The following is a 72,089-nucleotide window of genomic DNA, read 5'->3' as shown; positions in this document are numbered from 1 at the left end:
TAAGGCGCCTTAGATGTCTAACTCTCAACATATAAGAGGAACAAATCCCATCTTGACTACATAAGCCTCTTGTGTAGTTCATACCATACCTGAAATGGCTTTTATAACTGTCCGGTTAAGGACCGGTGTTTGACAATATCTATGCACGATACTCCTTTCACTTATGTCCCATTATGTATCTCAAGTGTTAAGGATACAAAGATAGTACCTTTTAATCTTGTATCATTCATGATAATGATCCATGAGATGATTTTGATGCAATTCAGTTCAATACCAGTTTTTTGACAAGTACCTATGAAACTTGGTTACAACCCATTGCCTACCTTCATTTGGTGAAAGTCAACCAATCTAATTCATATTAGTCTTACTTTATAATTGCTCCCATAATTATAACAGACTATGAACTCTTTACAATAATAAGATTATTCATGGATTAAACGAGTTAATATAGAACACAACAACACTACTACAAAACACCCTTCTGTGAAATGCAATGTGTATCGTAAAACGCTCAGACAACACGCAAATGCGTGTCAAGGAACGCCCTGTCATAACGAAAGACGACATTCTATTTTGCGTTGTTTATTTACGACACACATTTACGACGCGCAGTTATGACAAACATTTATGACGCTCACTTGTGACACGCAATGTGTATCAAGGAGGGCCATGTCATAAGTGAAGACAACACGCATTTGTGTGTCGTAACCTCACGATGCGTGTTTAGGGCACACATTGCGTATCATCAAATCCCCTGTCATAAATGAAGATGACACATATTTGCGTGTCATAAACTTCAACAACCATTTACGATATGCATTTACGACGCGTCTTTACAATACTCATTTATGCATAATACAAAATATAGAAACAAATTTATACCAAAACAATAAATTTCATCCAATAACATCATGTCAAAAAATTATAATACATTGGTATTAAGGGAATCTGATTGTATATTGTTATTATTAGGTTTTCCCTAACTATATAACCTAATACTACATTGCTATTAAGGGACACCTTGTTTCAGATATCAGTCGAAAAAAATCCTGCATGTCAAAAAATTGGTTTTTGTCTACCGGGTGTAGATGGCAAGTAATGACTTGAACATTACTTGAAAGAAAAAAGCTTTTATTAATCACACAATCAACAACCTTTAGAAGTACATCAGAAGGCATACATATACTAACTAATGTGATATAATATGTATGATCCTGTAAAAAGAAAAATAACAAAAAACAATTTAAGGAATAGATTGCCAATGATAATGAATAATAAAGAAATGTCTTTTACCAGATGATCCAAGAACTTCTCCAGCTTATCATTGAGTAAAGACAATTCACTCATACGAAATTTACTCAAAAACTTTCGCTATTGAATGCTAGTTTCTATTTCAGTAAAAAGAAAATGAAAAAAATGAAATAGAATTTCTAACTACTTGTAAGTATAAATTTGCAGTAGAATCAAGATGTATGCCTTAAATATTATATCGGCCATCATCAATAAGGCCAAATAATATTTTCTTAAGTTTAACCATCACTGCTGACTGTATATAATCATCATTAGTGATCTTCCTGAACATGTCTGCTTCTTCTTTTCCTTTGAAATCTTTGGCCATGTCTAATGCATTGGGGATCTTAAGTGGAAAAATGTCAAATCTAATAACAAAAACAAATGTACCTTACTTACAAGCAATAATGGTGGCCACCGGACAATTTGTCACACCCCCAAACCACGATGGCGGAAACATCCTGGGGTGGGTGACTTTCATGTATAGTATCACAACGAGTATAATAGTAACCAAAGCAAACACAACCATCATAAATATAATTGAAAATGTTACATTGTTTCATGAGTTATATGTTTCAAAATCAATTACAATATGATGATAAAAATGATTTGTATGACGCCTTAGCGTCCCATCCTTAAAAGCTGGTAGTTACATGTTTTAGTTATTACCTGCGAATACAAGTATTTTTGAAAGATTGTCACCAATTAAGTTGGCGAGTTCATAAGCGTTTATATGCAGAGTTGAAATCCTTTCTTTATAAATGTAGTGTGTGTTTCAGGAAAATCCAATATTTTCCTTGTAAAATGAGTTGTAGTCTTAATACCCAAAGACTATAATATTCAAGTATTTTCCATACTTATAACAACATATGTAATTTTAAATTTTATAAAATCGTTTGAGTAAAAGAGTCCCCGTAAACAATATGCATCGTTGTTTCCCCATATGAGTTATTATAACCGTGCTAAACAACATAGATGGCCTGTTACGACGCTCTTCAGGCGTCGAAATGTTATGACATTTGTCACCCCAGATGCCGGTCTAGCTGTTGCAAGCAGCTTAGGTGTGGGATTGTCGGTCATAATATAGATCTATACACAAGAATTACGCTCTCCCTATAAGAGACTCTAGTTATAATACAGGACTTAGGAGGCACACTGATTTGTACATGAAGACTTTAGCTCACAAATTTGATTCAATGAGTTTATGTGTTGTGTGAATGAAAACCCTTTTGTGGTGGAATAAAAACTTCCTTAGGAAGTTCATAGTATAAATGAACCATAAACTATACCTATTATAGTTTATCCTAAATTTTTTGTAGTGATGAAAGCCTTTATGTGTATGATTATCGCCTTTTCATGGAAATAAATTATCGTGAAAATAATCAATATATATTTCCTTAATGTTACACACTTTTCTCAACATGTTACAAAGTGTTAATGAAACATAAACTATTTTTCTAGTTTAACTTTTCATTTCACGTTTTTAGAAAAATTATAGAAAAATCATCATAAATCGAAATCTGAATCCGTAAAGACCGAGAGTTAAGAAAATGAGTCTACTTTTTCTATAATTTTTATTATGGTCTTTAGTGGTCTCTAGACATCGTAAAAATGTTCATTTCCACAAACTTGTCTGAAACCTATTCTGAAATGATAGGCAGTATTGTAAAAATCACCATAAATTGTAGAAAAATCGTAGGAACACGTGCGAGTAATCCTTAGAAAGTTATAAACCTGAACTATTTTAATATTGTACAGTTTTAAAAAATATTAAGTTTGAGGTGGTTAAAACAGTCCGTGAACAGAACCCAACTTTTCTGTGAAACAATGACCTTTAAGTTTAGATTATGTTTAAGTGATATGACTTGTATCCCCCCTCCTTTAAAACTTGGAAAACCTCAAAACTGTAGGGGGTATGAACTCATCGTGGGTGATTTCCTTATGGGTGGAAGGTTGAAGATGAAGAGTTTCAAGTCAAGAACACTTGAAGATGCTTGAAGATTTTGATGATCCAAAAATGAGAAAATATGTCAAGAACACTTCTAATAATGTGGCTGGAGTGGAGAGAAAATGAGAGCTTTTTTGTGGAAGAAAAGTAGGATTTCGGAAGAGATATGGAAAAGTGATTTTTGATCTCCTAGAGGTTTCCTTATATGGAAGGAAATATGATGCAAGTGGATTGGTTGGTATGTGTGAAGGGATAATGATTTGACCAATGGAAAGTGAAGAATTGACATAAAGGTGACAAGTGGGAATCACTTGAACCATTTGTGTAATAAAATATCTATTTAACCTTAAATATTTCTTAATGCAAAAGTATGATTTATATATAATAAATCTTCAATATGTGGATAAAATATGAGTTTAAGGGGTCTAAGATGTGAAAAATATGAGTTTGATGGAAATTCCACGTCAAGAACTCCTAAAACTGATGAAAAATGCGAAATTGTCAAAAATCTGGATTAAGGTCTGAAGGTGCGAAGGCTGCTGGCTTCTGATGCGAGGGTAAGAGGTTCTAGCGAAAGTTCTAGTTTGTTGCGGGTGGTGTAGATGCGAAAGTGTCCGGCTGCGAGAGGCTTCTGTGCGAGAGTTACCGAGAAGATGCGAAAGGAAGGTTCGGTGTGAGAGGCTCCTGGGTGAAGGTTCTCGGTTCGGAAGTGGGGTTCGCATGTTGATTTGGGTCCGAATTTCTGCGAAGGTTCGCAGGTGAACAGTAACCTGTGAATCCTTCTTGGTCTTTTTGGTTTTTTCCTCCATTTTGAGCCATTTTCAACAGAGGAAAGGTTAGGATGGTATGGATGTTTATGGGAAAGTTGGATAATGAGATTTTTGTTACCAAGAGAGATTTGGGAGGGATTTAAGAGATATTGGGAGAGAAAGATAGATAGATAGATAGATAGATAGATAGATAGAGAGAGAGATTGTGTTTGTACCCTAAGTTCTGGTTTTTTCCCTATAGTGTTAAGATTATGGACTCCACTACGTCATGTTATGAGTGTTCTCAATCTCCAAAGGATCCATAGTGGAATTTTTTGAGTTTTTATGTTTCTCACCCTACTTAGGGTTTAGATTTCTGAACATGTGAAACTTCCGACTGATACTTTGTATTATAGTAGTAAGTTTTAAATTAGGAAACATAGAGTAAAGCCTAACGTACTAGTACTAGCTGAGTTAACTGAGCTGACTTTGTTTGACTTTGCCTGACCCTACATTAACGGTTTTCACATCATCCCCCTGTTAGAGGGAATTTTGCCCCGAAATTAGTATTTGAGCGGGACATCAAGGGTTGCGGAAAAGAGGTGGGTACTTTTGTTTCATTTGATCTTCTCGTTCCCAGGTGTATTCAGGTCCTCGTTTGGCGTTCCATCAGACCTTCACAATGGGTATGCGGCCTTGTTTCATCCGTTTGATCTTCATGTCCATGATTTCTACAGGTTCCTCTACGAAGTCGAGACTCTCGTTGATTCCAATTTCATCCAGTAGGATGAAGAGAATTTCATCGGACAAACATTTCCTTAAGTTGGACACATGAAAGGTATGATGTACGTTGTTGAGTTCTTGTGGTAATCGAAGCTTGTATGTCATCGTGCCAATCCTAGCAAGGATCTCGAACGACTCGATATACCTCGGATTTAGTTTCCCACATTTTCTAAAACGTATCATTGCTTTCCAGGGTGAGAATTTCAATAGTACACTGTCCCCAACTTGGAATTCCAAGGGCTTCCGTCTTTTATCCGCATAACTCTTCTGTTGGTCTCTAGATGCTTTTAGTCGTTCTTGAATTTGGATGATCTTCTATGTTGTCCCCCTTATGATTTCAGGGCCGATGAGAGTGCTGTCAGACACTTGCCCCTTTGCTAGTTGCATGTCACCCACCTCAGCCGAACACATAGGTGATTTGCACTTGCGGCCATAGAGGGATTCAAATGGAGCCACTCCGATGCTAGTGTGATAGTTATTGTTGTATGAGAACTTGACGAGTGGTAAATAGGTATACCAAGCTTTACCAAAGTCTATCACACAAGCTCTCAACATATCCTCCAATGTTTGAATAGTTCTTTCACTTTCCCTGTCGGTCTGTGGGTGGTAGGTTGTACTCATGTCCAGTCTAGTCCCCAGGGATTTTTGTAGTGACTGTCAGAACCATGAGGTGAATCTACTATCTTTGTCAGAGATAATGGATATTGGCACACCGTGCAGTTGTACAATCTCTTTAATGTATGTTTGGGTCAGTTTCTCTATCTTGTTGGTTTCCTTTATTGGTAGGAAGTGCGCGGATTTAGTCAACTTGTCAACAATCACCCAGATGGTGTCAAGTCCACCCGTTGTCATAGGTAACTTGGTTATGAAATCCGTGGTTATCCGCTCCCACTTCTACTCGGGTATCTCTGGTTGTTGCAGCAAACCCGAGGGCTTCTGTTATTCTACCTTGACCTTGGCGCAAGTCAGAAACTTGCCCACATAGGTAGTGATTTCGGCTTTCATGTTCGGCCACCAATAAAGTTTCTTGAGGTCTAGATACATCTTTTCTGAACCAGGATGCACGGATTATCGAGTCTTGTGAGCCCCATTCATGACAACGTCTCTGTATCTACCAAACTTCGGTGACTAGATCCGATTCATGAGATAATGAACTCCGTCACCCTTGACTTTCAGATTCTTATCAATTCCTCTTAAGGCTTCACCAGTCACATTCTCGGGTTTCAAGGCTTCTAGCTGAGCCTCTTTGATTTGTGTGGACAGGTGCGAATGGATTGTTATGGTTAATAATTTTTCTTTGCGGCCCGAGTATTCCTTTCGGATGAGAGCATCTGCTACTACATTGGTCTTTTCGGGATGATAAAGAATCTCTCTTCATAGTCATTTAGTAGTTCTACCCATCGTCGTTGCCTCATGTTAAGCTCCTTTTGGTTGAGGATGTGTTGGAGGCTCTTATGGTTCGTGAAGATTGTACATTTTGTACCATAAAGGTAGTACCTGCGGATCTTCAGGGAAAACACTACTGCTCCCAGCTCGAGGTCATAGTTGGTGAAGTTGGCCTTGTGAGTCTTGAGCTATCTCGAGGTGTGGGCAATGACCTTTCCTCTTTGCATGAACATACACCCCAACCCTCGATTTGATGCATCGTAGTAGACCACGAAGTCTTCCATCCCTTATAGAAGAGACAAGATTAGGTCGTTGTATAGGGCTTGCTTGAGCATTTAGAACGCAGTTTCTTGTTTCTCTTCCCAGTTGAAGGTTACACCTTTCTGAGTCAAGGTGGTGAGTGTTTTCGCAATCTTGGAGAAGTTTTGTATAAATCTTCGGTAATAGCCAGTAAGGCCTAAGAATTTTCGGATTTCTATTGGTGTTCTTGGTGCTGCCTAGCTTTCAATTGCTTTGATCGTAGAGGGGTCAACGTGTATCCCTTCCTTGCTAACCACATGGCCCAAGAAATCCACTTTTCGAATCCAGAATTTGCATTTTGAGATTTTTGCATACAACTTCTCTGCCCTTAATGTTTCCAAGACCTGTCGTAGGTGATGATTGTGCTCATCCTTCCTATGTGAATAAACTAGTATTTCATCGATGAATACTATCACAAATTTGTCTAAGTAAGGTTGTTATACCCGGTTTATTAGGTCCATGAACACTGCGGGTGAATTTGTTAATTCGAAGGGCATCACTGCAAACTTGTAGTGACCATAAGGAGTTCCGAATGCAGTTTTTGGGGCATCCTCCTCTTGGACTCGTATTTGATGGTACCCCGACCTCAGGTCAATTTTTAAAAAGTAGCTTGCTCCCTGAAGTTGGTCTAAGAGGTAATCAATTCGGGGTAGGGGATATCGGTTCTTGATGGTGAGTTTATTTAGTTCTCGGTAGTCGATGCACTTACAGAATGATCCATCCTTTTTTCTTCACGAACAGGACCGGTGCTCGCCAAGGTGAGAAGCTAGGTCTGATGAATCCTTTACTTAGTAGTTCGTTCAATTGTCTGGACAATTCCTGCATTTCTACCAATGCTAAACGGTATGGCAATTTGGCTATAGGGGTGGCTCCACGAAGCAGGTCGATTCTGAACTCGACTTGTCGCACGGGTGGTACTCCTGGGAGATCTTCTGGAAATACGAAGGGAAAGTCGCAAACATTGGGGATGTTCTTGATGTCTTTTACTTCTTGTTTCTTATCCACCACGTGAACTAGAAAGGCATGGTATTCCTTGCGTAGATACTTTCAAGCCTTGACTCAAGAGATGATTTGTAGCTTTGTGTCGGGTTTGTCGCCATAAATGATGAGGGTTTCATTACTTGGAAGATTAAAGCAAACGACCTTTTCGTAACACAAGATATCAGCGCGGTTAAGACTTAACCAATCCATGCCAATAATGACATCAAAGCTTCTTATTGTGATCGGAATTAGATCAATTCAGAAGGAGTTTTTGTTTAGAGTTAGAGTGCATTCTATGTACATATCCTTAGTGCTTTCAGTTTTATCGTTTTCCATTTTTACTGTGAACGTTTGGTTGAGGGATTGTGCTTTTTGATTGAGTATGTGTTTAAATTTGTGGAATACGAAACTCCTCTCCACTCCACTATCAAAAAGTGTGAATGCATATGAGTTATTGAGGAGAAACATACCGGTATCCACCGCAAGGTCTTCAATTGCTTCCTTGTGGCTTATGGCCAAAACTCTTCCCACACCGCCAGTATTAGTGTTTCTTGCCTTTAGGCACTCTCTTTTGAAATTCCCGGTCTCTCCATATCCGTAGAAGGCTCAGCTTACCCCGGCATCGGCGACCTGGCGATTTGTTGGGCTAGCGCTTTACAGAAACGGGTTGTATGCCCCTTTCTGTTGCGGTTGTTGCAGTGTATTTCTTGACAAGCGCATGTGTGGTGAAAGTTGCACTTGTTTCATTTGGGGAGGTTTTCGACATATTGTCTCAATGGCATTGGAGCGGCAGGGATAGTGGTAGCATGAAGAGCAACTATTTGTTGTTTCTTGGCAGGGTCCTATGCCGGAAGGTTCTTATTTTTGTTCCATAACTTTCTTTTATTGTTTCCCCCTTTCGTTTGCTTGGGGACGAGATCCATTAAGCCTTGGCGGACTCCATGATCGATGAGTCTCTAGGCCAAGCATTTGGCACTGTCAAAAGTAATCGGGTTTGAAGCTAACATGTTCCCTTGAATCTGGGGGGATAGTCCCCATATGTATCTTTCCACCTTTTTACTCTACGGGGTGACCATCCCGGGACACAATACGGCTAGATCACTAAATTTGGCAGTATAGGCTGCGATGTCAAATCCTATCATTTTGAGGTTCCACCGCTCTTGTTCCAACTTTTTCACTTCTCCCCTTGGTCAATACTGTTCCAGCATAAAACTCTTCAAGTCCTCCTAGCTCATCGAATTAGCCACTAGGAGGGTTAATGACTTGACATGGCCGTTCCACCAGGTAAGGGCCTTGTCATAGAAAGTGAAAGCTGCAAATTTGAATTTTCTTGCTTCAGGTCATGCACAAATTTCAAAGACTGATTCGGTTTTCTCGAGCCATTGCATTGCAGTGATGACACCCCCGCTTCCACTGAAGGATTTGGGTTTGACGTTAGTGAATTGTTTGTAAGAACATTCCCTTGTGTGTCCCTAACTATCTCCCCAGTTAGAATTTGTAGTACCATTTCCAGCCCCACTGGTAGCATTGGTGTTGATTTCTGACATAGCAGCCGCCAGAACGTCCATTACAGCAGCCTGGAAAATGGCAGGGTCGAATTGCGAAGGTGGTGGTGGTGGTGGTGTTGCTGCTGTAGTGTTGTGCTTGTGCCTGTTTGACTTCCGTGTTGTCATACTTCTGCCACAAAGTTCAAAGATGAATGATGATAAGTATTCCATAGTGGTTACAAGTCAGATGTCTTGGAACTAGATTATATCAGTTATATATGTATTGTGTTCCGACTTTAAAGTATTTGCAAACAATTCATAATAGAAGTATATGTAAAATAAACTTATGAATTTTAATAGTGACTGCTGAAATGAAAATATGTGCCATGATTCATACCAGGTCCTTTTACAATCACTTGGTGTATACAAGTTATATATAATTAAGATTAAATAGACCGTTGAATAAGTACGTCTACCCTAAGCCCACAACCAAACAAGGAATAGGACTTAAAGCGGACTTGCCAATCCTAAGTCTATAGGATCTTAATTATATATGATTCTGACGTATACATCAAGCAATCATAGATTCACCATGAGTAAACGATTTGTACAAACAATGTTATGAAACTTTTGGTAACACTCCCAATGAAATAAAATGCATGTCAATTTCATTGATATAATTTAGTACATAGTGTTTTGGAAAATTTGACCTCGATGTAGGTCTACATTACATCAATGTAAGGGAAAATTTTGATAGAATCACGAACCCTCGAATAGTGTAGTCACTTAATTGCAGGGTTGAATCTCTCTCTCTCTCTCTCTCTCTATATATATATATATATATATATATATATATATATATATATATATATATATATATATATATATAAGAGTAGCACCAACTCCTACTCGTAACCTAGTCTATATCAAAATGTGAGTAGTGTATGCACTGCTCAAGGCGGGTCTTGCTCTGAGGGCCATGAAATGAAGTCATCAAATTTTGCATTGCCCTAGTCTCTGCCCTGGATTCTGCCACTTGGCATTCTGCCTCTATCACACGTCCTTCTAATGCGACTTGACATTCTCGAAACTTTCTAACCTCGCCTTGAGTCGCAGTCACTTCTTCCTGGAGAGCCTCGGTGTGGTTCCAAGTCTGATCATGGTCTTCGTCCAAGCGACGAACAAGAACTGCGGTGATTTCAGTGATGGTGCCAATTTCCATGATGCGGTTTGTGGATGCCCTTTCTTGTTCACCATGGTGAGCGATGCGACGAACTATGACAGGGAGAGCCCTGTTTACTGAGCCCCCTCTGTCGAGTTTGTAGAAACCTCGTTCCATACCATAGGGAGGGCATTGACCCTGTTCCTGGCTCCATATTTTCAAATCTACTGCCCATCGAGATGCCGGGCTCTGGAAGTTCCGTCTGGGAGCGGGGTTTCGGACAGCCTGGGTGGATTGTAGACCTCTGGTTCCGAGTCGGTTTCGTCCTAATCCTCCTCCTCGTCTTCTTCCTCCGAATCGTCTTCGGGGTCTTCCTCCATCATTTCCCAAGGATCCTCCTCGAGATCCTCTTCGATTCAACCACCATTCCCTTGGTTAAGGAAATAAGGGTCTCCTGGTATATGAAATAGTTCCATTGGGTCTGTGCGAGAATGAGAAATATATGAAAAACTTAAGTTGTAATATTTTTGAGGGAAAACTAAATTTTTAATAGGAATGTTTTTAATAAAACTGTGGCCCATACCGGGTCCTCCTATAATTACTTAGTGTATACATGTTTTATATAATCAAGATTGAATAGACCGCCGAGTAAGTAGCTGCACTCTAAGCCGAAAACCAAACAAGGAACATGATTTAAAGTGGAATTACAAATCCTATGTGTATAGAATCTTAATTATATATAACCTTAACATATGCACCTTGCGATTATAGATGTACCAGTAAGGGTCCTTAGTTTTTATGTGAAGGATTTGATTTATTATGGTGAGAAGGTTACTAACGTGGCCTAAACTTTGTTGTTATGGTTGTTTTAGTATCAAAAAAAATACTCCTATAGTATTTTAAATTTTTATGTTTGATTCTTAGAGTTTATTGATATAAGGGGTTGGTAAGTTTTAGACTTGTTGTTCACTACGACCATTCCTAGGCATATGTTGGTCATATCCCGGATAAATATAGTTGATCAGCCTATATTCATCCCCGATATGATTACATACCCTGAGGCCTACTCGTAGTGTTCAACTCATCTTAATACTTTTTGTTTTGTTACTGTTACGATACTAAACTAGTGAGTATGATTGTACTTACACTTTTATAAAAATACCATAATATTTTAAAGTATAATTGTATGAAAATGTTATGTCAGGGAGTTTTAGTCTCAATGTATTTATAGTTTGTATATCTTACGTGTTTTGATATATTTATTTCACTATAAACAATGCTCTGATACCAATTTGTCACACCCCCAAACCAGGACGACGGAAACGTCCGGGGGTGGGTGACTTTCATGTATAGTATCACAACAACGAGTATAATAGTGACCAAAGAAAACACAACCATCATAAATATAATTGAAGAAGTTACATTGTTTCATGAGTTACATGTTTCAAAATTAATTACAAAATGATGATAAAAATGATTTGTCTGATGCCTTAGCGTCCCATCCTCAAAGACTGGTAGTTATCTGTTTTAGTTATTACTTGAGAATACAAGTAGTTTTGAAAGAGTATCAACAATTAAGTTGGTGAGTTCATAAGCGTTTGTATGTAGAGTTGAAATCCTTTCTTTATAAATGTTTTGTGTCTTTCAGAAAAATCCAATATTTTCCTTGTAAAATGAGTCGTAGTCTTAATACCCAAAGACTTTAATACTCAAGTATTTTCCATACTTATAACAACATATGTAGTTTTAAATTATACAAAACCGTTTAAGTGAAAGAATCCCCGTAAATTATATGTATCGTTGTTTCCCCATGTGAGTTATTATAATCGTGCTAAATGACATAGATGTCCTGTTACAACGTTCTTCAGGAGTCGAAATGTTATGACATCTGTCACCCCAGACCTGCTGGTCTAGCTGTTGCAAGCAACTTAGGTGTGGGATTGTTAGTCCCAGTACAGATCTATATACAAGTATCACGCTCTCCCTACAAGAGACTCTGGTTATAACACAGGACTTAGGAGGTAAACTAATTTGTACATGAAGACTTTAGCTCACAATTTTGATTAAACAAGTTTACGTGTTATGTGAATGAAAACCCATTTGTGGTTGAATAAAAACTTCCTTGGTAAGTCTGTAGTATAAATGAACCATAAACTATACCTATTATAGTTTATCCTAAATGTTTTCTAGTGATGCAAGCATTTATGTGTATGATTATGACCTTTTCATGGAAATAAAATAGCATGTAAATAATCAATACATATCCTTAATGTTACACACTTTTCTCAACATGTTACAATGTTTTAATGAACCATAAACCATTTTTCTAGTTTAACTTTTCTGTTCATTTTTTAGGAAAATTATAAAAAAATCATTGTACGTCAAAATCTGAATTCGTAAACTCTGAGAGTTTATAAAATGAGTCTACTTTGTCCATAATTTTTATTATGGTATTTAGTGGTCTCTAACTATTTTAAAAATGTTCATTTTCACAAACTAGTCCGGAAATTATTCTGAAATGATAGGCAGTTTTGTAAAACTCACCATAAATTGTAGAAAAATCGTATGAATGCATGCGAGTAGTCCTTAGAAAGGTATAAACCTGAACTATTTGCATATTTTACGGTTTTGAAAAATATTAAGTTTAAGGTGGTTAAAACAGTTCGTGAATAGAACCCACCCCTCCCCTTAAAACTTGGAAAAACTCGAAATGTAGGGAGATGAACTCACCTTGTGTGATTTCATGATGGGTGGAAGGTTGAAGATGAAGAGTTTCAAGTCAAGAACACTTGAAGATGCTTGAAGATTTTGATGATACAAAAATGAGAAAATATCTCAAGAACACTTCCAATAATGTGGCTGGAGTGGAGAGAAAATGAGAGCTCTTTTGTGGAAGAAAAGTAGGAAATTCCACGTCAAGAACTCCTAAAACTGATGAAAAATGCGAAACTGCCAAAAATCTGGAATGAGGTCAAAGGTGCGAAGGCTGTTGGCTTCTGATGCGAGGGTAAGTGGTTCGCAGAGAAAGTTTCTGATGCAAAAGTTCTCGGTTCGTTGGGAGAGGTGTAGATGCAAATATGTCCGGATGCGATAGGCTTCTGTGCGAGAGTTACCGAGAAGATGCGAAAGGAAAGTTCGGTGTGAGAGGCTCCTGGGCGAAGGTTCTAGGTTCGGAAGTGGGGTTTGCATGTTGCTTTAGGTCCGAATGTCTGTGAAGGTTCGCAGGTGAACAGTAACCTGCGAATCCTTCTTGGTCTTTTTGGTTTCTCTTTCAGTTTTGAGCCATTTTCAACAAAGGAAGGGTTGGGATGGTATGGATATTTATGGGAAAGTTGGATAATGTGATTTTTATTACCAAGAGAGATTTGGGAGAGATTTAAGAGAGATTGGGATATATATATATATATATATATATATATATATATATAGAGAGAGAGAGAGAGAGAGAAAGAGAGAGAGAGAGAGAGAGAGAGAGATTGTGTTTGTATCCTGAGTTATGGTTTTTCCCCCGTAGTGTTAAGATTATGGACTCCACTACGTCGTACTATGAATGTTTTCAATTCCTTAAGGATCCATAGTTGAATTTATCGAGTTTTTATGTTTCTCACCCTACTTAGGGTTAAGAATTCTGAACATATGAAACTTTCGAGTGATACTTTGTATTATAGTAGCAAGTTGTACATTAGGAAACATAGAGTACACCCTAACGTACAAGTCTTCACTATTGCTCCAGCTTTCTCCAAATTGAGTCCATGATCAACATCATGATCACGTACAAAAGTCTTCACATTAGGGAAGTATTTGCTGAGAGCCCAAACAGGTCTATAATTTGCACCAGGTGTATCCAAAGTTAATGCAGCAGCACAGGTCCTTTCTGTCCTAATTTTATGAAGAGCCTGAAAAATGAAAAAAAAAATCCAATGAAAGTATAGTGATATCTCTTACAAATGTGTTTTTGTTTTGTTGTTGTTGTTATGATAGAAATTGGGTAGGGTTCACCTCTCGACTACTAGATCATTTAGAAGTCCATTAGCTTGAATGATAATTGTATCCACCTATACAAGAATCATGTTTTACTAGAACCATTAAATCCAATTAGAATAATGAAGTAATAATGTTTAAGAAGAAAGTCAGAAACTAACCTTATCAGGGATGAATTTTAGTTTGTATCTTGACAAACTATGAGATAGCCACAAGCTCGTTAGAGCTAGATCTTGTGATCCTAAACCGGTTATGAGTTTAGTTAATTGACTTCTGACTCCTCTCATAAGTTCTATAATAGTTTGGTTGTGAATACAATCGATTTGCTGTGAAAATGATTCAATTTGAGTCTTAATTGAACATGTAGAAAGTTAATATTGGAAAGAAACAACTAATATGAGATATACCATTCAGAAGAACTTCCTTCTTAATGTTGGGGGATGAATAGACTAAATTCCCGATCACACCAACCTGAGATATACCATTCAAAAATCATTCCTAGATACAATATGCAGTCTCACATATACGAAGAAACATTAAAAAAAATCTAACACATTTTTTTTGACTTACGGTGCTAGAAATAGAATATTGTTTTGGTATTATAAGACTTATTACGTAATAGGTCCCTTTTTTCTGGAAGCAAATATTGATACAGATACTCAGTTCCATAAAATTACTTTGACCATCAATAATGGTCAAACTTCAAAGAGAAAAAATCTTACAAGAAACGCCCCAAGAATGCCACATGTCTCAAGATCCTTGCTTGTGTTATCTTCTACAAGATCAAGAAATCCATCTAGCAACTGTTTCGACTATCCCACATCCAGATCTCCAATAGAACTTGAAAGACAAAAGCCACCAGGACAACATCTTAGAGGACCAATCTATTATGACCACGACATAAACAAAACTCATTTTAATAAAACAAATTTCATTGGAATAACAAGCCAAACAACAAATCATTAATTTTAATTGATAAAACTTAATTTAAGGATAAAATAGATTTACCTAATATGTTGTAAAAGGTCAAGTGTTCCAAATTTGCATTGTACTCTTCAAGTAGGTTCCCCATTTTGAAATCCTCTTGAAATTGTCATGTTAAGATCTAACCATTTTTTCATAAAGGTTTGAGATACGTGCAATAAACAATAAAAAAATGAAACCATAATTAAACTTGGAAGTTAATGGTAGGAACTCCCATTCATTGGAACGGTGAGAGATCATTATTAAAACACAAATCAACAAAGAGATATGTAAGCTCTGAAACTATTTTAGGCCATGTAAGTTGTAGGCTTTCTTCACCTCCATATACACTACTAACATGCAAATTCCTATCGAAATCAAAGTTATCCTTCCATAAATCAAATTAAGCCTCAAATCATGGTGAAATTGATATCATGTTACATGCTAACCTGTCATTTAAAAAAATAGCTGATGTCAAAAGCTAAATCTCCGATGAGACATTTACCTAAGGTTTCTGAATTGTTGTTGTTGAAGAGTATAATATAACAGAACAGTTGGAACAGCTGTGGTTGGCGTTGTTGCTGTCACCATGCAGTTGTGGATTGAGAGGCAAAAATTACCTGCAACAATAGATTGGACCAACCTGAACACATACACATTGAAAATTAGTAGGAACTATACAAACTTATTCCTATATAGACAAACCTAAGAAAAAATACGGAAGCACATTTCCATTTTGTGCATTTGATTGATCTTATAATTATATGAAAGTACCTCTTCATTGAACAATAGCCCTTGTATAACTTGATTCCCTACACCCTTACAAAGTCACCACTTAGTAACATTATTGACAAGTAACAAAACTTCACCATATACGAAATTCCCTAAATGACTAGTATTTAACATGCTCCTTTTGTACTTCAACTGAGAGAAATAAAAGATCATTTTGAGTTTTTGTTGTCCCCACTGCAGTTTAATTTATACTAAAATGAACCAAACAAAATTTATAAACATAAAAGTTCAAATTTATCACTCTCCTCATCCATTGAAAGAGCCAAAATGACATATACGGGGGAAACGAAATCCCCAAAATGAGATCTTGGTCGTCAAGATCTCTCCATGCATGAGATGGGTGGACCTTTACGAGTAAAGGATTAGAGTTTATGAGTCTTAGACTTGTCCAACCATGCTAAGGATTAAACTCACTTACTTTGTGAAGTAATAGGCTCGAGCTAGCCCAGATCTGAGATTGTAGCAATTGTCTTAACAGATTAAGACTAGGAGAGTAAGAAAAATGAGTCTAGGTCGCACGTCGTGCGTAGCCCCAGTTACGCGCATCGTAGCGCTGAGTCCACCCCGATGCATGCACGATCAGTGGTACACCTAGCGTATGCGCTTCGGTTGACTTTTGTTGACTTTTAGGGTTTAGTCAATTTATGGACTTTAGAGGCCATGGAAGTGTAAAATGTTCTTTTATCCTTCTGAGAGTTTGTAGAAGGTTTAGCCTAGATTCTTTGAGAGTCGATTATTATTTAGAGATAATTATCATATGTGTTAGACGGAGGCTAGACCGGTGATTCGAGTACAAGGTTTATTTGCTTGCTTAAGAGGTGAGTCTTCTCATTATACATACCTGAGTGGTACTACTGAGTGACCGGAGGGTCTTACTTGAGTTTTGTGATATTATGCATTTTTCTTTGTGATATATGATTTATTATTCTGTGCATTTTGAGATCGGACAGGAGGGTCCAACCCGAGCTGTGAGACCGGAGGGTCCTTACTGAGATACAGGACCAGAGGGTGTTCCACCTGAGCTATGAGACCAGAGGGTCCTCACTGAGACACATGACCGGAGGGTCCCCACCGAGCTGTGAGACCGGAGGGTCCATGTCGAGCTATAGCCATGATAGGCTTACAAATTCTTGACTTTTTAGGTCATTAAACTGATCCGAAAATATCGGGTTGTCACACACTTGAACATCCAACATTTCGTGTCGATCCTTCATTCAAATCACCCGAGGTGAGTTCATACCCCTACACTTTTTCCGAGTTTTTCATGTTTTTAGGGGGGGAATACAAGCAAAAGTACAAGGAAACTTGTGCTCAAAATATATTATTTTGTTTAAGAAAATTATATTTTAAGTATGCTTTTAACACAGAAAACAATTTTACCAACCGATTAAGAAATCAACATGTAGAAACAGTTTTCAAAATTAGAACAATGAACTTGTGAATCATATAGTAAAATGTATTATTTTATAAAGGATTCATGCAAATCATAAACATGATTTTCGGTATTTTTACTTGTAAATTTGTTAGGCTATGTTTGAGATACGTCCTTGGTAACACTCGCCACAAGAAACAGAGTGAAGGACTAGCACTCGTGACCAGAGTCTCTTGTAGGGAGAGCGTGACTGTTGTGTATAGATCTATATGGGATTGACAATCCCGCACCTCACTGCTTGCTATAGTTGGACCGGTAGGTCTACAAGTGACAAAGTCATTAAGGATATCGGCCGTTGCGGGCCATATCCAGTCAGTTATGGTCATGAAACTCACAACCTAGATAACAGGAATTTACATTTGTAATAATGAATTAAATGAACTAACCTCAAAGTAAATACTGATAGATTACTGGAGGGTATTACTAATAATACCTTAAGGACTTAGTTCATCACAGTTTTCTTTTATTTAGTTTTATTTATATAATAAGGCTAATATACCTCTCTGGGTGTAACCAGGGTTTTTAAAAGAGAACTGCTTTTCGAGTATGGTAGATACTTGAACACCTCATTTTAGAATGGATAATCAATCATCAACCTTTAAGCAAAATATAGGAATTTCCCGGGATAACCCGACTACTCAAAAAAAGATTGTTTAATATGAAATCAATGGATATTTATATTCCTTTCACGACTCCTTGGATTGTACATATCTTGTATGAATCTGGAAGTCATGGAAGGAATGGGTTTTTCAAACGCGCTTTTCATTAGAAAATATAGGATTTTCTTGAAGAACACTTTTCAAAAGGATTCAAAGAACACTTTTCCACCAAAACTAAATGCTTATGAATTCACCAGCTTTATGCTAATATATTTTCAAAACTGCTTGTATTCTCAGGGAATTAGTAGACAGGTATTTCCAGGAGTTCGGAGAAGTCGAAGCGTTAGAGTCGCACCTTTATATTTTACTTTTGATAAGAACAAAACTATGTATTAAACAATGTAAACCTTTTTCACATATGTATTCAAGTCTGGTTGTGTTTACTATGCTTGCTATGATACAATTGTTGTGATACTACGCATGACGTCAACCACCCCCGAACGTTTCCGCCATTCCGGTTTGGGGGTGTGACGTGTTCCATTATCCGAATACTAATTCCAAATAAAAATCCCATTTCTAGAATAATAAGGTTTTATAGCCGAAGTGTGACCATTCATACTTATCTTAAAAGAGGGATTTTATTAATGGATTCGACTAAACTTAATTTGTGTGAATTATGCGAATATCATCATCTCCATATTTGACTTTACTCTAGGTATAGCCAAATATCTTGGAGTATATGATCAATATTCTTTCGTGACATAAAGTCTTTTAGCTCGATTAAGTATACTCTCGAAGTAACAAATATTTCTATGTGATCCTTGAATTGTTCAAATCAACATATTTTTCGATGAACTTATTTATCCAATCATATTAGATTTTAATTTCTAAAGTAGTGTACTCTTATTTTGTAGTAATTGTGTCATTTTCTTTTGCTTGGACCTCATACCAACTAAACTTACTCTTCATCCTACAATGAAGTCATAATCCAATTATAATTCATAGTTATACATACACACACACACACACATATATATATATATATATATATATATATATATATATTTGTTTAGAAATCTGAATGTTATGTGGATTTTTACATGATGATTTTATTCTAAACTAATTGTCTCATATACATTCTATTAGTTCTTATAAAGTACTCTTAGAATGTTCCTCTAGTCGTCTGGTGACTTAACCATGTATTCAATTAGTGTATTATGATATACTCATATCATGATCATATACCAAGTCTTGTGCATAATATGGAATAAATTTTGGATTCATTTTCCAAGCAAATCAAATATAAATCATTTCAGTTAGTTCAAACATATGAGCTAAGTCCTATTGAGGCTGGCTCAAAATCAGTGCCATGTGACAATACTAAGGTTCCTCCAAAGGAATCTTCTATCTTGATCTCTTTCAAGATATTGTTAATATATACATAAATATATAAAGCTTTCGACATTCAATTTATATATCTCTATATATTTTACATTCCAAGAATGTATCTTGTCTTTCCTATGTCTTTCATTTTAGAAACACATTCCGAGTCAAGGTGAAAAGACCTGACATGGTTAGAATGTAATTTCTTATGAGCAAGTATGTATCACTCATAAAAGATTAGGAATGCCACTATTCTCGCACTAGTTCTTAGTAAACACACATGTTTATTCATTTTGATATAAAAACATACCTTGTGGTTTTACATTAAAATGATGATTGCAACATTAAGATGTTTGCTTTATATCCACAAGTGGATCTCAAGCTCTACACATTTTGTTAGTATAACATTGATTAAGAAAACCTCCAGGCTAATCTATATAGATATCTTCTAGTAGATGTCTATTAATAAAAACATTCTTTCTTGAAATCTATTAGCTATATCTTATATTAAGAACAATATCCTTATTTATCTAATCATAATTACTTGTGAAAAAGGTTCCATCATAGTAAATTTTATGAGTATGATAAGGACCATAGTCAATAACATGAGTATAAGAAAATCATGTTACAACAAGTCTTGCTTTAAATGTGTATGATTATTGTCACAACTGTCAATTCAGGTCATTCACGGACTCATGCATCTTTATAAAAACCATTCATACACAACATGCCATGGCCTAGTAGTATAAATTATGTCAAAATCTTGCATAAACTAGGATCCAACTAAGATCTAGGACTAATATACTTGACTCTTACGATTCTAGTAAGTTGCTTAACTATAATAGGAAATGCCAATACTATAATTAGAATGAAACTTCCAACCTTGCTACAATTGAAAAAAGGTATAAAACCCTAAAAATAAATTAAAATATTCTAATTATACTTCAATATGATGGTGAATATCAAACAATATTCCAAAAACCCTAAAGAGCCAAAAATCCAAATTTATAAATCTTAAAGCTTAAAAACTTTATAAAATTTGGCTATAAACTTCCTAATATCAAATTTTTATTAATCAAATTATGGATTATACCAATGAAATAAAAATTTAAATCATCAAACATTAATCATAATTTATTAGATAAAAACAAGATTTTTAAATAAATAGAGAATTACATAAAGAATCATTTTTATAAAAATTATGGTTTTATAAAAATTGAAGAGGGAAATTATTTAATTTGAATTAGGAGAGAGAGGGCACTTTAATACCCTCAAAAATCCGGCACCCCCTCTCCCCCATGCTTTCATCTTCCCAAAACTTCAATCATTAAGATCTAATCCACACTCTTCCACTTCTCTCTTCACTCTCTCTCACACTCCACCCTTCTAACACTCAAACTCTCTTTCTCTCTCTCTCTAAAATCACGAAAATCAGCAGCCAAAAACACCTCTCCACACTCAAATCTTCATCTTCTAAGGTTAATCTTCAAGGTAGACACGAAAATCTCTCACCTTTCCTTACTTTTCCTTCTTGTTTTTAAAGGATTTTCTTGTATTTCTCTTCTTTCTACACCATTCTTTATGAAAATTCATGAACATGTTCATGAATGTCGAGTTTGATGATGATGGTGGTAGGGTTTCACCCAAAAACAACATGCATGTTGTTTAATGGTGAAATCCAAGGACCAAAACCTATGTCAAACACTAAAAATTCGGATCTTTACAAGTTTTAAAGGTTCAAACACCTTATGCATTCAAGTATTTCTTTTAAAAACATCACTATGACAAACATATGTCCATGCATGGTCTTCAAACCATGATGCATGTGATGAACACCAAGCTAAAGAGCTTGATGATCAAAGTACATTGTTAATAGTGCATGTAAACGATTTTGTCTATAAAAATATCTAAAAGTTCTTTTCTGTTCAAATCAAAATTTTTCCAGATTCCCATTAAGGTAATATGAACACCTGAAATATTTCAAGAGCTTTTATCATTTCTTTGATTTATTAAAATTGTTTCAAGAAAACAAGGGCATAAATCACATAAAATACTTCCAGAGGTCTATATATCCGGAATAAATTCTTGGATGACCCCTATGGTGAATAATGACCTCTCATTAAATTTCATCGAATTATGTTTCTGTTTATTATGATTTTAGATTTTCTTTTTGTTTGGGTATAATAAATCACAAAAACACTTTAGGGAGTGTGAAAATTGTATATAACAATTTTCGCAACCCTTTCCTTTTGTGGGAGACGCATAAAAATAATTTCAGAATTTTTCATCATGCTTTCCTATTTTTCCCGATTTTTGGTATTTATAATGGCCTAAAAATAGGAAAAATAGTTCTGATTATCCAAAGTTCATGAAATTTTACCAGAACATCATGTTGTACCGTAGGAGGTTACATAAAAATTTTGGATGATTTTTCTCTACTTTAAACTATTGTTCTCCTATTTTCTAAGGTTAAATACACTTAAATACACATAAATACCCAAAACCGGATTATACAATATGAAAACCACTTTTGGTATTTTTCCCAGATTACTTACACTGTAAATGATGTTACAAAAATTTTGGTAATTTATTTTAACTGTTTATTATTTATTCTTCAATTAATGATTATTTAAGGGAATAAAACAAGGAAAAATAGAAATACCCACTGAAAAATATCTTTTATATTTTCCCAGCCTATTTATGTATAATAACAGTTAAATAAAACTTTTGGGTAATTTCGGAAACTGTTTGCTATTTATTTCAATTTTTATTGAAATAAATGCTCAAAAATCATAAAACCAAATTAAACAGCTTGGAAATCCATTTTTATATTTTTCCCAGCTTAGTAACGTGTAATAACAGTAAAATAAAAAGTTTGAGAATTTCTATCCTTTGAATGCTATTTTTCGTGAATTTATGTTGTTATGAAGGCTTAAAATTTTGGAAAATAGTTAACCATATCAAAAGTTCAAGGAAAATTTTCTGGAAAACCTCTATTGTATTTAGAATGAAAAATACAAGGTTTGACAATTTTTGGAAACTGTTTGATAATATTTTACATTTTTAGGAATTGAAAACACCTTTAAATGTGTTGAAACACCCTTAAATTTATATTACTAAATCTAGAGAATTAATATCCCAAAGTTGTATTAATCGCATAACTTGTAAAATTTCATCATTTCAGAAAAATTGTAACCAATTAATATAAAACCGATATTAGAACATAAATTTGGCATTTCACTATATGTAGAGTTTAGTATATTAGCATTAGATTTCGACGTGGAAACTCACTAGTGTGTGTTTGATGTCGTAGGATCCCGGTAGTAAGACGTTGGTGTATTCCGAGGCACCACTTGTACCTACACGAAACATTGTGGGTATTCACGCACTCCCCTATTTTCAGTTTTTATGTTTTGGGGTGGAAAAGCATGTCCAGAAAAACTATTATTTGCATGTTGTATTTAAATTGATTTGTATCAAACACGATTGCTATTGTGTTGCTATGTCTCTCTATGTATGTCTATGCAACACGGAACATGAGAACTTATCGTACTAAGGCCCTTCTCTTATCTCTAACCATTAACTCTTTGAGTCAATGGTCATTATGGATAGCGCTATTAGGAATTGACAAGTCCTCACTCGCCCTATTGCTGGAGTGCATGATACCATATTCATCTATGGAACGATAAGCATAGATCTCGATAGGGCTTCATTTATAGGTTTGGTTGAGACTCATTGTTTGCTCATATACATACAAACTCGTTTCTCGTTATAGCAATAAACTTGTATTCATTAATAGCAATCAACTTTGTTTATCATTAAAGCAATGTACTTGTATTTACGAAAAGCCTTATTTCAAGCTCGATTTTATAAACTTGTGAACTCACCAACTATTTTCATAGTTGACGCTCGTTTTACATGCTTTTTCAGGAAATAATTAGTAAGTGGATATAAAGATTCATCATCATAGAGCATGCTGCATCGTGTTGAAGCTATTTTGAAGTTATATTTTGAACAATGTTGTTTTGGAAAAACTTGTACTTTGTTTCTTTTTAAGCTATGGGTTGTAAACTTTTAAATACTGCTATGGTGATGTATCTTTATCTTTTGCAATGAAACCGTTATCACTGTCATATCTTGCGTTTCCGCTTTAGCGGGGTGTGACAGTTATCCATGTAATGTATTCTTTCTAGAAGAATCATTTTCTTCTTCTAGCCTTGCTATATAGAGAAAGTTCAATCATGACCATACTTGATTATCATATATGGATTGCATCTCGTTGTTGAACTATATTAATGGTCAGCAGAAGTTGAGTACATGACATGCCAAGTGGGTGGAGTTTTTGGAATCTTTTCACTTTTCCTCCGAGTATAAAGATTGCAAAAGCAATGTTATGTCTATGTTTGAGACACGTCCTTGGTAACACTCTCCACAAGAAACAGAGTGGAGGACTAGCATTCGTGACCAGAGTCTCTTGTAGGGAGAGCGTGACTGTTGTGTATAGATCTATACAGGAATGACAATCCCGCACCTCACTGCTAGCTACAGTTGGACCGGCAGATCTGCGAGTGACGAAGTCATTAAGGATATCGGCAATTGTGGTCCATATCCAGTCAGTTATGGTCATGAAACTCACAACCTAGATAACAGGAATTTACATTTGTAATAATGAATTAAATGAACTAACCTCAAAGTAATAACCGATAGATTACTGGAGGGTATTACTAATAATACCTTAAGGACTTAGTTCATCACGGTTTTCTTTTATTTAGTTTTATTTATATAATAAGGTTAATATACCTCTCTGGGTGTAAACAGGGTTTTTAAAAGAGAACTGCTTTTCAAGTATGGTAGATACTAGAACACCTCATTTTAGAACGGATAATCAATCATCAACCTTTAAGCAAAATCTAGGAATTTCCCGGGATAACCCGGCTACTCAAAAACATATTGTTTAATATGAAATCAATGGATATTCATATTCCTTTCACGACTCCCTGGATTGTACATATCTTGTACGAATCTGGAAGTCGTGGAAGGAATTGGTTTCTCAAACGTGCTTTTCATTAGAAAATATAGGATTTTCTTGAAGAACACTTTTCAAAAGGATTTAAAGAACACTTTTCCACCAAAACTAAATGCTTATGAACTCACCAGCTTTATGCTGATATATTTTCAAAACTGCTTGTATTCTCAGGGAATTAGTAGACAGGTATTTCCAAGAGTTCGGAGAATTCGAAGTGTTAAAGTCGCACCTTTCTATTTTACTTTTGATAAGAACAAAACTATGTATTAAACAATGTAAATCTTTTTCACATATGTATTCAATGTCTGGTTGTGTTTAGTATGCTTGCTACGATACAATTGTTGTGATACTACGCATGACGTCAACCACCCCCGAACGTTTTCGCCGTTCCGGTTTGGGGGTGTGACAGATTGGTATCAGAGCCATTGTTTATAGTGAACTAAGTATACCGAACCTTACATGGTATACAACTATGAATATTAAGGGGCCTAAGTGCTCTAAACTAAAAGTATACTTTCAAAAATACAAGTATTTTTTTTAAAGTATATAAGCATACCCGAGTATCAGAATCCGTGTCGTAAGTAGAACAAAACAAAAGTATTTGGATGTTGGACATCACGGTTAAACCTGGGCAGTTATGTAATCATGTCTAGGGTCAATATGGCCTAATCAACTATATTCACTCGAGACATGACCAACATGTGCTTGGGAGTGACCGTGGTGTCGCAGCAAGTCTAAAACTTACCTAGGTACCAGAAAAGTTCTAGAGTCAAACGTAAGGGTTAAAATACTATAGGAGTATTTTAGGATGCTATAACGACCAAACCGGAAACTTACCCAGGAATCCATCCCTCGAGAATCAATCATGAAATCATAATACATTGGAAGTATTATTAGATTCGATGCCTAATAACTATCCCTTTACCCCTTATCTCGCGTAGATAGCTTGGCCGGATTCCCTCTCCCAGGAGAACCCGTATTTTCCCAACCAAGGATATGCTAGATGGCTCGAGGCAGGGCTAGAAGAAAATCACGAGATTCCCTTGGACGATGACTTCGTAGAACAATTCCTCGAAGAGGCCGACCCAGAACCTGAAGTCGAGAACCTACCTCCAGTAGCCCTGATACCAAATCCTAACCCCCGACTTGAGTTTGAAGGCCCAACGCCTATGTGGGTCGGAAGCCTGGATAGGTGGAGTCATGAACAAGGCCAACCCCACCCGTATAATGGGGATCGCCGCTTCTACAATTTAGACATAGGAGGCTCCGCAGATAGAGCCCTTCCAATCATAGTCCGCCGAGTGGCCTGCAATGTCGAAATGAACGTGGCGGCCATTCAACGAACTGTGGAACTCGAGGCAGAATCGGATGCCAACACAAACCATATTTGCGGTCTTGAAGTTGCACATGGGAGGATTTTAAGAGACAACGAAGCCCAGCAGCGAGAGCTAGCTGCAACTCGAGCTGAAGTCGTAGAGCTTCGAGCACGCCAATCAGTATACGAGAGTCGCCTGCTTGAAATGGAGCGCCAATTGACTAACCTAAGTTTCCGCCCTAGAAGTGCCCGTCGCCAGTAGGAAATATTCTACTTGTCCTTCCTTTTGGTCTAAAGAATAGCTTTCCTATTCATGTTCCAAGTAGCTCCTTTTTCTGTAGACATTCTTTCCTTGCAAGTACCGATTTGCTAGTTCCTTATTGCTCCTCTGTTGGTATGTGGTAGACCTACTCCTAGATCAAAATTTTCAAACTTTGTGTAATCTTGATAACGAAAATGGTGGCAACTGTTAAAGATTTCCATTGTCAAAAGTGTACCTCAGATCGATAGCATGAAAAGTAAGCAACTTTATCAAGGTCCCATCATTGTTTTGTCCTCAAAACGCGAACCATGAGATGTACTTAGACGATTATTCCTTTTCCCCATCAATTTCGTACCAGCTTCGATATCCTAATCGGCACGAATTTGTTAAGCCTCAAATCGTTCTGATATCCTTTGCTTCGAGGAAGCGATTCGTCTCAATCTTCCCTTCAACGAAATCCTCACTGGTCTCAGTGATAAGATTTTTCGAACCTTCGTATCATTTCCTACGTCAAGCCTAGGAGCATCTGCGGAAGGAATGCTATGCATTCTTGGCTCATGTTGACAATGAGATGCAAGAAGTTAAAGACCTCAAGAGCATCTTCGAAGTCTGCAACTTTTCCGATGTCTTCCCCAAAGACATTCCAGGGATTTCTTCCGAGTGCCAAGTTGAATCCCATATCGAATTGATCCTCGGAACTACCCTTATAGCCAAATCCATATCGTCAAGAGCCGACGAAAATATGAGAATTACTCATCCATCCCAATGAGCTGAGCATCCAAGAGTTCGTAAAATTATTGTATGTGAACTTTGTGTGCTCAAATCTTTTCTATCCTTAATAAGACCATATCATGGGGATGTGGGTCGAATCAATGAGAGTTAGATAAGCAAAACGGGAAATCTCAAGCATAGATAAACATGTAGGATACATACAGAGGCAACCATTATTGCTCACAAGCTTCTTTTATTGACATGTAGCAGATCATGCCTCCAAAGAAACGTAACCAACCCACCGGTAAGACCCCAATCCTTCAGATGGATTCAACTACGTTCGAAGCTACTGTCATAGCAGCGGTGACAGCCGCCCTAACTGTTCTTAATTCTAACAACATGAATATGGGTGGAAGTGTTAACGGTAATCTGAATCTTGGTGTTAACCAATCTCAACAACAAGTGCCTACTAGAAAGGACACACCTAACCTTCTAAAACGAAAGTTCAAAGGAAGTTGTTCAACCCAAAGACCTACTGAGAGGCAACGATTTGGGATAGTCAGTACCCCAGTCATCCATGCTGTTCCCACACCAACCATACCCTACTGTGGAAATCTCCAGCACTGCTGCAAATGCAACTACCATCATTATGGGGTCTGCCGAGTGTTGCATTGCACCAGATGCAACAGGAAGGGACACACCTCCCGTGGTTGTAGAACCCTAGTCAAGTTCATCACTCCGACTACCAATGTTGGGACAAGTCCAACCTGTTACCTTTGTGGAAGTTTAGGACATTTCAAAAGAGACTGCCCAACAGAGAAGAACAATGGGGAAACAGGAGGAGTTTAACCTCAGAGAATGAGGAAGCATCAAAGAACCCTGCTATGTTTTGGTACGTTTTCGAAAAACCCTATAATTGTTCATAATTGTGATTAATTTCTCGTCCAAATTAAATCGCGACATTCCTATAAGATTTGAAGCTCTAATGAGTAAATTACAATAGCTTAGTGAATACGTTAGAGTTAGTTGTAGTTATACATGACTTGTATACACCAAGCGATTATATGAAGATCTAGTAAGAACCATTTCATAAAAAGTTCATAATTTCGAAGTATCAGAACCCTCGTAGTTGTGGTACCCTCTAATTTCGAATCAAAAACAGCAAAAACCAGAGACATTCACCCAGGGGCACCAATGTGCTAGCAAAACGATCCTCTCGGACTAACTGGACACACGATTCTACGACACCATTCTGTCTAGCTCGACTGCGTCTATGTTATACCAAACCATTTTGTCTTAAATCGTTCGATCACGAAACTCCCGTCGCTCGTGACGACATCCAGATGCGAACTTCAAAGAATTCATCTCTCTTCGAAATCCGAAAGTATTACGAAGAGTATCATCCGCAAGGAGAAGGACAAAGTAAGAGAACCATCCGGACAATTGAAGATGTGTCTTGGGACCCACATCTATCCTTAATTGAACCTTCTTGCAACAACGACGACCTTTCCAGTAGCAAGGCTGCGTCGTTTGAAGCCCTCTGCAGCCATAAGTACAGACCCCATCTGTTTTGGGCTGAGGCGGGCGACACGCAAATAGACAAGAGTCAAGTCCTCGACAGCACTCTCGCGAGTCCTGAAATCACCCGAGGGACGGCAGAAAAGATCGCACGAAAGGGGCTATGTCGATAATAGACAAAAACCATTGGAGTCCCAGATTGGTGAACTTGTCTTTCTTACAGGTTTCACCCTGGAAAAGCCTGATACGCTTCGAAAAGCATAGAAAAATAAATCCAAGATACGTTAGACCATCCGAGATCTTTGCTAGGATCGGTCCCATAGCGCACAAACTCCAGTTACCTGAAACGCTTAGCAACGCTCATCTCCTCTTCCTCATTCCAAATCAAAATGAGTGTCCGGCCGATGAGACACGTACGATTTCCCCTTGACCACCTCGAGTTAGATGAGAGTCTACACGTTGTGAGAGAACCAACCGAGCTTACGGATCGAGAAGTCGAGCGAACGAAATAACGTCACATCCCGATAGTGAAGATCCACTAGAATGTCAAATAGGAACTTGGATTCACTTGGGAGCACGAGAGTCCCATGAAACTTAAAGTACCTACATATTTTTCCAAAAACCATGAGTTATATTCTTATTCTTGAGTTTCAGGATGAAATTCCCTCTAACGGGGGGATGATGTGACAACCCGAAACTTCTGGTTCGCACACTTAGCCATTTCAATCAAAGTTAAACATGTTTTGTTGACTTCTGGCACTGTTTGAGGGTTTGTTTAAGTGATTCTAAGCTTGAGTATGACCAAGGTTGAGTTTAGGAATGAGTCAGCAAGTCGTATACTGTCAAAACAGGGCCATACACACCCTTAGAGGGAGTGTACGGCCGTATACATGGGTGTGCGGCCACACACACACCTCCTGGCAGCACACTCCTTTCTAGGCAGCACACCCACCCTATATAAAGGGTAGACCCCTTTCCTTTCATTCCTTTAACGTCCTGGTAGCACACAACACCTTTTCTCTCGAGACTCTTCAACCGTAAACCCTCCCAAGGCTTCAAAAACGTGAGTAATCCATCCCTTAGCTTGTTATACTTGAAGAACCACTTCATCTAAGCCTTGATTCATCAAGATTCATCATGTTCTTCATCCCTTGAAGGAGTGTAGCCGCACACCTTCATAAGGTTGGCCGCACACTCTTAAAACGCCCTCCAAAGTGAGAGTTTGACTTCCATCCTCGAGTTAGACATTACCATAGCCTTTCTACACCTTGGAAATGGCAATTTGGACATTTTTGTGGGGTGTATGACCGTACACACCTGTGTACGGCCTCACACACCCTTGTGCGGTAGCACACTCCAAGTGTGCGGCAGCACACCCAAGTGTGCGACCACACACTCATTCTAGGACCACAAACACACTTCTAGGACCCCTAACTTGCACTATAATTAACTTTGGACCAAGAACACTCCATGGGTTGCAAGTATGGACCTTGAAACAACCCAAGAATACCTTTCATCATGAGTGTACTGCACACCCATGGCCGCACACACCTTAAAGGTGGCCATACACTCCCCTCATGCAATCCTATAAGGTTCTAACACTTAGTGCAAGTAGTCCAAAGTTCTTAAAGTGGTTCTTTGTCACATCTAGTGATGAAATACCTTCATTTGACTCTGTTATGTGTCATTACATGTTAATTAGGATCAAAGCGTGTTCAAGGCTTCAATTTTTCACACCCCCAAACTAGAACGACGGAATCGTTCGAGGGTGGATGACTTCATTTAGTATCGTAACAGTTTAATACGTAGTAACGAAAGTAAACACAACCATCATATATATAATTTAAGACTTACATTGTTGCATGATTCTTGTTTCAAAAACAAATTCCAATATGATGACAAAATGAGTTTAAAACTGACGCCATAGCATCACTTCTCCAAAAGCTGAAGTTTACCTGTATTACTGAATCCCTGAGAAATACACGTAGATTTGAAAGAGTAGATCAACATTTAAGCCGGTGAGTTCATAAGTATTTAATGTCAATGTTTGTATAAATATAAATGAATTTGTTTGTAGATGTTGAAAACTCCTAGAAAATCTCATATTTCCTACTAATATAAAAGTAGTATTCTACTAAGACCCGACTGTTTTGAATGTTGTTTCTAAAATTCCAATATTTTTCCATAAGTGTGAGGTAGTTATAAAGTTCCAAAAACTATTATGCATTAGTGTTTTTCATGCCTGGAATAGCATATTTATGTAAGTAAAAGAGTTGCTAAGGCATTATATAACCCCGTAAATCAACGTGTTTTTAATACTCCATGTGAGTTTTATAACCATACTATTGACCCTGACTGCCTGTAACAACGTTCTTTAGGCGTTGGAATGTTATGACGTTTGTCACCCCAGACCTGCCGGTCTAACTGCAGCTAACAGTTTAGGTGCGGGATTGTCAATCCCGTATAGATCTATACACAAGTATCACACTCTCCCTACAAGAGGTTATGGTATATAATACAGGACTTTAACTGCATACTTGAAAGTACGTGAAGTTGAATGTCTCACAAAACTTAGTATAAAATAGATTTACGTATGAAAAGTTCATTTGTTCTTTTATATGAAAGTATTTCCCTAATATAGTACTCATAATATGTAAAATCTCTTGAATATCTAGTAAACTATACCTATTATAGTTTTTCTCAAATGTATGATTCGTTTGTATGAATAAACCCTAGTGCAGTATCAGCTTGGTATGTAAGTATAACATTTGTAATAACATTATTGAACATTATACACCAATATATAAATAAAGTGTTTGATATTTGTATAACAACATGTTTTTACTCTTGAAGGACAAAATGTTATTGAATAAGAGTTGGATGCGAACGTTTTCATATGATAGTTATGAATCACGTATGATTTGTCATATAAAGATAAGTGTAGTAAGAGCTTAATGTTTTCCACACGAGAGTAACCGTGTGTTTACTTGTATCCCCCCTCCCCCTTTATAGTGTATAAAAGCATTTATAAAACATTTGTAAACATAGTTGTAGGGGTATGAACTCACTTGATAGAGAAGAAGGTGAAACGAAAACTGAGCAGAACTTCGACTAGGGAAAGTTGAATTTCCTGGGAATCTCGGGAATGAAAAACCTTCCTTCGGAACTTGGATATGAAGACCGGGACTTCGGGATGGCTTCGGGGGTTTAAACGCAGAGCTTCAGCACGAGAGAGAGAGAGAGAGAGAGAGAGAGAGAGAGAGAGAACAAATGAGCACTGGAACCCAACACTTCCGTCTGCTATTTATAGCCCAAATTTGGTCACCACGTCGTGGTACACCTCACCACGTCGTGGTGAGGGATTCTATCCACTTCCGTTGATGAGACGTTTGCTGACACACCTGGCACCCATCAATCACATTACCACGTCGTGGTGGGCCTGACAGCCTCAGATTTTGTGCCGAAAACTTGTAAAATCCGTAACTTCCGCGTACGAACTCTATTTTTAACGTTCTTTATATCCACACGCAGGTGAGATTATGCTCTACAACTCTCGTTTAGACTCCGTCGGCAAATTTTAACTTTATTTTTATTTTTATTTATTTTTATTTATTTTTAACGGACCGAGACACGAAAAGTCCGTTAAAAATACATAACTTCTTCATGTTATGTCTGTTCTCATTAGACTTTATTCCGTTGTGCTACTATTATTGAGATCTTCGATTCTCATTTAGGTTGTATCGGCTAAAAATCTCTCGATCTCTGTTTCGAGTATTTTAGCTGTTTGCTGCTATATTTGAAACTTGGAAAAAATCATAACTTTCTCATACGAAGTCAGATTTGGACGTTCTTTTATATACGCATATGGTATAATGATATCTACAACTTTCATTTAGATACCTAAGGCTAAATACAATTGTATTGAAACTTCGCGTTTTACGCTTATCAGTGTCGCCGGTTTTCAGTGTGATTCTTAGATTGGACATAACTTCTTCGTTATAACTCGGATTTTAGTGTTTTTTATATTTCTGAAACCCTTGATACGATGTTTATCATTTTACATAACCCAATAGAGACGTTTTAACATTCAAATTTTGATGCAAATTTCATTTCATTAAAAGAGATTACAAATTCTTGACTTTTTAGGTCATTAAACTGATCCGAAAAGTTGTCACATCATCCCCCCGTTAGAGGGAATTTTGTATCGAAATTAAGTATAAAGTTAATAATTGTGGATTAGGGAAAGAGATGCGGGTACTTTTGTTTCATCTGATCTTCGCGTTCCCAAATAAATTCGGGTCCCTGCTTTGCATTCCAACGGACCTTCACAATGGATATGCGACTTTGTTTTGTTCTTTTAATTTCCTTATCCATGACTTCAATTGGTTCCTCTATGAAGTGGATACTCTCGTTGATTTTGATTTCGTCTAGAGGGACAACGAGGGTCTCATCAGACAAACATTTCTTCAAGTTTGACACATGAAAGGTAGGATATACGTTGTTGAGTTCCTGCAGTAGGCGAAGTTTGTATGCTACCGGGCCGATCCTTGCAAGGATCTCGAATGGTCCAATATATCTTGGGTTTAGTTTCCCACGTTTTTTTGAAACGTATTAACCCCTTCCAGGGCGAGACCTTCAATAGCAAACGGTCCCCAACCTGAAATTCTAAGGGCTTCCGTCTTTTGTCCGCATAACTCTTTTGTCTGTCTCTTGAAGCTTTTAGTCGTTCCCGAATTTGTACTATCTTTTCAGTTGTTTCTCTTATAATTTCCGGGCCTGTGAGAACGATGTCGGGTACTTGTCCCTTGGCTAGTTGTGTGTCACCCACTTCAGCCTTCAAATGGAGCAACTTTAATGCTGGAGTGATAGCTATTGTTGTATGAGAATTCAAATAGTGGTAAATGGGCATCCCATGCCATACCAAAATCGATTACACAAGCTCTTAGCATATCCTCCAAGGTTTTTATGGTCCTCTCACTTTGATCGTCGGTTTATGGATGGTAAGCGGTACTCATGTCTAGGTTCATTCCAAGAGATTTTTGTAGCGACTACTAGAATCGCGAGGTGAACCTACTATCTCTGTCGGAGATAATGGATATTGGTACAACATGTAGTCATACAATCTCTCGGGTGTATGTTCGAGCTAGCTTCTCCATCTTGTCGGTTTCTTTTATGGGTAGGAAGTGTGCGGATTTTGTCAATCTATCGACGATCACCCAGATCGTGTCAAGCCCACCCGTTGTCTTTGGAAATTTGGTTATGAAATCCATGGTTATCTGCTCCCACTTCCACTCGGGTATTTCAGGTTGTAGTAATCCTGAGGGCTTTTGGTACTCTACTTTGACCTTGGCGCAAGTCAGGCACTTTCCCACATAGGTAGCGATCTTTGCTTTCATGTCCGGCCACCAATATAGTTTCTTGAGGTCCAGATACATCTTGTCCGAACCTGGATGCACGGAGTATCGAGTCTTATGAGCCTCATTCATGACTACGTCTCTGAATCCACCGAACTTCGGCGTTCAGATCCGATCCATGAAGTAATGAACTCTGTCGCCCTTGATTTCAAGATTATTATCCATTCCCCTTAAGGCTTCACCCATCACATTCTCTGATTTCAAGGCTTCCCTCTAAGCTTCCTTGATTTGCATGGACAGGTGTGAATGGATCGTCATAGTTAAGGATTTCACTCGGCGGCCCGAGTATTCCTTTCGACTAAGGGCATCCGCTACCACATTCGCTTTTCCTGGGTGATAACTAATTTCACATTCGTAGTCATTTAACAATTCAACCCATCGTATTTGCCTCATGTTGAGTTCCTTTTTGATTGAGGGCGTGTTGAAGGCTCTTGTGATCGGTAAAGATTGTGCATTTCGTGCCATAGAGATAGTGTCTCCAAATTTTTATTGCGAAAATGACTGCTCCCAGTTCGAGGTCGTGTTTAGTGTAGTTCACCTCGTGCGTCTTGAGTTGTCTCGAGGCATATGCAATGACTTTTCTTCGTTGCATTAGAACACATCCTAGACCTTGATTAGATGCATCACAGTAGACCACGAAGTCTTCCGTTCCTTCTGGCACGGACAATATAGGTGCGCTGCATAGGGCTTGCTTCAGTGTTTTGAATGAAGCATCTTGTCTTTCTTCCCAATTGAAAATTACCCCCTTTTGGGTCAAGGTGGTAAGTGGTTTTGCAATCTTCGAGAACATCTGAATAAACCTCCGATAGTAGCTAGAAAGGCCCAAGAATTGTCTGATTTCCGTTGGGGTCCTTGGGGCTGGCCAATTCTCGATTGCTTTGATTTTGGAAGGGTCCACATGTATCCCGTCCTTGCTAACCACGTGACCCAGGAAATCTACTTTTCGAATCCAAAATTCGCACTTTGAGAATTTTGCGTATAGCTTTTCTTTTGTTAGAGTTTCCAAGATTTGACGGAGGTGTTGACCGTGTTCTTCTATATTCTTCGAATAAATGAGTATATCGTCTATGAACACGATCAAAAATTTGACCAGGAATGAACGACACACTCGGTTCATTAAGTCCATGAACACCGTCGGTGCATTTGTTAATCCAAAGGGCATCACTACAAACTCGTAGTGACCGTAACGAGTTCGAAAGGCTGTTTTGGGAATATCTCCTTCCAAGATTTGCAACTGATGATACCCGAATCTCAAATCAATCTTTGAGAAATAACTCGCTCCTTGGAGTTGGTTAAACAAGTCGTCAATGCGTGGTAAGGGATATCAGTTATTGATAGTGAGCTTGTTTAGTTCTCGGTATTCGATGCACATGCGGACAAATCCATCTTTCTTCTTTACGAACAGAACTGGTGCTCCCCAGGGTGAAAAGCTCGGTCTGATGAATCCTTTGTTGAGTAGCTCGTTTAATTGGCTGGATAATTCTTGCATTTCAGCTGGCGCTAGACGATACGACGACTTAGCTACTGGGGTAGCTCCGGGAACTAAATCGATTCTGAACTCGACTTGTCGCGCCGGTGGGACTCCTGGAAGATCTTCAGGGAAGACATCAGGAAAATCGCAGACCTCTTGTCCCAGCCCATATAATTTGTCACTACCAGAGTTAGTGACTTGATGTGGCCATTCCACCATGTCAGAGCTCTCTTGGAGAATGTACAAGCGGCAAATTTTACCTTGCTCACTTCCAGACATGCACAGATCTCGAAAACCGCTTTTGTTTTCTCTATCCATTGTGATAGAGCCATTATCCCTCCGGATCCATTAAAATTTATGGGCTTGCTATTGGTGAAGTCCTTGAAAGTGCAGTCCCCTGAACGACCCTGGTGTTGGCCATTCATAGAGCTATTTACTCCACTTCCAGACCCATTATTACTCATTTGTGCCATTGCTGCTGTTACTGCAGTTGTTACAACAGCTATCAAGGCGGTATTATCCGTTGATGGAGGTGGTGGTGGTGGAGGTGTTGCATTGTTGCCATGGCGTGGAGATCTACGGGGCGGCATTGTGCTGCTTAAGTAAATAGAATGAAGAACATAAGTTTTAAATGATTTGAAGTTGTGTGTCAATAAATTTGTTATTTTTATCAATTTATAAATTCAACTGACCTACCCAAGGTTTAGAGTTTGACTCATAATAAAAGTTTGAATAGTGATAGATAAACTTATGAATCTAAGTGGTAGTCAAAGAATTTACACACAAGGAATTTCTTCATATATATTAAACACATGTCGAGTTACATTTGAAGTTAGGAAAATTTCGACCCTTCTAAGGATCTCCGATACTGAATTTAAAGAAAAGTAAGACTTTTAGCCGAGTTCCTATTCTATAACAAAATTTTTGGGATTCGGCTAGTACTACTTGCGTCGAAGGTTGCGTTTGGAGCTTGACACCGTGTCTGATTACTTTGCTTCCATAAGACACCTATCGAAGGCGAATTGATGTTCCCTTATCTCAGAGAGGGCTGCAATCAGTTGTGCTTGGAATGCGTCCGCTGAACCTCCATCCCTGACGTCATAGATGTTGGGTTATGAGCATTCTAACACCCCTAAGTGCACATGCAACCCTAAATACCTTGGATCTATGTTTTCTCTATTATACATGCAAATATGAACTTTCCAAGGTATTCATCCTAACTAGCATAATAACATAGATTCATATGAATATATCAAGTTAGAATTACATACCTCTTTGATGTAGAATGTCTTCATGAAGCTTGAGTGCCTAGTGCCCCAAGTGTGACACCTCAAATGGTTCACACAACACCAAATGAACATGGAATGACTTGAGAGAAATGGAACACTCCTTGAAATCGTCTAGCCCTCATATTCACACACTAGTGCATGATTTCTTGAGCCATGGGATTCTTTTATATGGTGGCTATTAGGTTTACACCATGTAACTCATAACTTTACCCATTCCTTATGCTCCATGGATTTTAACCTCCATGGAGTATCCATGGGTCACCCTATGGACTTAGTCCAACATAAGGAATCTTGGATTACAAGCCCACATATATAAGAATGAGTGATTTACACAATCAACCCATATATTTAATTAGTCTCCTTTTGATCACTTAATTAATTCTTGATCACTACTAATTAAATAACCTTATTAATATACTAGAACTTATAATATATTAATAACCATAAGTGTCTTATTTCTCTCATTATAGTCTATCCAAGTGCATGATGCCATGCAACCCAAATGGACCATGCCGGGTCGGGTCAAGTCTTACCAATTATAGTTATGGACTTAGACATTAATCCAATAGTCTCCCACTTGGATAAGTCTAAAACTAATATTGCGTATGACTTCAGGAACCGACTGGCAATCGTAGCTCTCAAAAGCTTCTGTCGAACTCTGACCTTGTAGATGAACTCTGACCTTTGTCAGTGACTTGTCCATTAGATAAGGGATCATATATTCCTCCATTCTAGATATCATATGGACTGAGACATGGATTATAATCATTCTCTCTGTCCATTTGTTGTTTCCCGATTTCTGATTTATGACGACTGACTAATTGAACAAATCAAATCAGTCCTGGCCCGGCCGAGCACTTCCATTTGTCATCATCAAATCATCGAGGGGCCCACAAATATCGCTTTTATCCCGAAGGTAAAAGGAATGGATAAACTTCGACTCATATGGCTTGTTCTACTACTTGTTGAATCATACACAAAGACACGTTTTATAGCACCGAGTTACCAAATGTGTTTTCGTGCAATAAATGTACAACCAACTCATAGTAACAACTCATATCTCTAGGTTTGAAGAATATAAGATATTATCGTCTCATGATCACTCGTGATAAAATCCATGAAGTGATTCCAATGAGTGCAGGTTGAATCCAATACTCAGAACTTATGAGCACTCATGAGTGTTGTAGCCCTTTGTCCAACACCTTAGACCTCTACAAGCCAACTCATGACAGTTTTAATTCATATCTACTTCCAACATATGACCGACTGTGGATGGTTTGAATAACTTAGTCATTCCGGAAGAATAACCCGGTTTATTCTGGAAGTCAAAACATGCAAAATGAAACACAATAATAATTGAATCCAATACGGTATCAAAACCTATAAACATAAATAAAACACCTTTTATTTATCACCATATGATTACACATTATTCATTGTATACTGTTTCAACTATCAACTTTATTCTTGAATTTAAAATAATAGTTGTCCCATGCTCCAAGCATGTACACTATGTTTTTCTAAACACTAGTCATGCCACACACCAAGTATGCATACTAGGTTTGTCTATGATCTTTACTTTGTGAACTAGATCAATTGAACATAACTTCAATGTTCTCTTTTCACACTCCCAAATCCTTACTGCAAATGCAAGAATTCCAAATTCATGCCATTTACTGAAATCTGTTAGATTCTAAACTTATATGCATTGATCCTCTTGTAATGATTATGCACAAAGTCAGAAAGAGTTGACAACAAACATTACAGAGCATTCCAAAGGAGATCAAGTCCTTGGAAACATCCTTCTTGCATTAAGTTTCCTAATCTTACAAAGATTGAATAATTTCTACCTTTGAAGCATTTCCATATTCCATTTTGACTATCACTTCTGAACTAGAGTTGCCTCCTTACAGATTATGTCAATACGGTCCTTCCAGAATTAACACTATACTTCCAACTGTCCTTGAGCAACCAATCTTTAATAAACCTTAGATTGTCCTCAACAATTATTTAACCCTTTTAGTCATATCCAGTTCTAGACCTTTTCCCTTCTTAATGCCCTAGGCATTTGGAAAGTTTTAGAAAGGATGAATATAGCACATGTAATCGATCCTATATCCGAAGCATATGGGACACGATTCATGATGTCTCACATAAAGACTAAACCAGTCTTTTGCTATAATATTTACATTTCAATTTGCCAAGTTCTCATAATTCAGATTATGAAAAGGGATGTCGTAATCATAATCGAATATTAGAACGCAAATAATGGACCCATATATAGAATTTTCTTATGTTGAGCCATTCCAACATAACATTCATATATATACTCGACTAAATACGATTAAAACCTCAATCTAAGCTTTTTAGAATTGAGATGAAATCAATACTTTATTGACTTTCTTACCAAAGTTCAGATTTCTGATACTAGATTGCTTTGATAAAACTTTATCATAATCATACACCTTATCTTAGATAGCTCACAGGTGTGTCTAAACAATTTTAAGAGCTATGAAAAGGGATGTCGTAATCATAGTCTTGATTATTTAGAACTTTTCCACTTCTCACAAGTCCATGTTAGTGTGCCGGTAAACCACACACGCTCCACTAATGACTTTGAGAATGCAAATATCACAATTGCTATCTAGCTAAAATCTACTTAGTGAAAGTGTTTCCTCACCATCATTTTCATGAATCGGAGAGAAACCTTATGACACTTAGATTTAATGGTGTATGTGTTCTTATCCATGTGAATTGTCAAAACCATAGTCACAAGACAAGGATAATGACAAATCCAAACTCATATGGACTGAACTCAAACTTAATTTCTTGCCATCTGGCAGCTCAAGGGGCTGCCATTGCTTCCAAGTTGTTGTGCAACCAATTGATAACTCTAACAACTCATATGCAAAGCCAACTTTAATTGGAATGGGCACAGAATATGTCAACACGATAGGTTATGAACCTCAAGTCGTGTGCTAGTGAAGAACTTCAGGTTTTATTCTTGATTAGTTCTTGAGACTTTCAAGACCTTTAAGACTCCCACTGTCCTCTTGACCTATAAGACTTTCTTGTCAGATATTCAAGAGATAGTGTGGATTCTAATCAAGACAAACACTTCACACAATTGGCCTTAGTTGGTCTTTGTTTTATCCAAAACATCACAACTTACCAATTTCAAATGTACAAGAGTATAAAACTTTTACTCTTACATTTGACAAGTGTTTTCAACCTTCTTTAAGACATGTTTACAATCTTGGAGTATGACTCTAAGACTTGTATTGGAACGAAGTATGACTCATCTTCTTGATTTAACCATTTCAACAATGCAAGATTCCTCTTCTTAGTCATAAGAATGCACTAAGATTTCCTTAGAGAACTAATTGTGCTATGGTTTCTTAATCATTAAGATGATCACAAAAAATGATACTAAAGTACTCTCCCATCTTTTCAGATTTGAGAAACTTTTATCTTTCTGCCTAAGTTGATTCTTCTTATTCGATCTGTCATACATTGGAACATTTTTCCAATGTCTCAGAATTACACTTAATCCTGTAAGTATAACCATATTTACTGAGCTTTAGTAAATTATGACGAATAATCTTATCGATCTTTTGTGGTGGACTTGACCATTGCACAATAATGTGTACTCGATCCCTTAGTCCGTTACTTGACTCACACATCCATGTGAACAAGTAGTTCGTATTAATTTTTCCAATGCTTGAAAGTTCTTATTTATCATGCTATACAACTTGCATGATTCCAACTTCCGGTCCAATTGAAACTTGGGTGATGAGGATCTTTCCTTATTTGGTAAATTTAGACATTACCACAAATGAAAAAATCAATTTCATATTTCCACTCTTGCTATTAATGGAATCATATAAGCAACAATTTTTTTTCACAAACGCCATTGTAAGGATACATAAAATAAAATAAAAAATTTTCGTTTATTTTTAAAACCTTTGCGGAAAAACTTATCCTTACAATCCATATGAAAACTTGTTGTTATCTATTCCTAAGCAATATCTCATAACTCCTAAGAAGTAGCTCAAGAATTCGATCTTCAAACTATGCGATAGAAATCCATCTACGCGATCAGATTCAACATATTGTTTTTTTTAAGTTTCTTCACTTTTCTTTGATTCTTAAAACATCACCATGTGACCCAGTCACATCATGTATCAAGAATCTCAGAGTAGAAACTTAGCAGAGTTAGATAGTGTACTTTACCTGAAGTAGAGTCAAACTTATTGACTTTAACACTCTTAGGTAAATTGGCAGCTTCGCAACCAATGCCCCTTCCTTTGGCAATTTAACATATTGACGCTTTGGTAATGGAACATGGGACTATCACATACTTCGCCTTTCTCTTTACCATTTGGTCAACCGGGTTGACTATGGCCGATCCCTTTCCATTGGGAAGAGAGAGCTTTACTGGATATCCAATGTCATTATTGTCAATGTCAACAAGTTTTAGGAAATTGATCTTAGCAAATATATAAGATCATTAAGGGTCTTTTCATAGTCTGTTTCATAGGAGTCCCAAAGTAACTCACTATGTGACTTAGAAAGTAGTTGAGCCACCAACTTTCTCAAGACTTTGACACCCAACTCTCCCGGCTTGTCAATATGTGACTACATCTCCAAGATGTGACCACACATAGACCTTTACTTGCCAATAGGGTTTGAGTGACCTTAAACTTCTCAAGAACTTCTGGGTTGGGGAGAATAATTGGAGGAGGTGAGAGAAGTATGATTTCCATCGGACATCATCTTCATTTAGGAAACTTGTTTCAAGAGATTTGGGAAGATCATAAATGTCTAAACCAGACATCTTTTGGGAGATATTCAAGATAGTTGATTTGAAGTCCTTAATATAACACCCAATATGAAATATTAAGGCTAGGACCCAACACAATACTTTTATAACTTGGAAGAGGGATGCCGTAATCCAAACTATAAAATATTTGAAGGTAGGTGAATGACGATTAACCAATTTCCACCAAGATACACGAAATGTATTATTAGGTTTTAATTGGATTTGAAAATCCTAGATCTTTGAGATTCATTGAACTTTTCAATGGCATGTTTCAATCTCGAGTGTGCCCTTCAGGTTTTGTGATTGGGATGCCGAGGATCACAAAACAAGGTGTGAAGTAACCATGCAAATATATTGGGTACCCTTAATATTTACCCCTTAATCGATGTACCGGTTAACCACACACGCTCCACCGATACTATGATAAATATTAAGTTACCCTTTTCCTACCTTGTTAAGTCCAGGTTAGTGTGCTAGTTAACAACACACACTCCACTAAAGACTTAAGCAAAGTGCAAAGTGTAATTTCATGGATTAGCACCTTATTCACTTTTTCCTAAGTAACTAAGATTGGGTATTAATAAGAGTTTAGTTACTTAGTATTTATCATTAATACTTTTAATTAAGGGAGAATAATATTCCTTGTCCTACCCGTTCGGCTAACGACCCTCCACCAGTCAAGGAAGCGGTGGGTGAGAGTGGACACCCATTAAACTGCCATTTTATAGGCAGTAACCTTATACCCCCTTATAGACCGGCTTCGTGAATGAGGCCTACTAACGGTAAGACTGACTTGCTCTTATACATATATATAAATATTATTAACTTATAATATTATAAAGTATAAGGGTTGAATTTTAACTTTTAAAATTCTAAGGGCCAACTTGGAATTAAATTATTCATAAGTGAAAACTTTTCAAATTCCAAAACTTGAAGGCAAGTTTTGAAACTATTCAAGACTAATTAATTTCATAACTTATGTGTTTAAAGTAGTTTTAAATAAAAGACTCTTCAAGTTCCATAACTTGAGGACAAGTTATGGAATACTTTAAACTAATAAAAGAATGTACCATTTCTTTATTTTGTAACTTATGGAATTAATTAAGGTTACACATTTTATTACTTAATGAAGTGACACTTGAACCTCCATAACTTGAGGACAAGACTCTTCATTTTTGTAACCATTGCCAACTTTTATGAGTTTTATGAAACTTAAATGCGACTTTTCATATAACTTGAGGACAAGTTACAAAAACACATTTTAGAATCAACTCTTAGATTAAAATGGATTGAAAACACATAATCAATTAATTTTTCTATTAATCTAAGCAACTCATAAGAACAAGATAATTCAAATCAAACTTTTTCATGTAATTAGCCTAATCACTAAACTAATACAAAACATGAATCTATTGACAATTATCTTTGAAATTGGATTATCATGAACATTACCACACCAAAAACAAGTTTATAAGTCCAAAAACAGCTTAGGGTAATGATCCTAGTCCATTTCTAGCCAAACAAACTCAAAAATATGTTGTCTGGGGCTCCTACTCGCCGAGTGTATCAACCTACTCGACGAGTAGGATGAGTTTTTCCTTGGACTCGGCGAGTTCAATGCCCAGAAAGCCAGAAAATCGATTTTTTCAGTATTTTTCAGCAATTTGCATCAAGTATAATTGAAAACAAGCCTAGGCTATAATACCATTGTTGGGTTATGAGCATTCTAAGACCCCTAAGTGTACATGCAACCCTAAATACCTTGGATCTATGTTTTCTCTATTATACATGCAAATATGAACTTTCCAAGGTATTCATCCTAACTAGCATAATAACATAGATTCATATGAATATATCAAGTTAGAATTACATACCTCTTTGATGTAGAATGTCTTCATGAAGCTTGAGTGCCTAGTGCCCCAAGTGTGACACCTCAAATGGTTCACACAACACCAAATGAACATGGAATGACTTGAGAGAAATGGAACACTCCTTGAATTCGTCTAGCCCTCATATTCACACACTAGTGCACGATTTCTTGAGCCATGGGATTCTTTTATATGGTGGCTATTAGGTTTACACCATGTAACTCATAACTTTACCCATTCCTTATGCTCCATGGATTTTAACCTCCATGGAGTATCCATGGGTCACCCCATGGACTTAGTCCAACATAAGGAATCTTGGATTACAAGCCCACATATATAAGAATGAGTGATTTACACAATCAACCCATATATTTAATTAGTCTCCTTTTGATCACTTAATTAATTCTTGATCACTACTAATTAAATAACCTTATTAATATATTAGAACTTATAATATATTAACCAACCTTAAGTGTTATTTCTCTCATTATAGTCTATCCAAATGCATGATGCCATGCAACCCAAATGGACCATGTCGGGTGGGTCAAGTCTTACCAATTATAGTTATGGACTTAGACATTAATCCAACAATAGAAGTCCTGACACATACCGTAAGGAGGACGTAACCCTTGTTGTTGGCTCCAATGGTGAAGGTGACTTCCCCAGACGGGAGTTGGTCCCTGAAAGTTTCTCCTAACTGCGGGAGGTTGAGAGACTGGTGGGTTGATTACTTCTGGTTCCGAGTCTGTTCCGGAGTTATCCCCTTCCTCCAACTCTATAGGTTCTTCATCCTCTTCGGGGTCCTCCTCTACCCATCCTCCATTTCCCTGATTCGGGTAGTAGGGATCCCCTGGTGGGTGGAATCCAACCATTTCGTCTGTGCGAGAATAGTAATATGAGAATTGTCTAGAAATTAATACATGTAAATCTAGACACATAGGTTAAACTATTGTATTTACCAAATACTCCTATAGTATTTAAGTTTATATGTTTGATACTAGTGTTATTTTTGTAAATTTTGACTTGTTGCTCACTATGACCATCCCTCGACATACATTAGTCCGATTTCGGATAAATATAGTTGATCAATCTATATTCGTCCCAAATCCGATTACATATTCCGAGACGTAGTCGTAGTGTCCAACTTGTCTTAATACTTCTTGTATAGTTCTAACTATGAAAATGACTCGTTGTATGCATGTATTTGTGCTTTTACGACCCAAATAACTTAAGCTAAATGAAATGCGGTTTAGGTGTAAAAAAAGTTTTGTCAGAGAGTTTTACTCACTATGCATTTATAGTTTGTATATCTTATGTGGTTCGATATACTTAGTTCACTATAAACAATGCTCTGATACCAATCTGTCACACCCCCAAACCAGAACGGCGGAATCGTTCGAGGGTGGATGACTTCATATAGTATCATAACAGTTGAATACATAGTAAAGAAAGTAAACACAACCATCATATATATAATTTAAGACTTACATTGTTGCATGATACTTGTTTCAAAAACAAATTACAATATGATGACAAAATGAGTTTAAAACTGACGCCATAGCATCACTTCTCCAAAAGCTGAAGTTTACCTGTATTACTGAATCCCTGAGAAATACACGTAGATTTGAAAGAGTACATCAACATTTAAGCCGGTGAGTTCATAAGTATTTAATGTCAATGTTTGTATAAATATGAATGAATTTGTTTGTAGATGTTGAAAACTCTTAGAAAATCCCATATTTCCTACTAATATAAAAGTAGTATTCTACTAAGACCCGACTGTTTTGAATGTTGTTTCTAAAATTCCAATATTTTTCCATAAGTGTGAGGTAGTTATAAAGTTCCAAAAACTATTATGCATTAGTGTTTTTCATGCCTGGAATAGCATATTTATGTAAGTAAAAGAGTTGCTAAGGCATTATATAACCCCGTAAATCAACGTGTTTTTAATACTCCATGTGAGTTTTATAACCATACTATTGACCCTGACTGCCTGTAACAACGTTCTTTAGGCGTTGGAATGTTATGACGTTTGTCACCCCAGACCTGCCGGTCTAACTGCAGCTAACAGTTTAGGTGTGGGATTGTCAATCCCGTATAGATCTATACACAAGTATCACGCTCTCCCTACAAGAGATTATGGTATATAATACAGGACTTTAACTGCATACTTGAAAGTACGTGAAGTTGAATGTCTCACAAAACTTAGTATAAAATAGATTTACGTATGAAAAGTTCATTTGTTCTTTTATATGAAAGTATTTCCCTAATATAGTACTCATAATATGTAAAATCTCTTGAATATCTAGTAAACTATACCTATTATAGTTTTTGCTCAAATGTATGATTCGTTTGTATGAATAAACCCTAGTGCAGTATCAGCTTGGTATGTAAGTATAACATTTGTAATAACATTATTGAACATTATACACCAATATATAAATAAAGTGTTTGATATTTTTATAACAACATGTTTTTACTCTTGAAGGACAAAATGTTATTGAATAAGTGTTGCATGCGAACGTTTTCATATGATAGTTATGAATAACGTATGATTTGTCATATAAAGATAAGTGTAGTAAAAGCTTAATGTTTTCCACACGAGAGTAACCGTGTGTTTACTTGTATTCCCCCCCCCCCCCCCCCTTTATAGTGTATAAAAGCATTTATAAAACATTTGTAAACGTAGTTGTAGGGGTATGAACTCACTTGATAGAGAAGATGGTGAAACGAAAACTGAGCAGAACTTCGACTAGGGAAAGTTGAATTTCCCGGGAATCTCGGGAATGAAAAACCTTCCTTCGAAACTTGGATATGAAGACCGGGGCTTCGGGGGTTTAAACGCAGAGCTTCGGCACGAGAGAGGGAAGAAATGAGCACTAGAACCCAACACTTTCGGCTGCTATTTATAGCCCAAATTTGGTCACCACGTCGTGGTACACCTCACCACGTTGTGGTGAGGGATTTTATCCTCTTCCGTTGACGAGATGTTTGCTGACACACCTGGCACCCATCAATCACATTACCACGTCGTGGTGGGCCTGACAACCTCAGATTTTGTGCCGAAAACTTGTAAAATTCGTAACTTCCGCGTACGAACTCCGTTTTTAACGTTCTTTATATCAACGCGTAGGTGAGATTATGCTCTACAACTCTCGTTTAGACTCCATCAGCAAATTTTGAATTAATTTTTATTTTTATTTATTTTTAACGGGTCGGGACACGAAAAGTCCGTTAAAAATCCATAACTTCTTCATGTGATGTCCGTTCTCGTCAGACTTTATTCAGTTGTGCTACTATTGTTGAGATCTTCGATTCTCATTTAGGTTGTATCGGCTAAAAATATCTCGATCTCTGTTTCGAGTATTTTAGCTGTCTGCTGCTATATTTGAAACTTTGAAAAAATCATAACTTTCTCATACGAAGTCAGATTTGGACGTTCTTTTATATACGCATATGGTCTAATGATATCTACAACTTTCATTTAGATACCTAAGGCTAAATATAATTGTATTGAAACTTCGCGTTTTACGCTTATCAGTGTCGCCGGTTTTCAGTGTGATTCTTAGATTGGTCATAACTTCTTCGTTATAACTCGGATTTTAGTGTTCTTTATATTTCTGAAACCCTTGATACGATGTTTATCATTTTATGTAACCCAATAGAGACGTTTGAACATTCAAACTTTGATGCAAATTTCATTACATTAAAAGAGATTACAAATTCTTGACTTTTTAGGTCATTAAACTGATCCGAAAATATCGGGTTGTCGCTCACTTGAACATCCAACATTTCTTGTCGATCCTTCATTCAAATCACCCGAGGTGAGTTCATACCCCTACGCTTTTCCCGAGTTTTTCATGTTTTCAGGGGGGGAATACAAGCAAAAGTACAAGGAAACTTGTGCTCAAAATATATTATTTTGTTTAAGATAATTATATTTTCAGTACGCTTTTAAAACATAAAACAGTTTTACCAACCGATTAAGAAATCAACACGTAGAAACAGTTTTCAAAACTAGAACAATGAACTTGTGAATCATATAGTAAAATGTATTATTTTATAAAGGATTCATGCAAATCATAAACAGGATTTTCAGTATTTTTACTTGTAAATTTGTTAGGCTATGTTTGAGACACGTCCTTGGTAACACTCACCACAAGAAACAGAGTGGAGGACTAGCACTCGTGAACAGAGTCTCTTGTAGGGAGAGCATGACTGTTGTGTATAGATCTATACGGGACTGACAATCCCGCACCTCACTGCTAGCTACAGTTGGATCGGAAGGTCTGCGGGTGACGAAGTCATTAAGGATATCGGCCGTTGCGGGCCATATCCAGTCAGTTATGGTCATGAAACTCACAACCTAGACAACAGGAATTTACATTTGTAATAATGAATTAAATGAACTAACCTCAAAGTAAATACCGATAGATTACTGGAGGGTATTACTAATAATATCTTTAGGACTTAGTTCATCACGATTTTCTTTTATTTAGTTTTATTTATATAATACGGCTAATATACCTCTCTGGGTGTAACCAGAGTTTTTAAAAGAGAGCTGCTTTTCGAGCATGGTAGATACTTGAACACCTGATTTTAGAACGGATAATCAATCATCAACCTTTAAGGAAAATATAGGAATTTCTCGGGATAACCCGGCTACTCAAAAACAGATTGTTTAATATGAAATCAATGGATATTCATATTCCTTTCACGACTCCTTGGATTGTACATATCTTGTACGAGTTTGGAAGTCATGGAAAGAATGGGTTTTTCAAACACGTTTTTCATTAGAAAATATAGGATTTTCTTGAAGAACACTTTTCAAAAGGATTTAAAGAACACTTTTCCACCAAAACTAAATGCTTATGAACTCACCAGCTTTATGCTAATATATTTTCAAAACTGCTTGTATTCTCAGGGAATTAGTAGACAGGTATATCCAGGAGTTCAGAGAAGTCGAAGCGTTAGAGTCGCACCTTTCTATTTTACTTTTGATAAGAACAAAACTATGTATTAAACAATGTAAACCTTTTTCACATATGTATTCAATGTCTGGTTGTGTTTACTCTGCTTGCTATGATACAATTGTTGTGATACTACGCATGACGTCAGCCACCCCCGAACGTTTCCTTCGTTCTGATTTGGGGGTGTGACATGTTCCATTATCCGAATACTAATTCCAAATCAAAATCCCATTTCTAGAATAATAAGGTCTTATAGCCGAAGTGTGACCATTCATACTTATCTTAAAAGAGGGATTTTATTAATGGATTCGACTAAACTTAATTTGTGTGAATTCTGCGAATATCATCATCTCCATATTTGACTTTACTCTAGGTATAGCAAAATATCATGGAGTATATGATTGGTATTCTTTCATGACATAAAGTCTTTTAGCTCGATTAAGTATACCCTCGAAGTAACAAATATTTCTATGTGATCCTTGAATTGTTCAAATCAACATATTTTTCGATGAACTTATTCATCCAATCATATTAGATTTTAACTTCTAAAGTAGTGTACTCTTATTTTGTAGTAATTGTGTCATTGTCTTTTGCTTGGACCTCATTCCAACTAAACTCATTCTTCATCCCACAAAGAAGTCATAATCCAATTATAATTCATAGTTATATATATATATATATATATATATATATATATATATATATATATATATATATATATATATATACATATGTATATATACATACATATATATATATATATATGTATGTATATATACATACATATATATATGTATATATATATATATATTTGTTTGTTTAGAAATCAGAATGTTTTGTGGATTTTTACATGATTTGGGAGAGATTTCACATACTTGGAGAGATTTCACATACTTAGAGAGATTTGGGAGAGATTTCACATACTTGGAGAGATTTCTCATACTTAGAGAGATTTGGGAGAGATTTCACATACTTGGAGATATTTCTCATACTTAGAGAGATTTGGGAGAGATTTCACATACTTGGGGACATATTTCACATTCTTGGAGAGATTTGGGAGAGATTCTAGATAGAGAAACATAGTGTACATGCTTGGAGCATGGGACAACTATTATTTTAAATTCAAGAATAAAGTTGATAGTTGAAACAGTATACAATGAATAATGTGTAATCATATGGTGATAAATAAAAGGTGTTTTATTTATGTTTATAGGTTTTGATACCGTATTGGATTCAATTATTATTGTGTTTCATTTTGCATGTTTTGACTTCCAGAATAAACTGGGTTATTCTTCCGGAATGACTAAGTTATTCAAACCATCCACAGTCGGTCATATGTTGGAAGTAGATATGAATTAAAACTGTCATGAGTTGGCTTGTAGAGGTCTAAGGTGTTGGACAAAGGGCTACAACACTCATGAGTGCTCATAAGTTCTGAGTATTGGATTCAACCCGCACTCATTGGAATCACTTCATGGATTTTATCACGAGTGATCATGAGACGATAATATCTTATATTCTTCAAACCTAGAGATATGAGTTGTTACTATGAGTTGGTTGTACATTGATTGCACGAAAACACATTTGGTAACTCGGTGCTATAAAACGTGTCTTTGTGTATGATTCAACAAGTAGTAGAACAAGCCATATGAGTCGAAGTTTATCCATTCCTTTTACCTTCGGGATAAAAGCGATATCTGTGGGCCCCTCGATGATTTGATGATGACAAATGGAAGTGCTCGGCCGGGCCAGGACTGATTTGATTTGTTCAATTAGTCAGTCGTCATAAATCAGAAATCGGGAAACAACAAATGGACAGAGAGAATGATTATAATCCATGTCTCAGTCCATATGATATCTAGAATGGAGGAATATATGATCCCTTATCTAATGGACAAGTCACTGACAAAGGTCAGAGTTCATCTACAAGGTCAGAGTTCGACAGAAGCTTTTGAGAGCTACGATTGCCAGTCGGTTCCTGAAGTCATACGCAATATTAGTTTTAGACTTATCCAAGTGGGAGACTGTTGGATTAATGTCTAAGTCCATAACTATAATTGGTAAGACTTGACCCGACCCGGCATGGTCCATTTGGGTTGCATGGCATCATGCACTTGGATAGACTATAATGAGAGAAATAAGACACTTATGGTTATTAATATATTATAAGTTCTAGTATATTAATAATAAGAATAATAAGATTATTTAATTAGTATTGATCAAGAATTAATCTAGGATTAATTAAGTGATCAAAAGAAGACTAATTAAATATATGGGTTGATTGTGTAAATCATCCATACTTGTATAGTGGGCTAATGCTCCATGGATAATCAAGTTGGGCTAAAACCCATAGGATGGTCCATGGATGCTCCATGGTGTATTTGAACCCATGGATCCAAGGAAATGGAAAGTCATGACAATTAGGGTGTACCCTAACTGTAACCCTATATAAAGATCTTATTCTTGACAAAATCGGCGACTAGTATCATCTAGAGAGGGCTAGCCGATTTCATGAAGTGTAGAATTCTCTCAAGTTATTCCAAGTGTATTTGGTGTTGTGTGAACCATTTGAGGTGTCACACTTGGGGCACTAGGCACTCAAGCTTCATGAAGACTTTCTACATCAAAGAGGTATGTATTCTATCTTGTTACACTCATTGTTTTGTATGCTAGATTAGGATAATACCTTGGAAGTTCTTATTTGCATGTATAATAGAGAAAACATAGATCCAAGGTATTTAGGGTTGCATGTACACTTAGGAGTGTTAGAATGCTCAAAACCCAACAAGACTAACCGTGTTCGTCCCAAGCTTCTATGCTTGAACTTTATCTGTTGCTTGAAGGGTCTCCTGGAAATACTTGTGGTAAGGTTTCAGAAGGCATAATACTCCTCTGGTGAGTGTTTTGGGGTATCACAACGAGAGATGAACCGGAGGTCCGTGTCGGATCTGTGTTTATGAGAGACGAAGGCGTCGATATTCGGTGGGTTAGGTGAAGGGTCCTTTCGTAGCCGTTAAATCGGGAAGGTGAGGACTATATCAATCGAAATTGAATGATGACAACAATATATTTTTAGATAAAACATGTGTTAAGCTGTATTTGCACGAAGTGTTCATTAGGGTGATAAAGTATCTCGTGTTTCTTTTTAGTGTGTTTCGTTTTCTTTGATGTTATTATTAATGCAAATGATTTATACCACAACGTCTAGCACTGGTAGTGAGTGTGTTCTGATAGCTAGCAATGATACTAGATATCATGATCCCTGACAGGTCACTCTATGATCGAGTGGTATATGTGCGTCGCTTGAAATTTGGTATTGGTGAATTCGTCGAGTGAGTGGCTCTACCCTAATCCCACTGCTAGACATGGAACAGGAGCCAAGACGGTATTATTCGCTTTATGTCTTTAGTATTTTGATTATAATTAACCCCGATGTGTATACAAAGTCATCACAGCTTACAGGTAATGATCCCAAGGTCATATATGAGTGTCTTTGGTTTGATTTGAACGAGAGAGTATTTTAACTACTTTTAGAAAGACGGTGATTTTAGCAAGCATACCAAATTCGTTACAAACATATGGTACTTAAACGTTTTTGTCGTTGGAAACATTATAAAAGTCCTGATATGGTTCCCTTGATGCTCCTAGTGGTGTGTTCATCACACTTCTGCTGCTCCCCCGTCATTCTTCTCGGTTGGACATTCTCTCTTGAAGTGTCCCGTTTCATCGCATAGGTAGCATAATGGTCTTACCTTGGTGCTGGTGATTGAAGGGAGGTGCTGGGTCGGGGCCTTGCAGAAACGGACGGTATGTCCTTTCCTGTTGCAGTTGTTACAATGCATCACCCGGCAAACCCCATTGTGATGGAAGCCACACTTGTTACACTTTGGGAGTGATCCCTTATATGGTCTGGTCGGCGCTTGGGGGACAGACCCCGTGGCTAGTGTCGAGGCATGTGTCGTGACTGCTGTTTTAATGGCAGGTGCAGCCACAGATTGCTTTCTTCCAACGAATTTTTGAGGTAGGTTACACTTCTTTTCGTCCCAAAACTTTCGCTTCTTGTTCGTAGTTTTTTGGCCTGAGGCGCCTTCGTCGGCAGACACCCGCTGGTGTTCCTGATTGTTACAACAATCTGTATTTTCGGTACCGCTTCCATCTCTGCTGGCGTTGTTAGCGTTGAGTTGCGCCATGACGGCTGTCACGGCTGCCGTGACTGCAGCTTGAAAAGTAGAAGGATCTATCTGCAGGATTGCTGCCTTGCTTGTTGGATGGTTACCTTCTTTTGAAGACATAATCCTGTTGCATGAGGAGAAACGATGTCGTGAGTAGGGATGATTATCTCTAGTGCATTCTTACGATTTATATTCACATATATAAATTTTTGCACATTACTATACTATTCCTAGTGTTTCTGCTAACGTTCCTAAGAAGGAGTTATGGTAGTGGGTAGAAGTAGGTTTTGTACAGGCGTTAAGCTTTACTCATCTTAGAATCATGTTTGTCCAAACACACTTAGCTGAGGAGTTTTGATGGGATCCGGTGTATTAGTGCTCGTATGATCGCACCCTATAGGTCTACGAAGAAGGCAACTCTCAACCAAGGTGTTCAAAGGTGAGACGAAAATGAGTTTTTAGAATGGCTATACGTCGCGAGTTTTCTAACTAAGTTTATCTTAGTTCATTTTGTAACGTATTTCGGTTGTTTTATGGTGTTCTGAAAACATTTCATAACGAGAGTCTATATGTGATGAACTTATGAGTTTTTGCAGTGTTGCTCCCAAGGAAATAGTACGCATGTCCCTTTTATTTGTATGATTTTAGCATATTTAGTTTTTAGGGGAAGGTTTTAAGCCTAATGCAGGTCCACACTACATCATTGCGAGGAAAGTTTGGACCGCAAATAAATCTCTCGACTAGTGTAATCACTAACTCGTGGGGTCGGGCCTACACATGGAGGGGAGTAACACCAAATTGAAAAACACTAGAAAGCTTGCAAGTTGCAATCTCAATTATCTGACACAAGGTTTTAATGTTTTAATGTAGAAGAGGTGACGATATCCTCCTGAGATCTACTAATCGCTTTACGAGGTTACAACAATTCACAACCCTTTGTTTATGCTTGCGTACACGCCGTAGTCGGTTATATTACGCCGCTTCATGAGACTGCAACAATAGCCGGAGAAATTCTTTCATGTGGTGCAAAATACATTCGTAGAGGAACAAAAAGAAGGAAAGAAGAATGCACCTAAATAGATCATCGAACAAATTATTTCAATTTTCACTAGTAACTATGTAAAGGAGAAATAATCACATAATTCATCACCACAATATGAATTCCTTCGAATTTATGATGGTTTCCTTTTTATTGTATTTTCGATTTGATGTAATTTGCAACAGGTTTGAATATGAGCAAAGGACAAATGCACTGCTTACGTTCCATACGTTGGGAACAACTGGTTTGCGCTCATCGTTTTCAACCCATTAGCTTAAGTTCAATGTTTTAAAAACCAGTTTTTTAGTTGAACCGATATGATGACCGGTTCCTGGTTTAACCGGTTCGACCGCCGGTTAACTAGTTTCTATATTTTTCATGTTTTTTTTTCCTATTTTCCTACATATACATACATATATAAATAATGAATTTGATGTTTACAAATTCAAACATTAAAAATAGACATAAAAATAAGTTTTAGATGAATCCAAACACATTAAAATAATATATAACCATAAGTTCTGATGTTTTACATCAATCCATATATGTCAAAAAGAAAATAAAGTATAATACCGTAACGAAATATAATTTTAGATGAATAAAAACACTTCAAAAAACTTTATAACATTCACTACATGTTTTTATTTAGAGAAAACTAAAGAAATATGAAAAAAAATCACCAAAGTTTATTATGTAAATGGTTTTTTTCATGTGTTTTTGTTCGGTTTAACAGGTTTATTTTGACTGGTTCAATCGGTTTTTTCTAAAAATCGGCCGGTTCAATCTGGTACAGAAATCAATGTAAACCGATGATAGTTGAACCGCTCCCTCCCCCAGTTTCCAGTCCGACCAGTTTGACCGGCCGGTTCAAACCGGTTCTTAAAACACTGCTTAAGTTTTCTTTCCGTCTTCATAACTATCTTCCTTTTTCTGTAGAAGCGATCTAAAATGAGGAATTTGAACAGTGGTGAGTATTAAGGTAAGAATGATGGTGGCCGAAGACGGGGCTCTGTCGGTGATTGTGGTTCAAAGGGACTACCAACTTAGTTGAGTAGAGTTGAAACTTGAAAGTAGTTGCGGCTGAAGATCACAGTAAAGAAGAATCAAAGATTTGTGGTAGATTGTGGTTCAAACCTTGGATGAAGATTGCAAGGCCGGAGAATGACCAGCATGGACTTATTATACGTTAATTGTTTTACTACAAATTATCCCTTTCCTTTGAAATCCAAATACATAATATATGGGCATAATTGTCATTTTCATTTAAAATTCAGTGTGTATCAAAAAGATCCGTGGAAATATCACCTTGAAATTTTTATTCATCCACTGTACATTTTTCAAGTGGACATCCTCCTGATATTTTCACTGTACATTTTTGTTCATACCCTTGAAATTAGAGGGTTTTTAAAAAAAATAAATAAATAAATAAGAAAAGAGAGACGGAGAAAAATCCAAACGTCAGTTCTTCTTTCCTCGGTCGCATCTTCCCAAAGACGAAACGCCGATTTCCTGTGTCTGTTCAAGAAGCCGGACACGCCGCTTCTTTTCCGTTTACCGGTCGCCGTTACTTCTTCCAATTCGCCTGCCTCCTTCCTGAATCGATTCCCAGGATCCAGATACACCTCAATAAAACCGAGACCCACCCCCGACATATGCTCTAGCTGTGTGTGCAGGTCTTTATCTTCATCTTTGCTTCGCTTCTTGATGGCGTGAATGGACTAAACAGGGAACCTGTTGACGAGGGCTTCTCAAAGAAGACGATGGTGATTAATATCTGCGATAGTGATGATGCCTGGATGAGAATGATGGCGTGGTGGCTGAGATGTAGAAGATGATCATGTCATCCCTTTGATTTGGTACATCATCTATCAATAAGGACAAGGGCAAAAAGGTCAAAATGCTTTAATTTCAAGTAAATGGAGAAAATAATTCAGTGGAAATATTAGATCCCTTTTTGGTTATTTGTGGCCATTTTTTCATTCCCTCGTTATCCTGCTTGCTTCATCATGGACTTGTCTCCAATTCCCAAATCTTTCATACTTAACCAAACAAAATCAACTAAGAATTACCACCACATCGCATCAACATCTTTCAATCATTTCCTTAAACCCCAAACACCCAAAACTCTAATTTCATCATCTCAACAAACCAAACCCAAAACCCTAGTAGACTCTGCAGAAAATGAGAAGAAAATCATCGAGAAACCCACCATGTCTGATATTTTGAAATCCTCGAAAGCACAAAACCTTGAGCTCCAGCTGCAAACAGTAGGACCTTTCTTCAGAATCACAGCAAAGAGCTTTGAAACGAACAAAGTTCTGGGAAGAGCGGATGGGGTGATTAGAGTTTGGTGGAAGAAAGGGAAGATTCTTCATTTGGATTCAATTAAATTGACCCGAGAAACATTGGGTATGGATAGATCCATATTTGGAATCGGGTTGTTTATTGGAGCAGTTATGATCCGACATGGATATGATTGTGGGTGTAAAACAGCCGAGTTGCTTGCCATTAATGACTCCGATCTTTACCATGCCAAGGTTTTTGTTTCATACTTTTTTTAAAGGCTACTGATACTCTTTATCTTTTAACCCACAAAAAACAGATCATATTTAATTCATTAATTCATATTGCGATATTGTTCTAAAAAAACCCACTCAATTATAAATTGCAATAACATCATGCAAATTTATTATAATCGAACAAGAAAAAAAAATATTTTTTGTATAATGATTTAAGATGGATTAAATACTTGCATTGCAGCTTGTGAAGTTTTATAGAAGAATAGGCTTCGAAGCAGTGCATGAGGTGACAGGATCGTCATTGGGAGACCTCAGGCACATGTTGGTGTGGGGTGGCGTTGGCACACGTATGGATGCCGATGTTGAACGTCTACTCATCAAGTGGTGTACACGATTTATTGTTACTAGAGGTTCAAACTCGTAAATGTTCATATAGTTTTATTATTCGTATGCAAGCACAATAATTATTTCAACCATTTTATTATATGCATCATTTCTGATCTCAATGTCGTAAATGTTAGGAAAATTGAACAACATACAACACATACAATTTAAGCTATGAGCCTGAGAAGAGTTTACTTAGTATAATAAAAACATAAGAATTTACAATCAATATAATTGTGTTATGTTCATGGTTGAACTAAAAAGAAAAAAAAAACTATCAATTCATAACAATAGTTTACATCATAATGTTCACAACTTCAAATATGCACATCGTCAAAAGTTTCTCAAGCACCCATTTTACTTGATATCCAATTTTGACTTCATTTGATAATAACTTCGTTACACTCAAAACCAACAACTTGAAGCTTTTTACATCTCTATCTCTCTTCATTTCAACAAGTGCAAAGAATAGAAAACATTGGGTATGTTATAGATATGTTACACAAATATATAGTGTGATTATAAAACAAACAAACAGATAGAATTCACAAGATGGGCATTTGGTCTAGTGGTATGATTCTCGCTTTGGGTGCGAGAGGTCCCGAGTTCGATTCTCGGAATGCCCCCTTACCTTCCTTTTTATTTTAAAAAAATCAACACATTTTACATTAATTTATTTTTAAGTGCCACTGTAATACTCAATTTACTATTAATATAAGCTAAAGTCAACTTGAGACTTTTTGAAACAAATCTACTAACTAAACTGGATATTATTTTATATCTCAGTCCCAAAAACAAACACGTGCCTACAGATCTGAAAAGATTATTTATCATTGTAATACTATAATACAAATCAATGAAAAAATAGATAAAAGTAAGTTGCTGTTTCTACATCCAAAGATTTGTTACTGAACTTGTAATTGATTTTCATTGATACCTATGATACCTGAAATATAAGTATAACAAACAGTAAGTAAAGTGGCTTAAAACACATGGCTCACAATCTTTAAATATGGAATTGTGCCTTTAGAAGTCTTCAAATATGTGATTTTATGCTTAATTAATACTTGGTATGGTATTCATATTTTCTAGTTATATCATATATGGATTGCATACTATGATATCTTGTTTCACTAGGATTTAAGTCAAACACCATGCATTTCCATGTAGCGAGTGGTGAGGCTCTAACATGGAGTTTCTGAAAAGAAGAAGCTTTGTTGATATTGAAGAAAGAAAATAAGAAGATAGCAACTTTTGAGGACATATATCTATTGAAATTTTCTAGATAGATATGCTTATTATCTATGATAGGCATTTCAAGATGATTAGTAACTTGCATGCAAAAAAAGAACAATAACAAGACTTTAAATAACTATTAATTGAACTCATAACTCAAAAAAAATAAAAAATAATGTCAAATAATTTTGTCATCTAGATAGATAGATAGATGAAGGAAGTGGGCATTTGGTCTAGTGGTATGATTCTCGCTTCGGGTGCGAGAGGTCCCGAGTTCGATTCCCGGAATGCCCCTCTTTTTTTTTTTTTTTTTTTTTTCAATTCATTTTATATATAAAAAATTAGGTGCCTCGTTTATAATTTGACTGTTAGTTGATGGGGTTATTATTAGCATATACATAAAATGTAAAGCAAAAGGTCCATACCCATATAATGAAATCATCAAGATGTGAATAAAAAACATACATGTGGTGTTCTTGACATGGAATACTCTATGTATTCATCTTCCTCAACCAATATGTTCTTAGAACTTATGAGTGAATCTTGTAAAGGACACTAAGTTTTACTTTCAACATCTTGAATTGTAATTTAATAATATTTCTTCACTTCTAATATGATTTACCTAGGGTCTCATCTTTTTACCTACAAAACTTGTTCGAAAACCCTACAAAGATTCAGGATAGATGTTGAGACTTGAATTCAACATAGTTACCTGAATAACTTCATGAAAATCAGCCCCACAACAATAACTCGTTTGATTTTATATAATTTCCATCCACAGAAACATAAAAGCAAACCATTTAATATTTAGCAGGAAATTGAAATCTAAAACATGAAAACAACTGATTCTAACCTTTTATAACTGTCCGGTTTTAGCCGAAGTAAGAGAGCAGCGAAAAGGGGTTCCGAGGAAAATTATCCAGAGAGGTCGATTGAAATACATCAATGGAATTTGAAGGAAGATGGAAAACAAAATTGGATTTTTATTGTAATTATCGCGCGACAAGCGAGAAAATTGAAGGTGGAATTTGAGCGTTCCTTAATTACCCAGAAAGCTGGATTAAAATGCGAAAGATAAAAAAGGAAAATTGCGTTTGCCGGGAGTCGAACCCGGGTCTATTGCTTGGAAGGCAATTATCCTAACCGTTGGACTACAAACGCTTGATGTTTTCTTTCCAGAGGTAATGTCATCGATTTCGAGTGTGACAGCGTGACACCCTTGATTCCCATAATATAATCGTACTAAAGGGCTAATTGAAAAGTTAAGAGGCAGCTTCTTAATTATTTGGAGTAACAATGTTTGGTTAGGTATCAATAAATGTCTCTAAATCTTTTGAAAGCCTCATAAATTTTCGGACTTCATCTTATATCTGGAAAAAAAATGTAATCTTTCCTTGTTTACCCTCATACATATCTGTCCATCAAACACACATATGCCTTTATCATCCTTACGTTCTCCTCCTACATATGACCAACTCCAGCGTTGATAATCTCTTCCCATAGTCGACCTTGCACATCATTGTCGTCCCATCATCGACCTCACACACACGAGTTTCTCACAGCTTCTGATATCGACTCCTACCACTAAGGTCAGACCTTCAAAGCCAATTTGCGACAAAACCACCTTTGTCGGTGTTCGTGTCCTCCCTCGACAGCGTTGGCAACCGCCGCTGAACCTCCACCATGCACCATGTTTGTTTTTCTCTAATTTTTCCAAAAATCGATTTATGTGAACTATGTTCTTGAAATTGTTTGAACTGATTATTTTTAAGGTTGTTACATCGTTTATGTGAAATCTACACATGAAATCGTTTTTTCCCTTAATTTGTTGCTAGCTTTGATACATGATTTTTAACATTGATCGACTGTTAGGGTTGTTAGATCACTTTCGATTTTGCTACACAGGCATCTGGTAAAAAAGATAAGTTGTAAAGAACTCTTCCTAATTAATCTTGAGATGAGAAAAATGGATAAAAAAAGATAAGTGGTAAAAAATTCTTCTTAATTAATCTTCAGTTGAGAAAAATGGAATATTTGTTAGACCACTTTCAGGGTGATTTGTTGTTTGTGTGTTTAAAGTGTTGATTTGTAATTTCCAAGACGTGGTTATTTCTATATGTACCTTTTAGTTATTTGGTGTATCTTGGGTGAGTGTGTGTTTGACTTTTTAATTGAGTGAGATGTATCTATAGTAACATCTCTTAGTAAGTGTATGCAACTTCAAGTTCCAATAAATAGTTTAGGTTATGGGTATAGGTCAAACCATTTATATACCATTTTGTTTGCACATTATTACATACCATTTTGTTTGCACGTTATATAAAATGTCATCTTCATACTATTCCATATTTGTTAGGAAAAATCCATCACACCACTTTAATTTCCATGTTATGTTTTCTTCCGGAGTTTTTTTTTTTTTTTTTTTTTTTTTTTTTTTTTTTTTTTTTTTTTTATAAATTTATTTTTAATTTCATTTTTTATAATTTTAAAAATATATTACATAATTTAATAAAAACAGTTTTATAAAACTTAACATCTAAATAAAAACATAACATGAAACAATACATGGCTAAAAACATTACTCGCCATCATCGTTAACGTCGTAGATATGATCTATCAAATCTTATCGAAGCCGCTCGTGTTTGTATTATTCTTGAATGTCAACAAATTTATGCAAAAAAGTTGCGGTTCCGTACCTGTAGGTGTTGGGGTTTAATGGCATATATTATACAATATTTCATTATTTATCTTTCACTATCATATTAAGCATTATGATACGTGCATACATAATATATCGTAAAGTTTATTTCTCATATGTACGTGCCACATGTTTACTATGTGTCACTTTCACTTTAGAACTCCAAAAACACATCCCACATCCTTATGTGTTGTTTCTTATTTTCTCTTGAAGAATTTGTCTCTTCGTTCCACTAGATATCGGAATGTCTTCACGGATGTGGAATATATATATATATATATATATATATATATATATATATATATATATATATATATATATATATATATATATATATATTCCATCACTAAGGTAATACCCAAATTATATTTGTTTCCATTTATTGTGAAAGGAGCATTCAATGCAATCTTAGTGTGTGCAATCAATGCTTCCAAACATATTAGGAAACTCGTGTCTCTCTTCATGTGTCACATATAGTTATTGAACATCATTTAATGAATTAAGGTTTCTGCAAATAAATATCATTGAATACTTCAACAACACTTTTTCTAATCTATACAAATTTTCTCTTGTAGCTCATTCATACATTTTCAGATACTCGTCAACGTAATTGGGTGACTCCCCATAAACATCAACCGAATTGATGTTACATTTCTGCAACGCTATGAATCCCCGTCTACCACTAGCATCATATTTTAACTGAGAAAAAAATACCTAAAGATATATTTAATATGTATAAATATGTATTTATTTTGTATACAGATATATTTTTATAGGTATAAATATGAAAGAAATGATATGTGCTTTTCCTGGCTTTGACAATTAGTAGAAACACATTCATGCTCAAACGAAACCTTCGTTTGAAATCCTTAGAGTTGAATACACATTCATCCAAAAAAGTAATCATGATATAGACATTTGTGTGCGGACGCACAATTTTTGTTTAACCTCTTGCTTCTTATCCGTAGAGTGGCTTCATTTCTTCTTATAGTTCATTAATGTAATATGCGTACATCGTGGTGATGAACATATCATCATCTGTGTAGGATGAGTCAAACAAATCCATTATATAATAAAAATATGTTGGAAATCTGTGTAAAGACAGAAAAATGATAGTGGTGTGTAAAAAATGAAGGTAGCTTTTATATGTATAGAGATAAAAAATGATTTTTTTTAAAGGAAAATGACACATTAGACCAACAATGTTTTTGGAGTTTTTCCAGTCGGTCATTAAAAGTTTTTTTTTTTTTTTTTTTTTTTTTTTTTTTTTTTTTTTTTGGCTTTATGACAGCATAAAGTGGTTACCCATTGCTACATAGATATTGGGGGTAGGCCCACAAGTTGTATCTTAAGTCCCTCTTCATCCACTCCAATTCCTCCATAGTATGACATATTCTTAATCTCCTTATTTCCATCTACTGACATCTTAGCCTTTTCATGTTTATTCTCCTTCCAAACCTCATGTCGAAACTCATGATATTTTCCATATTTCTTCTCCTTCAAAACATCCTGTAGCTCAAAGCCCTCTTCATCCCCTCCAATACCACCCTTGGTCTAGTCGGACTTCACCATCAGACCTACCACCGAGAACCACCATCTCCTTCTTCGCCTTCCTACAACAACCAACAAACCCATTACAACCGCACCATTCATCTATCATTACAACCGTAAACAACCTTTGTAATAGATGACACTTATCTCACCTGTTATCACCAGAAACCACAACCCTCCACTAACATGCTTTCATCAGTTAATCCACTTCCTACTTGCAGATCTACATCAAATGAACAACATCATAAACCATCATACTTGATGCCAGTTCATAATAGCACCACTGAGAACACACCATTAACCACATATGAAAGTTAGTTCTTCCATCAATGTCTTCGATCGTTGGCCTTTCTCCTTTTAAATTTTGTGTATGTGTGGCTAATAGATCTGATCAAAATATCCTTCGCCTTTTTTAGTTTTTCGGGGATGAGATTTGATCGGAGGAGTTTTCATTCGAAGACCGACATCCATGGTAACCTGATGACGGATGGATTAGAGGCAGGTTAAAGTTTTCATATGTAGAATTACCTTTTCATCGAATCAGAGCAGTGTTTTGGCGGGGAAGGAGGCTACCTTAGCCTCTAGCCAGAACGTTTAGACCTATACCTACCAGTTTTAGGAAACCAAAATACCTAATGGAAAAATCAGTACTAAGACAAGATATGAAATCACAAATAGTAGCGTTGTGGTTATCGATGATAATGATATCATCAACATAGGCTAAAAGATATATGACACACGATTCATGCTTGAAAGTGAATAAGGATGGATCAGCTCGACTACAATTAAAACCAAAGTTGAACGAGTAAATTCCTAACATGATATTAAACTCAATGAGTGTAACACCCGTTTCCCATAATGGATCAATTGATGATTGAAAGGAGTCAAAGTTATGTTTTTAAGGTAAACCATATGTCACGTCGTGACATGATGAGTGTCATGGCGTGGCATACCAAACAATTAATCGCATATTTGGATGGATGTCACGACGTGACAATAGCTGTAGCCCAAACCCATGATCTTTTAGGCTTTCCTTTGTATTTAATCCCATAAACTCAAGGTTTAGGGCATCCTCTTCGGCCTACAACCCTTTCAACAAAACCCTAACCCCTCTCCTCCATTTTGAGCTCATTTTAGTGTTCTTAGTGGTTCTTGAAAGAAGAATAAGACTCTTATAGTGTTGATAGCATATTTGCAAGCTTAGGGATTCCATTTGGGCACCTCTAGACCCATTTAAGTGCTCAAGATACAAGCTTTATTATTCTAGGCTGCTAAATCTAGGTCCCCTCCCCCTTTTTTTTCCTCGATTATTAGCTTGTTGGAATGGAAGGATTCCATAAAGTTGGAAAATCTATGGATCATTGAGGTCCCTTGAAGGTTATATGCTTTAGATCTTGGATTAGGTGTAGCTTTAAATCCATTGATGGAATTTTGGTTCCATTTTCACCATTTTGTCCTATCTTGAGTTCAAGACATGCATTGGACATGCATGTCTATAAAGGACCAACATTTAGAAGGATATTGGAGTAAGGAAAGCCCTCTGAGAAGTTAGGATGATTAGCTTAGCAGATTAAGGTCTTAATGCATTATGGTGCCTCAGTGCAGTCCGCACGACGTGACCATTTGGGTGTCATGATGTAACGATGCTGGTTCATTGACTATTTTGGTCAAACGCTGACACGACATAGTGGCATGGCCATCACGACATGGCAATATATTTGAATGTGATTGAGTTGGATCGTGACCGAGTTTAGGATCGGGCCGAGTTCATTTTCCTACGACGTGACCATGGGCTAGTCACGACATGAGGGTTAGTTGGTGATGATGTTGACAATTAGCTTTAACTATAATTGTTGACTTGATAACCTGGGTTCACTTTTGGTCAAATTGCTAGTCTTTAAGTGTGGATGGAAGTTTGTCCTTAGATATTTTGGTAGGTTGGTTGTACCACCTGTTTCGTGGCATAAAGATATGGTTTGTCTGACTTCGTGAGAAAGGTGAGTCTTCTCACTATACTATGTAGGTTGTTGGATTGTCGTTGTAACTCTTGTAAATAAAACTATGGTTGGATCATAATACTAGTATAAAAGACTATGGTTAGATCACAACACTTGTGTGAAAGACTGTGGTTGGATCACAACACTTGTATGAAAGACTATGGTTGGATCATAACATTTGTTTCTCTTCGTAACTTGCAAGGAAGACCATGGTTGGATCATGGCAGAAAGCCTACGGCCGGGTTGTAGTCTGGAAGTGATTATAAGATTATGGTTGGATCATAGCATTCACATTGGTTGAAATACGTGCCTTGGGATGGGCCCACTGATATGTATGGAATATGGTATTTTGGGGGAATCCACTAAGTTTTGTGCGTACGGTTTATGTTTAAAATGTTTATAGTACTTTTGTTTCCAAAGGTAAGGGCTCGAATTACTAATCTAGCTGATTGAGATGATAAACAACCATCAGATCTTCATAAAGTAATGAAAAGTGCAGTAAATCACCTTCATAAGTCGTTTTCATCATCTAGGAACGTCTCCGCTTCAAACTGATCAGAGATGCTGAATTTATATGCAAGCCAGTAACTTTCGGAGCAAAAAAGGGAAAATTTTGATCGAATTATTTAAAAACACGAATGAATTTTTTCTAACTTTGATCGTGTTTAGCACTAAACTGGTTTTCAAGAATTTTTGAAACCACAACCTGTTTATTTGATCAAAATTTTGTGGAAAATTCGATCAAAATTTTTCTTTTTTCTTTAAACTTCAAAATATGGTAAACAAACTTCGATGGATCGATTCGATCGAACTTCTGGAGAAACATGACTGGATTTGTGGTTTTTCACGTGAATTGTTTGTTTTTCCTTAACCAAAACAAGTTCCAAGAAATCCTTAGCATCCTCCACAAGTTCCAAGCTCTAATTTAGCTCTAATGCTCCATTAAACGCATCTAAAGCTGCTCCTAAATTACTTCTCCACTCGAATTATCTGAAAATGACATCAAAACATGAGCCGTACGGGAATTCTGACGCAAGACATGAGATGAACGTTATTTAAACTAATGATATGCAAATGTGTAAAATATGATATTAAATGTTAATAAAAACTATCCTAAAAGATGCATAAAATGCATCTATTAAATCTCCTCAAGCTTGAACCTTACTTGCCCCCTCAAGTAATAAAAAGATTAATCATTATAACTGAAATGGAAAGATGTAGATAACATAAAAAGAATTAGAATAAAAACTAAATAACTTGAAACTAAAAAACACTTCATTTTTTTCATGATCATACCTTACATCGAGGAAAGCTCCAATGGAATCACTACCTAGACGATCATCACAATATATTCTATCTTTCACAAATTCCCAAAGTCAAAAATAAACTCGACAATGCAAACCAATAAACCAACTATAGCTTTTAATTAAAATTTATACCTTAATTAGCCTTGCTCATATTGATAACATGTTTCTGAATTTTATGTTCTTAAGACTAAATAATTAAGAACTAGGCTCAACTTATCCTTATGAACCTGTCACATCAAATCAGCTTTCGTTGAAGTAGTGCGCCCATCCGTAAGGCCCAACTCCTATGTTTTCACTTTTCGAGAGCAACAAATATCATATAGCACGGTTGTTCATTCGCGCTAGATTTGACTGTGAGGCTCCCTCTGAATTGATTGAACTTGATTCTTTGTATTTTTGCCTTCAACTCTGAGTTCTTCAATTGTATTTTTTGAACTTCTTGAGATTTATTCGATTAAGTGCTTGAACTTTAACTTGTGCATCGGATATGACAGATCATACCCTTCTTTTCTTTTTGACTCCTTTTCTTTTTGACTGTGTGGATCTAATATAAGACTCTCTATTACCGCGAAGGTAACACGTGTCAACAAATACATCCGTATTCTGTGGGTCTAGACTTGTCAAGCAAGGTTCTTTTAAACATTCAAAAACAATTAGTTTTGAACTTGTTTTATCCCGGCTCATGTAGTGTTTCGGTATACAATTCTTTTTCTTTTCTACAATCAGATATCACCTCACGTTGTTTTTTAACCCATAATTATGAGAGTTATTGCTGAACTTACCATTATAGATCTGGTTGCTTCGGTCTTTCATTTCCTATCTTTACAGAGTTATCGAATGCAAGTAATGTCATCATATCATGTAACTTTTTCCACTTTTTAAATTTTTAATTTTTTTTCTTTATTATATGCAGAAAATAAACTAAAAACTAAAAATACAATATTTTTGGATTTTTTTCAAATTTTTTTATAATGCAGAAAAAATAAATAAAAACATAAACATAAAATATTTTGGACTTTTTGAATTTTTTTTTTATCAAATGCAATGCAAAAAATAAAATTGAAAAAATGAACTAAAAAACTAATTTTTTTTTAAAAAAAACTTTACAAAAAATGCAAAATTTGACACTAACACCCTCTCCAAGCTTAAAATGATTCATTATCTTCAATGTTCAGAGATGAATGAACAACTCAATAAGGCAAATGGTTGTGGAAATTTCTGATTTGATGAAGTTGTTGGCAAAAAATCTAATTTTTAGCAACTTTGGATTTTTTTCAAATTTTTTTATAATGCAGAAAAAATAAATAAAAACATAAACATAAAATATTTTGGACTTTTCAAATTTTTTTTATCAAATGCAATGCAAAAAATAAAATTGAAAAAATGAACTAAAAAACTATTTTTTTTAAAAAAAAACTTAACAAAAAATGCAAAATTTGACACTAACACCCTCTCCAAGCTTAAAATGATTCATTGTCTTCAATGTTCGGAGATGAATGAACAACTCAATAAGGCAAATGGTTGTGGAAATTTTTGATTTGATGAAGTTGTTGGCAAAAAATCTAATTTTTAGCAACTTTGAAGATTCTCTGATTTCCTAAAACTTTCTTGTAACTACGATCATCTCTTTATTCAAGTGGAAAAATAATATTGCTCCTCGAGTTGCCTCCCGGAAAGCCGCCATTTTTTAAAGTCGTTAGCTCAACTGTGCCTAACCGGATTTTTTAACTGGTGTGGTTGGAACTCCTCTTCAGCTCAATTTTTTTTTCTTTCTCACTCAAGATCCTTTCATATGTGGCGTAATTGGTGGATATGAAACTTGCTTAACAACTTTGAAAAACGTTAGATTTTTATTGAACAAATCTATTTTCAGCTTTTTGATTCTTTTTTTGATTTTCTTTCCATAAATCTTCTCCTTTTCCTTAGGTTTTTTCCTTTTTAGCTTCTTTTCAAAATTAATCTTCTCCTCCTCTTCCCCAAGCTTGTCTTTTTCTGTCATCTTCTTTTCAACTCCTTCATTAGAAATCATATCTTTCTTCACCTCCCAAGCTTACTTCTTTTCAACTCCTTTGATGCATCATCATATAATTTCCTGTCTAAAAAAAAATCTTGCACAAAATCATCGAAAAACTCAAAGCACTCCTCAGGTAAAGGACTGTCGGTACCCGAAAAGTTAACAAAAACATTATCAGAAATATCATCGTCATTAATATTAAAGTTCACTACATCTCCATCAAATTCCATTGATAGTGTAACGGCAAAAACATCAAAGTTTGTTTGAGCAGTTTTTAGAAGAAGATCTTCCCAAAATGATTGTGTTTTTATCTGATACATCTAAAATGCCCATGTCCAGTATGTAAAAATCATAAGTAAAAATTAATTCATTCACTTGGACAAGAACATCCTCCAATACACCTTTTAAGTATACTTTTGAGTGATTAGCTAACTGAATAATGGTCCCGATCTTTTATAAATATCCCAATTTTTATTTTTCAAAAACAGAAAGTGGGAGGACATTGACCGAAGCACCTAATTCTAAAAATGAATTTTTGAAAAGTAACGTTACCCAATTTACAAGGAATCGAGAAAATTCTTTGATCATTGCACTAGGGGTGTCGAACGGGTAAAATTTTCGGGTTTCGGGTAGAACGGATCGGGTGGAATGGGTATTTCCTTAACAAAATAATACCCGATACCCGATCTATATTGTAATTCGGGTTTCGGATATTCGGGTTTGAGGTCGGGTCGGGTAAGTTTCGGGTATACCCGAAAATTCATTAAGTGAAACTTATTGATATATTTTTTTTTTTACATTTTGGTTGGTTTAATAAATAATTGGTTAGGAAAATACTCTATACAATTAACAAGTGCATATATAATAACAATACAAATCATTATAATATGTTATGTACTTTTTTAATTTCATTCCAAATTTGATTAAAAAAAAAAGAAAAGAAAAATCCATGAATATGATTAGCATGGAATAATAGGTCTAAATACAACAAAAAAAATCTAAATAATTAAAGTCTAAACACAACCAAAAAAGTCTAAACCCAACCCAACTAAACAATAAAAGTCTAAACATAACAAAAGAGTAATATTCATAAGTCATAACTCAACTCTAAACATAAAAGTCTAAACATAACAAAAAGAGTAAAATTCATAAGTCATAACCCAACTCAAAACATAAAAGTCTAAACATAACAAAAAAAAAAGTCTTGCATCTTCACTTTACCATATTCATTTCCATATACAATCCGAGCTTTAATTAGACATCCCAACTTCTCCCAATCCTGTACAAATAGTATAAGCATTAAAAGGACAAAACATAACATGTCAAAATATTAAAAGATAAACAACTACCTTTATCAATTTCTTGTAGGTTTTCCTAATCCTGTTTAAAATCGATGTTGTCACTTATACCACCCCGAAGCCAATCCTGGGTACAAATTATACTTTCAACAATCTTATGAGTCAAAGAACTCCTATACGGATCCAAAACCCTCGCGCTAGTGCTAAAAACAGATTATGAAGCCACAGTTGAGACGGGAATGGCAAGAACTGAACTTTAGGAATACATATGGAGATTAAAAACACATTTACAATTGAAGGAGAAACCAATTCAAAGTTAACTATATAAGAATATAGAAGGAGAAACCAATACAAAATTAACTATTACCAAAAGAAGATCGGAGAAACCAAACGATTTCTAATTGTGTTATTCAATTGAAAGCATAAAAAACAACAAGAAACACACAACCAAAATCAATCGTGCAGAAAAGTTTATCGTGTACGGTAAAATCAACCAAAATAGGATGAACATTTACTGTATGGCCATCCCCATTAGCAGAATCAAGTAGAAGCACATGAGAGTAATGATAAAGTGAAAAAGACACTCACAAATTCTTGTGCTTTCGACGTCAGACGAGCACTTAATTTATACTAGTTGGAGAGGGAAGAAATCGCAGCGGCACAACGTGATCAGATGGAGGAGTCGATGAGGGTTAAGGGTAAACTGAGAAACCGGAGTCGACGGTCGTATTCCCTTTGCAAGTTTGCGTCGACTGCCGAGTTGTCGTTTATAAGAAGGAGACAAAGGGTTTTGTTTTATTTAAAGTGTGCGTACGTGACTGCATTGTATAGTTGGTGTTATTTAAAAAACTAATTCGGGTATTCGGGTATACCTGAAAATAAATATTCATACCTAAAACCCGACCTATATTATTATCGGGTTAACCTATTACCCGAATGTTCATACCTGTTACCCATTCTACCCGACCCATTTTACCCGAATTCGGAACGGGTCGGCGGGGGGGGGGGGGGGGGGGGGGGGAGGGGTAGAACGGGATTCAGATTTTTTCGACAGGCCTACCTTGTATTTTGGAGGCAACCCTTTTTACAAAATCGTATAAATGTTTTCACCAACTCTTATTGTTCGTTTGTTTTCATTTTTTTTCTTTGAAACACATAAACGTTTTAAAAACTTTGTGTAACGAGGAACTTGATTAATAACATCTAAAAGTGAGATAGTTACCTCCATCCTACGAAAGGTATCCATGATCTCGTCGCCCTCTTGCTCGCGTTTTGTGCTCTTCAGTCGTGATAGGAATGGTGGGATGGGCTTATACTCTTTCAAAATCTGCTTCACTGGTATTGGAGTTTCTTTTTCTTCCATCTTTTCATCTTCTCCCTTACCCGAAGTTTCTTCACTTACTTTTTTAGCCTCATATTCTGGTTCATATTTGCTTAGGTCTTCATAACTCTTCCCATTTCACAAGGAAATTACATTGAATCAACAACCCCAGAAGCTAAACGAAGCCTTCACAGTGGAGATGGCTAATGGGAAAACCGAAACAACCAAAGATGTTTATGTAGGGTGCACATTAACACTAAACAACCATTCATTTCAAATAGATTTGATGCCAGTAAATATTAGGAGTTTTGATGTGATAATCGGCATAGATTGGTTAAGCCCCCACCATGCTGATATTATGTGTCGCGAGAAGGCCGCTCACCTTCAACTCCCTAATCACGAAACCCTAATAATCTATGGTGATAAACCTTGCACCAATCTTCATCTCATCTCGTGCATCAAGGCACAAAAGTGCCTACACAAGACAAATTATGCTTTCCTTGCTCATGTTGTGGATAAAGCCAAAGAAGAAGTAAACATTAAAGACATCCCAGTGGCAAGCGACTTTCTGGATGTATTTCCAGAAGTCCTTCCGAGAATACCCCCAGAAAAGACAAATTGAATCTCAAATCGACCTCATATTAGGAGCCACATCAATTGCCAAATCACCCTACAGGTTAGCTCCTGCCGAAATGCAAGAGTTATCCATCTAACTAAGCAAATTGTTGAGCAAAGGATTCATCAGACCAAGCTTCTCACCATGGGGAGCTCCAGTGTTGTTTGTCAAGAAAAAGGACAGATCCTTCAGGATGTGCATCGACTATAAGGAATTGAATAAGCTCACTGTCAAAAACCGATACCTACTCCCTCGGATTGATGATCTATTTGACCAGCTTCAAGGAGCTAATTACTTCTCCAAAAAAGATCTAAGATCCGATTATCATCAACTTCGAGTCCAAGAAGAGGATATTCCAAAAACTGCTTTCCGAACTCGATACTGTGACAACCCAATATTTCAACTCTTTGTAATGGCCTAATAGGTCAAGTATTGTAAACATTTTTGAGTTAATAAAATTAACTTTGATAATAAAATGTCCAAAAAGTTTCTATGCAAATTCTTCTACGTTTAAATATCATTAAACCATGATCGTACGTAAAAAGAATGCCCAAATCCGACTTTGTATATTGAAGTTATGATTTTTCCAAGTTCAGCTTAGCAACAGACAGCTAAAAACTCGAATCGGAGATCGAGCGACATTTGGCCGGAATGACCTAAACGAGAATCGAAGGTCTCGACAATGGTATTTCAACGGTAAAAAGTCTGGCAAAAACCGACGTCAGATAAAGAAGTTATGAATTTTTAAAGAAATTCCTTAATCACGTCATTTTAATAAATAAATAATAAAAATAATTTCGGAATTTGCCAACGGAATCTAAACGAAAGTTGTAGATCGTAGTCTCACCTTCGCGGGGATATAAAGAATGTCGAAAACGGAGTTCGTATGAAGGAGATATGAAATTTTGAAGTTTGATAAATAATTTATATATAATTTTTATTAAAAATTCGGTATTATCCGAAGGGGAGTCAGCCTAGGGCCGTAGTACGCCCCGCGTACTCGAGGCCACGGCCTCGGATCGTCCACGTCACCCTATGCGAAGCTACCCCCTGTCCCGTCCGAAACACGCTGCAGCCGAGGATGCGGTCAGCAGTGACGTCCCGTACACGCCGCGTACGGGAGTACGCCCCGCGTACGCATGCCTCTCAGCCCCCTATAAAAGGGGTGCGAGGGATTCCGGAAAAATTGCTCATTCACTCTCCTTTTTCTTGCGTTTTACCTTGTTTTCCGTGCTTGCACTACCCCGAAGCCCTGGTTATTTTTTCTCAAGTCCCGAGGGTCGATTTTACTCCCAAGATTCCCGAGAATCCCGAGAAAAATCCGTTTCCCGAGACGAAACTCTGCCCGGTTTTCCATCTCGCTATCTTCAAACTTTCAAGTGAGTTCATACCCCTTTATTCAACCTTTGAAATGCTTTAAATGTTTTAAATACTTTATGGGGGGGAATACAAGTTAAACACTTATAGTTATTGCTTCGATCACATGTGATTGCATTAATCACATGTGATTAATAACTAGGAAACCAATGATTCTATCACTGTTCAAACTGTTTCACTTCAAAATGTTTTACAAACTCTTTTACTTATCAAATGCTTTTACTTAAACTTTGTTTTACTACTTATAAATTGCATGCCCATATAGGTATAGATGTATAAATAATGTTTAAAGGGCTTAGGAAAGCCACCTGTCCTATTTCCTTTTCCTCGATTTGGATGTGGTCTGGTGGAATTTCGGGTGACCATCCGAGGGTCGTTTCAATATTAGTTATATATCATATATACATGTATAGACATAAAAGTACTTCCATATTCATACTTATCAGCACATCATTAGTAAGTTACCATCGGGGTAACACAGGATCATACTACTACAATTTCTAGATCAACGAGTCAGTTCATTCAGGAGTCAATACTTATTACTAAGAGAACATATACAACGATACTAGAACAAGTAACATTATATTGCATATACACGAATATGTTAACAATTGTGATCCACTATATGGGAGCATGTCTTAATTGTCATGAGCCGAGT

At 36.4% G+C, this 72,089-nt stretch overlaps 1 protein-coding gene and 3 non-coding genes across 4 annotated transcripts; 3 read left to right on the top strand and 1 right to left on the bottom strand.

Annotated features, from left to right (window-relative positions):
• The first annotated feature begins 54,547 nt into the window (after positions 1-54,547).
• LOC145043580 (uncharacterized) lies at positions 54,548-56,138 on the top strand. The gene is made up of 2 exons (XM_078992281.1): positions 54,548-55,650; positions 55,874-56,138. The coding sequence occupies exons 1-2, from the start codon at positions 55,120-55,122 to the stop codon at positions 56,054-56,056; spliced, it is 714 nt and encodes a 237-aa protein (XP_078848407.1). The 5' UTR covers positions 54,548-55,119; the 3' UTR covers positions 56,057-56,138.
• A 432-nt stretch (positions 56,139-56,570) lies between these two features.
• On the top strand, positions 56,571-56,642 carry TRNAP-UGG (transfer RNA proline (anticodon UGG)). The gene has a single exon. It is a non-coding gene; the product is annotated as a tRNA-Pro (tRNA).
• An 832-nt stretch (positions 56,643-57,474) lies between these two features.
• TRNAP-CGG (transfer RNA proline (anticodon CGG)) lies at positions 57,475-57,546 on the top strand. The gene has a single exon. It is a non-coding gene; the product is annotated as a tRNA-Pro (tRNA).
• A 795-nt stretch (positions 57,547-58,341) lies between these two features.
• On the bottom strand, positions 58,342-58,413 carry TRNAG-UCC (transfer RNA glycine (anticodon UCC)). Its single transcript has one exon. It is a non-coding gene; the product is annotated as a tRNA-Gly (tRNA).
• Between the last annotated feature and the right edge of the window lie 13,676 nt (positions 58,414-72,089).

The sequence above is a fragment of the Lactuca saligna genome, chromosome 1 (assembly GCF_052625555.1).
Source record: "Lactuca saligna cultivar CGN05327 chromosome 1, ASM5262555v1, whole genome shotgun sequence".
Classification (NCBI taxonomy): domain Eukaryota; kingdom Viridiplantae; phylum Streptophyta; class Magnoliopsida; order Asterales; family Asteraceae; genus Lactuca; species Lactuca saligna.
This window is presented reverse-complemented; position numbering and strand designations above follow the sequence as displayed.

Bases quoted from the DNA above. Each gene is read 5' to 3' on its own strand.
- LOC145043580 (XM_078992281.1), top strand. From the start codon at position 55,120: ATGGACTTGTCTCCAATTCCCAAATCTTTCATACTTAACCAAACAAAA. The intron at 55,651-55,873 runs GTTTTTGTTTCA...CTTGCATTGCAG, and splicing joins CCGATCTTTACCATGCCAAG to CTTGTGAAGTTTTATAGAAG.